Raw genomic sequence first — 71,558 nt, 5'->3', positions numbered from 1 at the left:
CAGCCAAACTTACCTGCCTCACATGTGACATTTTGAATGTGCGTCAGGAATTCATCCAATTTCATGCCTGATGCACTATCAGCACTCATGAACCAACAGCGGGTGTTTGACAAATGATTTGCAACCTCCCTGTAACGGTTAATGACTTTGTGTAACCAAAGCCACTAAAACCTAAGCAACTTTATCATATCTGGCATTTAGAACTATTATGGAACTCATCCTGGTCCTGATTAATCAGCTTTGAGCAAGTCTAAACAAGTCTTTACTAAATCAGTTTTGACTTAGGTGCTCCTCGCTGAACAATAAAGTATAACAAATTCAAATTCATGCTGAATTGTGGATTAATTGAGTTGATGATGAACCATATTTTGTTCCCAGTCACAGCAGCTCAGTGGCGTGGGTTCACTGCATCTCTGATTCACAGCCCCATGCTGGTTTCTCCCATGTAACAGCAGTAGCCGGGGCTCATGGCTTTTGTATTATTTAAGACTCAAAGCTTTCATATGATATACTGTGTCCTCCATTACCTCCAGCCTCAGGGCTGCTAGTTTAAAGAGCTCTTGTGTTGGAGATCCAGCTGTGTTAATTCAGCAGAAAGAAAATCCATTGGGAAAGAGTTTATCTAACACAGCACTCGCTGCTCTGATAAAAAAGTGTGGAAAATGCAACTGAAGGACATCTCCTCTTGGGCCACACTTGGTCTCCGACAAAATGGTGATTGTGTATGAAGCGTATAATGACTCGAAGCAAAGGCATTACAAATTACTGCGGGCTAACAGCAACGAAGTGCAAACAAGTTCCCTTGTGGGCTGAGGGCTGAGTTCCCTTTTGCTCCATTCTGAAGCAGAAGGCTTGTTATTCTAACCATGAAGACTGGCAAACCATGAAGTACAATTTCTGCCAATAAAATCTGATTCAGTGTGAAAACATTCTCAAGTGTGTTTCTCTTGTAAAGCACCAAACAACCAATAGGATGAAAACCATTTTAAAATAAACAGAAAATGACAGCAATGTCTTTGTAATTATCTGCTTTTGCATCAGTCAATCAATATTTGGAGAGCTAATGCTTCCATTGTTGTAGCCAAAAGATTTACTGTTATTTAATCTTGATTTTAAAGGGAATTGTTTGGCCAAAACACAAACTAGACTGTCAAATCAAACACGCTTAAGTATTTAAGCAGCTGTTGAACATCCTTTTCACTTGTCTTACTCCCGACTCTGGGCTTGTTGCAACGGCTTCGCAATTGCCACTAAGCTTCTAAACTACCCTTTAAATAACATTAATTTTCAAGGCTGTTTAGCGAAAGCTTTGTGAGGGAGGATTTTCAGTAGTGCAGCCAGTCTGGGAAACATGGAAACAAAAGGACTATACATTTATTCTTTACAATGCAATGATATCAAACAATACCATTTTAACTTCTAGGTTAATTTACTCAGTCAGATTTTCATTATTATAAATGATTTGATTGTTTAATGTTAAAAAAAAAAAAAAAAAAAAAAAGGAGGTGAAGTGATTTGAGCTCTTTGCTCAGATGAACATAATAGGTTTTCATAATGTTAATGTTATAATTAATAGCTTACAGCTCTCAGTTGTGAAACTGCAGCTCCTGGCTTTTATCACATTCATATTTTCCAACCAAATGGGGCATGTTAAATCTAGTCTGGGATCAATTGTGCCTGTCAAAATAAGGACATCAGGGGTGATTGCATATTGTGCCTGTACATGTCTCAGGCGGGGTGGCATGACTCAGTTGGTAGAGTGATCATCTCTCAATTGAAAGGTTGCAGGTTTGATTCCCATCCCCACCTCTCCACATGCTGAAGTGTCTTTGAACAAGACACTGCACCCCAATGGATTTTCTCCCAATGGATTGACTTTGTGTAATGTGTGTGTAACTATGTACAATTAATTAGGAAAGCTTACACAGTTTAAAAGCACTACATAAGGGAAGTCCATTTAATTATGTTCATAAATGAAGTTCCATAATTGTAGGACATCAATCAGGAAGGTATATTCTGCAAGGTAACAGTCAATAAATCCTATTTATTGACAAATTTTTCAACAGCACCTCCCAGGGGCAAAAAAATGGAGTTCAAAATGCTGGGATTGACACACACACACACACACACACACACACACACACACACACACACACACACACACACACACACACACACACACACACACACACACACACACACACACACACACACACACACACACACACACACACACACACAAGTTGTATATGTACAAACAGAAACTATATCGCAATATACATATATAAACCCCTTTTCTGTTGTGTCCCTATAACCCTTTAAAAGTCAGATTTTATACTATTATCCACACTAGTATCCACTTTATGTGAGTGGTGGCTTTGGGGGAATGCAACCATCATATATAGAGCATTAGAAATCTGATAACATCAAACCACTTATAGTTCTGACTTTTTTTTCTGAAAAGTGCAATAAAAGTTGGTGTGTGGTTGATTTTTAAGATCTTCATGACAACATAGTTTAATCCTCGAGATAGAATCAGCAATACTTTTAGTTTAAAGGAGGTTTTTTTATTTGTATTTTTTTTAATCCAAGTCACTGTCTAATTTGTATGGTGAGTGAGGTACAGACGTATTTTGTGGTTGAGCTTTATAAAACTGCTGGCAGATGAAAAAAAAATCTGCAACATCGTCAAAAGAGTGGGTGAAATTTTTCACTATCTCTCAAAAGTAAGTTCCAGCTAATGGAGCCTTCTTCAGTTTTTTTTCTTTCTCTTTTCGTAAAGGGTTTTCTGAATTGTGAGAGCCCTATCTGGGTCCTCCTGGGTTTCTCCAGCTAAGCTGCATTTATGTTCACATAGTTTGCCTGGTGGAGGCACCTGACCTTTTTGACCCTCTCAGTTCGACCTGCCCAAGCAAAAGAGAGCTATTCTCTTGTTCTGTCATCTTCATTAATAGCCCAGCTCGTGGTGCAGATTGTACTTGGCATAGAAGGTGAAGGTCGGTCGAGAGGTGGATGATGTGCCAGGTCCCAGGGGTAAACTGAGGGGGAGATGCAGGGAGGAAATGAAGCAGGGTTGAAAAAAAAAAAAAAAAAGACTTGCAGAAAGAATTTGGCTCATGGTTAATTTAAGACTCCTTTTTTTTCTTCCGGATGAAAGTGTGGGAGTAAAAGATATAGATCAGATCCACAGGCTGGTTTTCAATGAGATAAGGCTGGCAATCCATATCAAAGACAAGACACAAGCAGTGTGTAAGCCCTGCTAAAGAATTCAGCTCATTCAATCTGCACACACACCAACTTCAGTTTAGGTAAAAAGTGTCTTTCACCCAGCCGTCCGTCTGTCTGTCTGTCTGTCTGTCTGTCTGTCTGTCTGTCTGTCTGTCTGTCTGCAGCACAAAGGAGCTCAAGGAAGGAAAGGACAGAGTGTCTTCAACGGGCCTACGAGCAGCATAAATTGGATGAAACTAGTTTTAGGAGGGGAGCATGTGAACCCAACAAGTTATGCCAGAAATTGATTTGGAAAGGAAATCTGTGATACCGGCTGCATTAATCTTTTTATTAGTGACTAAACCCAGAAGTTAATTAAGTCTTAAATGCCAGAAAGCATTTCAAAGATGGAAGACCACAAAACTAAAAAAGTGAAAATTTCCGCTTCGATGTTATCGTATTTGCATCAGTAGTTTCTAAGAATTTCTAGCACAGCTCTTCTGTGGAACTTTCCCTAACAAGCTACTTACTGGTTATATTGAGTACTATTATAAGTTTGATACACTCATGTTTCCTCTCGGTACTGCAGTTATTCAGCATAATGAGGCTTATTGGTGATACAGAACTGCAGTGGCCCAGAAGGTCGCTGCGATGCAAAAGCTGCAACGTGAAGGAAAACAGTGCAAAATGTACACAACAGGAACGAACGAGCAGCAGGATGTCTTTAATGGATCGATATGCTAATGCACCTACATACTGTATGTAACCATAATAATACAATGGGAAGCACAGCCAGTTAGATAATGTGAACTGAAACATTTAACCATGTTAGACTGTCAAAACAGTTAAAGTACATCAACTGCAGAGATTAGCTTTGATGAACTCTGTTCATGTGGAGCTGAATCATGCAATATTAGAAAAAAAGAAAAAATCAGCGGTCTAAAATGATATCCTGGTGCCTGCATGGTAACTTACATTGCCAGTTACTTCGAAGAGCTTTCCAAAAACTGCTGATCTAACATCTGCTTTAAACTCTTGTTTAAAATTGGTTTAAAATGGTCTTTCATCATCAAAATACTTTTTGACAATTACAAATTACTTGATTTCATTACATTTTACCATGTTCACTTCACACATTGTATAAGCCCAATCGGGTTTTTGGCAGATTTCACAACAAACAATCTTCATGTGCATCAGTGCTTTTTCCAAAATTTGAGATGATGGCTGAGGAAGGTCTGAAAACCAGTTTCATCCACTTAACCAGGACATTTAGCCTTTTTGTGGATTGACTCTTCAGTATGCTTTTTTTTCTCACTGTGACTGAGTCTACTGATAAATCTGACTGTGTTTGATATTTCTTTATATGATTGATTACTTTATTGTTTGATTACTATATCCTGTCCATTATGAGCATGTCACTTTACTTATTTATAAAAGTTAATTCACAATAGCTTCCCTGAAGCTGCCAATTTTAAAAGCAAAATCAAAAGATTATTTACCTGGTTCTTTGAGTTGGTTCTTCTCCATTGCAGTAATGTCTGTTTGTTCCTCACTGTATCTCTCAATATCTTTAGCAATATGGCTTATGTGGTCGAAACAATACATGTTGGGAATTACATAGCTGACTGAATGTAAAACTCTGTCAATCTGATGTTCAATCAATGTTTACGTGTTTCTGTACTTGCTTCTGAATTACATGGGGGAAACTGCATCTTTTCAGCATTCACACACAAAACCTGCACCGTGTTGAAGACCTCATTCCACCACCAATGACGACTGATGGAAACAATGGCGTGCAAACTCCCTTTGAAGAGCTGCAGAGACAAACCCTCTCTAGTGAGAATAAGCTGATGAAAATTGCATCCCCTTGAAGAACATGGCAGATCTCCAATTGATCCTATTTGGCAGCTGAGATTTGTGTAAAACCACACAATTGTCAGTGTCTTTGAAACTCGATGTTACATCACTGGGTTCTGAAGAGCTTGGAGAATCCATCTACTATGCTAATTACCATCCATGCAAATCTGGACCCAGGAAATATTTTTTTACAGCTTAAATTTGTTTTTCCCATACTCAGCAGACCGAATCTAACAGTGAAGGTTTAGTTATCTCATCTAATTTATCCCATTTGGCTGCTGAGACCAAAACTGTCAATGACTTCAAATACAATTTAGTCAGGGGAGCCTGACATCGGGCAAACACATTTATTTAACCAGTGTTCAATGTAGGAAAGGTGATTTTGCCATCAGTGTCAGTGTGACTTGAAGGAAACAAATCTCATGACTTCCACAGCAACTGAATCCGTCCAAATATTTGGCCTCGGCTGGCAACTCTTTTATTTGCTTCAGGTCAATGATGGCAACCACACTTTTCCAGACACATTTCCCTGAAAATGATATTTAGCAACTGCTTTAAACAATGAGCAACAGCCCAGAGAAGTACAGTGTTATGATATTAGTCACACAGTTCCTGGTTTGTGTGCTTGCTCTCGGGATATTTGCATCTGCTGTGCCTGTATGCTTCAAGGTTCTCTTGCATTATCCCACAATCAGAAAACATGCTTTTTAGGTACTGGAAGTCTGTCTGAAGCCTCTGATGGACTGATGACCTTCAGCCAATGTCTGCAGTGATAGACAGGGGGGGGGGGGGGGGTCAACATATTTCCTTACAGTTTACTTTCTATAGAAAATGAATTTGCTTCATAAACAAAACTCAGACTAAATCATCTGTTCATTGAAAGTAAAAGTGGTCATCAATCTCCTTTTGCACTTCAGACTGTGTAATTCTGTTTTATTATTTATCATCATTTTCACCGCTTTGTTTATGTAATAGAGGCTCGTGGTAAATCTTCATTAAGAAAACGATGACATATTTCCACACTCGGCAGACTGAATCTTACATTCAAAGCTCAGTTGCATGATCATGAAGTGTAAGTTTATCTCTGTCGCTGATGTGCCATTGCATCAATCTAACAGGCTCATGTGTCTCTGCAGAGCTTTACATTGTCTGAGCAGCTACGCGACTAAGAAACTCTGATGTCGTCGATCCATTGAAAACACACTGTTGCTCATTGATCTTTGTTGTGACTTTTTCCAACACTCAAATTCACATTTATGGATTCGTCAAGTAGCGTCAGATCGTTAGACTGGCGGGAAGGAAAACGGTGAACCTGGAGAAAGCTCACATGCGCACAAGAAGGAGCATCCAAATGAGTCAATAATACTACAACCACTACACTGTTCGAAATACTGTTAAAATCATAATAAACATTTGAAATGATCAGCTTTAAATTGTAACTTTGGAGAAAATAACTGTTGTGAATGTATGCTCTAATTTAGCTGGCTTGAGTTTTGCCTGATGGCAGAGCCGAAAAGTCCACATCTCACCATACAAGAACTTGGCTGTATCAGCCTTCCTCTACTGTGGCAGTACACATCATCTGTAGCACAAACACCTTCTTTTTTTTTTTTTCTTTCCACCCCAAAGGACAACTGGCTCTGTCTGAATGAGTGACAACCCTGCAGCAAAATTAAATGATGTCTCCTAACAGCTTTGCATTGCAGAGGTTTGTTTTTTCCCCCCTCTAAATTTATTGAAAAACTTTGTTAAAATTTCACAAATGCTGACACTGTGTGATACTAAACAAAACTGCATATAGTTATTCCTGGGCAGACTATTGAAAAGTATAAAAAAATAATAATAAAAAAAATAGTGCAGCCCTCTCACTGTTTTCCTATAACTACATTGAGGATTTCACATGAGTGCTCATTCTTAAAGCATATTTGACCACCAGCACTTTTACTGAGACATGTTTATTGAGCTTTAGGCACTTCTCCAGCTCTCATTTTGAGCACTTTAAGCAGCTGCCGTTGGGTCTCACGGTAATAACTATGCTGGTACTTGAGCAGAAAGCCATACTGCATATAATAGGTTGTGGTGCAGTGTCACAAGGGGCAGGGGACATCTGATGTTATTCAGAGGTTTTCTCAGATGAAGCTGACATTGCCCGCTTGAAGTGTTGTGCACATGTCTTAACTTGCAGTTCAGGGATTTTTCAGAAATAATTGCCGCTGCTGTCACTGAAAGCCACCCCAGCTTTCAATTTGACAGGAAACTGTGCATCTGGGTGTTCTGAAGGTATATCTGCCATCTTGCTCCTATCGAGATACACTACGCTATTTCAATCCGCTGCTAAGTTTATTCATGAAGGCATATTAAAATGAGGATTTGTTTTTTTACAGGGTGCACCTGCTGTTTGCCTCTGGCTCTACATTATTGCAAAGCCCCGATTCATAAAAAGCCTTTTACCCACCAAGTCAATGTTTTCCTACTAAGAGACTTTTTGCCTTCATTACTACCTTTCAACCTTTCTGTGTTTGTAAGAAAACATTGCTTGTATGAGTCATTATTTAATGTGTATGTTATGCAAAATGAGTGTGAAATCGTGGTTCATAAAGAAGGCTATGGATGAAGCACAAGGGTTTTTCTGCTGGTACAGTGCTTTTTCAAGTGTAGAGCCATGCTTCCCCCAGGAGCTCAGGAGTGTATCAAAGCACATCACACATCAATATATCTAATAATCTGATGATTTTGTGGAGCCAATGATTGTCAACTTGAGCTTTTTCTGCCTCCCAGTGGTCTTTATCTCAATTAATGCAGAATATTCATGCTTTATCAAGAAATACTTGACTGCGATTAATGTGCTTTTGATTTCCCAGACATGTATAGACATGCATGCAAATTAATACTTTTCAAGATTTATGAAATGTGCAGTTTAATTGTTAAATTAATAAATACTGATATCACTGTAAAACCTGCTGCAAATCCTTCAAAAAAGGTTGGGCTTGTTGGCTGGTGACATATTTGTGTGGAAATTGCATATTCTCCCCATGCATATGTGGGTGAATCTGCAGTTACTCTGGATTCCTCCGACAGTCCAAACACATGTAATTGATGATGTGATGACAAAATTGCATGTTGTTGTGGTTATGTGAGTCTATCTCGGTTTTTGTCCCAGGATGTACCCTGCCTCTGTGATCCCCCAATGATGGATGGATGGATGGATGGATGGATGGATGTTAAAGGGAAGACGAGTAAAATTCAAATTAAAGCGCCTTTCCCTGCACAGGGAGCCAGTCGAGGTGTTTTCACTGCCTCAGTTGCCCCCTGGATGTTTATCAGGCACAGCCAACTACAAAGAAACTTAAAGGTTGATTCAAGACCTGGAAGAGAGGTTGTATCTATTTGTTGGTGTGGAAGTGGCCAATTGCCCCTCTCTCTTCTTTATTTATTTTTATTTAAAAAATTTTTAGCACACTTTAAAGCACACTCAATATGATTGTGAAGTTCATTCATCAGCTGCAGACTGGCCTGTGGCATTCGTCATAAACATTCGGGCCAAAGGAGAAGAGGGACGGTTTTTCTCTATGAGAGGAGCCATTTCCATCACCAGAGACTGAAAGTTTTATGAAATAAAGTTTGATGATTCTTTTGTATCATTGAAAGACAATTATACACCTTGCAGTCTACATTTCATGACAGAACTTGAAACAAAACCTTCAATGGTAAATTATAATGTATGTGAAGTATGACATCCACCAGCTAATGAAAAGCAATTTTTTTTCTTTTTCTTAGTTGGGCTCCACTGCGTAAATGTGGTAAGTAACTGTTTCTGACATGGAACCATTCTTCATTCAAAATAGATTTTTACTACGATGAATATTTCAGTAGAATTTGAATAATGTAGCACCAGTGAGAACTCATTTTACTGCTCTTTCGTCATAAAAATGTTTGGCCCACTCACGATAAAAGAGAGCTGCAGTTTTGGTTGGTTCTGCTTCAAAAAGGATTGCACAGAGTTGTTTATTCCTCTGTGCATACCCTCATCTCTCTTGAATGGCATCCATCTTCATTGATGTGTGTGGTTGTGTGTGAATAGGTGAATGTGACTAAAGCACTTTGGGGGGCTGGTAAAAGCCACAGAGAAGTAAGTGAATATAAGTGAATTCAAAGATATAAGTGAAATCAAAATCCATTTAAGAACTGGAGAGAAATTTACACAGAGAGCAATCTTGAGTCATACTTGAGGTCAGCAGCAAACACAGTTCAGGATTTGAAATTGCACAGCAGGTGTGAATTACCTGCAACATAGATCAATTCGTTTTTTAAATATAGTTCCGTCGAGTTTCTTTCTCTTTTCATTCGATATTCCCCTACACAGACCGTTCAGGATGTTAGACAGGCTGTCGTCCTGCATCAGGCTTGTTTTCCACCAGAGGGATGAAAGGACTCTCAGGGTTTTTATTCTTTCAGCCTTTGATCTCGAGCTCAAACGTCAAGTAAGGCTGTTCAGTGACAAAAGAATCGTTAAAAAAAAAACAAAAAAAAACTTTTCTTCTAGATTCTCAAGGTGCTCCTGTAATAAGCTCTTGTCATTAAAGAAAATGATACTTTCTAAATCACTGATGGAATCACCCAAAAAAAATAATAATTAAATAAAACATATACTGTGTGTCAAGAAATCCACATTTCTAAAAAAAAAAAACTAACCTAATAATCGCATGCATATCAATAGACTACCATACTATACTAGCTTGGAAATACATCATAGATCAAAATATTTTTATTGTTCAAATTAATTCTTAAAATACCTCAATAATAATTATAATGCTAATTCATTCTCAAGGTGCTAACAGTTATAGTACTAATACATTATTCATCACACATTCCTTACTTGAAACTTTAATGGTACTTTTGTACTAAGATATTGTCAATCATTCTGAGGAAGATTTCTTTGTACTTTTTTTTTACTGCCTTGAAATTACAATGCTACTTTTATGAAGACAATAAATCACTCGCTTCTAGTATGAACAGTTAAAGTGGTCACACTGTGTCAATGTCACTTTTATTGCCTTCAAAGTTTAATCACCAATTTCCCCTTCTTTGTGTGGAAATCTGAATGTAACAGCGCAACAATAGTTGTGCCACTCATTGAAGGGACAGGTGAATGACGGCAATGAAGGGAAATAAATTTAAATAGGCTTTATTATAAATGCATAATTCGACCGATATCAGATGCCTGTTGAGCACATTGAACCAATACATTTAATTAGTGAAATTAATGTATTTTCAACTGCGGTTTCACCTGCTAAGAAATATGCCTGTCTAAACGAACATGTCAAGTTATGCCTGAGGTTTTTGTAAATGTTTCCTCAAGTTTGAGCCTTCACATTATTCTTTCGCTTTGATTGTGCATGTGACATACTGTAAAATCCATAAATTTCATGTCACAAGAACATATCACAAGAAAAGGTTGATTCTGCCCCCTATGTTTTGCATTTCTTCCTTTAAGCCAGAAATCTATAATGTACAATGACAAAGTCTGCCTGTCTAACCTCTAACCTTTACACTTGTTAAAGAGCCACTTAAGGTTTACACAAGCTTCTTGGAGTCAGCAGCAAAGATGGAAACATTGTGTGGAAAACAATCTGGTGACAAAAACTGTTCCGCTCTTTTGGATCTTTTCCGTTATTTTTTGGGGGGTTGGGATGGTACTCACATCATCAGTATAGCAAAAGTAGTTTCAGCACTCTCCTCAAATCAAAATACGTCATGTTAATGAGATTGGATCCTGAATATTATTTTTTAAAGAAAACACAACTAGTATTCCCTTCTCTGTGATGCCCATCTGGAGCCTGCCTCTACTAAACTCTCCCTTAAGTATTACCAATGAATAACATACTGCTTTGAAAGATGGTGAATGAGTGAAAATTTGTGTTTTTCTTAAGCATCATTAACATGAAAGTGGGCTTGTTTCCCTTACATAGCTGTTTGCCAAGTATATATATATATATATATATATATATATATATATATATATATATATATATATATACTGTATATATACTGTATATATATATATATACTGTATATATACTGTATATATATATATATATATATATCCCCAGGATGTGATTTGTGAAGAAACCATGCAGGGGAGAGGATGTTTGCTATATGTATTAAAAGACATATTGGATCTAATATCAATGTGATGAAAATACTGAAATAAGCTGTAGTGAACAACCAGAAGTGTAACAGGTCCTTTACCAAACATACTTGCTGCTTTTCATTGCCGATAGATTCCAACAACTATTAGCATGTTTTTTGGGTTGTTTGAAAAACATGAAAATCTTCACGGGGACTGACATATTTAACAAGATTTATAGTTGAATTATTTTACTGCGTTTTGTTCTGCTGGTGAAGTTGCTTGAATCGCTGTGAAATGTTGTCCCTCCCCGTGTTGAAAAGAATTGAGTATAAGTTGAATCGACCCATCAAATGGCACATGAGGTCATTCTTAGATGTAAAAGCCTCAGAAGGGAAGTAGAAGGGCATCTGGCTGCACAACCTGAAGGTATGACTGTCAGTCATAAAATTGAATGTTTTACAGCAGTTTATTCGAGAGCTGCTGGCTATTTCCTCTGTAAATGACCCAGCACACTGTGAAACCAAGCAGCCTCCCATTCAATCAAAAGCAAAACAAAAGCAGGGTCAACTCCTCGCTGCCAGGATGTCGGTCCAGCCTGCTCCTAATAGGAAGCAAAATGAGAAAGTGCATTTCAATTGACCACTGCCACTGTGTATTCTGTCACGATGCCAGTCGGGTTGTGTTGAAAAGGATTGGAATACATAAAATGCTGCATGGTTTGAAATTGTTCAAGCTGCACTGAGGCAGAATTTCTGTAACTGCATATTGTCCGTCAAAAAATATTTTAAATTCTCTTATAATATGAGAATGGGTGAATTGTTGACAGATATATTGTTGGTTGTTTCATTTTCTACACTGCTACTTACTGAACTAATGTGTACTTCAAACCATGTTAAACTGGTGTTTGAAATTCCTTGTGTACAAGCACTGTTGCCGTCCAGTGTAGAAATATTTAAAAAAAAATATTGTTCATCCCCAACTAGATGGTGAGAAACTTCAAACAGCATCCAATTTTAATCTTCCAAGTTTTCATCAGACTGGAGCAGATTTCAGTTGGTAGACATTTTTGTCAGACGGCAGTGCGATGTGAAAGCTGGTCCTACATTCATATTTTGACCAAGAGACAAAGATAGAGAAATCAACATTTTCCCACATTTTGCTTCCTCCTACCGCAGCTTCAAATAGTCTGGATGTCAAAACAATCATTATGCCATATTTAGGGGCCAATTTTACAGTCATGGAAGAAATACAAATAATCCATCTACACTTCAGAGTTATAATTTTTGTGCACCGATACAATCGAGCTCCGCCAGATTGGAAAAGGGATTTTTCTGGTGAAATCTATAAGCAATCACTGTCATTGCTGTGTGTAAGGCTGCCGTGGTGTCCTTTGAAAACTCACCCCAAGCCATCAAACATGATGCTTCTAATATAACCTGCTGCCTATAAAACATTCTAACAACTGAGGCCAAAATGAAAAGCCTTTATGCATGAAACAAACAATAACATGTGTACAAAATGACAATATGAATGTACATATATTTATTATTTATACCAATTGTCATTATCACCACATATCAAATAAGTACTCATAACCTGATTATTAGAGTTAAACAAAGGAAGATAATAATAAAGTCTGTGCTTTTGTTCTTCCTTCTATTATACATTGCCGGTTTTAAATTATATTTGCGGTTCAGGTGGTAATGTGTTTTGTTCTCCATTTACAATGTTTAATTCTCATCTCCCCCTGCTGAGTAATCCCTGGAAAAGAAATCAAACAGTAAAACACGGGTCAATAAAACACTGAGCATGTGTTTACGCCAAACCCATTTATCATTTAAAGGTTTACATTTTAAACTTCATCAAGAGTTTGGAAAATATATGTTTACCATTTCTAGATTCTTACTCATTATATCATTTAAATTTGGGAAGGATGCTTGTCATGCCATTTTTTATTGTGACAGTTATTGAGTCAATTGTACTCTTTTTAAATGCATTTAAGGTAACCTCATCTTAAATTATACCATTAATAAACAAAGTAATTCACTACAGTCACTGGGTATGTATATAACTTTATCATACTTGAGAGTTAAAGTATAGCTCAAGCTTCGACTGTATGTTACACAAAAGCGTATAGACGGTGGATGGATCAATGGATAGATGGATATGTTGTGCATGGGTACATGGGTTTGTTTTTGGTTTAATTACCATGTAGAATATTTATCTTCAAACCTTGTCTGTCTTTTGTGAATTTTAAATTCATCCACATGATTTACTGTGGAAGCATTATTTTATTCATATGTCCCTCATTTAGAAGAGAGTGAAGGCAGTCTGCTCATGGGCAAAAACGAATTATAAATGGTTTCTAATTTCAAATCCTCTCTTGAATTTCTATCCTGGGGTCGTCCTGTGGTTTTGTGCTACAGTGGGCTGTGTAACCTTGACATTTTTTTTTATTTTGGTTAAAACTCAATCATTAAACCTGGTGGACATTAATGGGAGACACATGTTGTGTTTTCACATAGAATTCTTTACAATGGTGTTGAAATAATAGCGTTTCTACAGTAAACACTGCAACTCACCTGAAAATAACAAGTGGTCTGACTTGTCAACTTGCCAGCTGATCCATGTTGTGAATTTTAATCCATCCTGTGTTAAACAAGCCAGTAATTACTTTTTTTTATTAAGCAGTTTGACCAGTCTTACTAAACTTGGGTTCTTTTTTATATTACCCAAAATAATTACACAACCATGTCTAAGAGTTATATCTTTTTCTTGTCTTGAACAGAGTATCTGGGACTAAATGGATATGAAGCTTTAAGGTGGAAACCTCAATACATTTTTTACCAGTTCAATCAATAAGTCATTAAAGGTTTGCTACAAGTCACATTTAATGCAGATTCTATGCTATTTCATTGATTTCTGAAACGTGAGCAATTTAGCAGTGCATTCCTTAGGAAAAACAAAGATTGATTCAAGTCATCCCTACAAAGGCTGAACTCTAAAATGTCAATACAAAGAGGTATCTCACATTAAACCTTCAATTCCAAATAAAAAAAACAACCACACATCACCAGAAGACCCCTCTCATCTTCTCTGAAGCATCAATACAACAACCTGTGTGCACAGCTGAGAAAGTACATAGCATTTGTGCTCACAGCTGGGCTGTCATTCATCTAACTTTCATCCCCTCAGAGAAGACAAAATACCAACTGTTTCCACTGGCTGAGTACGACGCCATGATGACAGGCACACTGAACTTTTACGTACGAAACAAAAGCAATGCTTCTATCGGCACAAAATACACAAACCTGGAAGAAATACGTCGCATATTAAATGTGGCTTTCATTCTGAGGCGCAAGAGCCAAACTGTCACATCATGGTGACAGTGGTCATTTGGGGTCAGCAGTCAATCTAATTTGTTTTGAAGAAATGCATGAGATTTTCAAGGAGGCCTTTGGAGACCTTTGTGTGTCCTCCACAGTGGCGTTCCTCCAATGGAAATCAAAAAGTGTTGAATCTGACATCCCATGATCTGATGAAGAGTAAATATATTGGGGGGGGGATAAATGGTTTTGTGAATGAAAAAAACACAAACACTATATCAGAAAAAAGTGAGTTAAATACATAACGATGAGAAAATCATTGCTTTTCAAACATGTCACATAAAATACTACACAAATAATATACACACTGTACAGTTATTTTATATTGCATATCCGGATTAGTGTGGGAAACATAGTGAAATTGGAAATTACTGCATCAACAAGCGACCGGAGGTAGAGATTATTTTGATGTAATTGGTTCGACACTCGCCTCATCTTTGCAAGTTATGGTAAACTGATGGAATTGTACGTCGTTGTCCAAGGAGTCAGTTATGTGAGGTGACATTACAGTCACTCTGGAGCAGCCGGTGGGCTGGTTGTGGCAACGTCAAAAAGGAAAATGGTTCACGCATATCCAATCATTCACTGCACCTACAAGGTCCTTTGAAAAGTCACATGCACCAGTCATGTTTGAATTGATGGTAAACTCTGGTGAAGACTATAAACAGGGTTTGGCTGTAATTGTAGTCAATGTGATTTGATTTCTTCACATCTAGGTCTCAAATAGTATGGGACAGCCACATTTAAAATATGAAAAATTAGATTGAATTGGGGACAGCCTATTTATAACAAACTGTCTCAGGCAAGGCAGAGCATTGTACGGTTTCTTTCAGAAAAATGGGGTCAGAAGCTACATATACGCGAGGCACATTTATTTGTATCGTACATTACAGCAACAATGCAACATAATGTGCTCCACACAAACAAAGAAAGTCATTGTGATCAAATATCAAAGAACATTAATGCATGATTTAAAAAGCCATAAAACCATAAAGAAAAAGTAGCATCGTATAGCGTATGGAGCTTTGGGGTGTCTGGTATGGCTCTTATACACTGTTAATAAATGATAGTACTTGGGCTTCAAAAGCCCAACAGGAATTTTATCACTTTTTTAAAAATGCTAATATATTGTTGAATGTATTCTGTGGAAAAAAAAAGATGAAGATTTTTCCTCAACGACAATCAAGACATCTAAAGACCAAATGAAAGGTGCTCATTATGTGTCTCTAGTTGTGTTTCCTGTATATTTTTGTGTGTCACTTGGTATCCTTTTAAAATTTTCTTTCATTGGATCCATCAGTATTTTGCTTCACTTTGTTGTTTTGCTAGTTAATAGTTTCCCCATCTGTGATTATGTGTTTTTCATGTCGTTCGTTTGGTCATTTTGCATGTATTTGAAGCCACTAAATGTCTCTGTGTGATTATGTTGTGTCTCTTGATATAAATCTATATCATTGTTGTTTTTGGGGAAACTATGTTCCTGAACAATACCTGCACCTCCTTGCTTCTCTCTTCATTCAGGAGTTTACTTCACTTATTCATCAAATAATCTACTTCTACGTTGAATAGAAAAAAAGTATCCATGCACAATGCTCAGGAAAGAAGATGGAGTTGTCAGGAATCTTATTGAGAATTACTATGCACAAACACATACTAAGTATATACAGCATAGGCCTCACTTTCATAAACAATCCACTGCTTCACTTGAAATTCACTCACAAATTTTTGTTGTGTGAGATATGAGAGCAATCAGTGGAAGTCGGATATTCTCAGTGGTGTTCCAGTAATGAAAGTATTCAGTTGTGTAAGTAATTGTATGCTTCTACAGTGTAGAGGCTAGGGAGGTGAGCCTGGGATCGGGAGTTCGCAGGTTTGATTGCTACAGTGGACAGGCCACCACTGTGGGTCCCTGAGCAAAATCTATGAACACCACCCGCTCCCTAAAGCGGGGCAATGTGGCTGTCCACTGCAATTTAAATATAGGATGGATAAATGAGGAATAATGAATTTACCAAAGAGGATTAAGAAAACATTTTGGAAAACATGCTGATCAAATGTGGAAAAAAACAAACACACTTCTTCAAACATCCATAAAGTTGCATTACTGCCATCTGCTGGTTCTATCTACATTGTTTCCCACCACTCTCGTGGTCCCTGATGACTGTTTCCCGCTCTCTTCTCAGCAGCTCTTTCATCCCTGATGACTGCCATCCTCTTCTTCTTCTTCTTCTTCTTCTTCTTCTTCTTCCACTTCTTCTTTTTTTCTTTGTTTTCTAAAATTAATGGTTATTTAATGATTTTTTTGCTGTGTATATATTCTCTGCAAATAAAGTAATTAAAAAAAGCTTCTTCTTCTTCTTCTTCTTCTTCTTCTTCTTGCTCAAAGGCAGTTGGCATCTGTGAAGTTGCATTACCGCCATCTGCTGGTTCCACCTAGTCCATACCATTCCTACGCCTCGAAAGAAAGAAAGAAAGAAAGAAAGAAAGAAAGAAAGAAAGAAAGAAAGAAAGAAAGAAAGAAAGAAAGAAAGAAAGAAAGCAAGCCCCACAAACAAACTGCACTACATTGCCTGCCTTTAATATTTTATGAGCAATGCCTTTCTGGAAAGTACTTCCTGCTTTCTAGCCAATAGGAGCTCAAGCAGCATGTACGTCACTCACTTACCCTCTTAGTTCATTCAGCGTGCTGGACCAGGGACTGAGCACACGGTGAGTTATTGACGTGACTTTGTGCAAAGTTGGGCCAAACTTATGCACTCTAACTGTGTTTGTCCGATTTACACAACTGTTGGAGGTGACACGCTGTTTAACGGCATTGAAGATAAGTTGCTACCTTCTCTGCACAGCGACACTCGGTTATAGATAGCTGTTATGCAACGATCATAAAAGAAAAGATCTGTGCAGTTCACGTATTCAAGTGCACAGTTTTGTTCAATAACTACGGTAAACGCTTGCAACCATGACGGACACGCAGATATAGCGACCCTAAATCTAAACCAAAGCCCCTAACCAAGTACTTCCGCAATCTATGTTTATTTCAATACCAAAGTGATCCGTTGACAGCTATATGCTTTTCCAACCATGCATTGATTATCTAACCATGCCTTCTGATGATTCTGCATACTTAATTTTTTTCTTCGGGGTTGTCACGGTGCAGAATTTTTTAGTAAATACAATCCTGCACAGAAAGCAGTACTTCATATGTGCAATAAATTCGGACATTGAAATAATGGCATTTTGTTTTCTATACATGCCTTTGAATGCAGGACCCGCTGTTTCACTTTTCAGGGCAACGCCATTAAAATAGTGATTTCATCACACTATGAACTTCCCATATATTTTAAACTTACTACATGAATACATGATTTTATAGCTAGATGTAAAAGACAATCTAAAGTGATAACATTTTTGAAAATGATATTAGATTTTATAGTTTGATTGAGTGGTATAGCAGAGGAATCAGGCGGATGATACTCCAACTTATTGAAGCACTCGAAGTGAATAATGTTGAAACTGACTCATCAATTCACCCTCACATTTCAGGCATGACTTTATTCGATCCCTAAACCCTATATGACTCCACCAGAAAAGTTTTGTTGTAATAAAAAAGAATGGCCTGTGCAACACAGTATGCCTCACAAAAAGAACGATACCTGTTTTGCTCATTTTGACATGCAGCGCTCGCAAAACATTCAGCAGTCGATGGAGGCCAACCATTACTTGGAAATTGAATTTCCCACATACCTGACATGTTTTATTTAACTTTACACTATCATTGTAAGCTTTTCATGGTGGGAACGGGTATTATAGTGGCATAGGGAAAGAAATTGGTAAAAATATTGAGTGGTTGCAGTCACAGTCTGCTTTCGGATTCAGTTATTCAGTGATTCAGTGATTTGTTCCTGATGAGCGAGGATTGGAGTAAACTGGCAGATAGGCTGCAAAAGGGGAAGGCAACTACTGATCGCATGCGGGCTAACGACAACATGCCTGTAAACGCAGTTACTTTTTAACTGTAAGGTAGGGTTTGAATATTACTTTGAGTTTATTGTCCTTCAAGAGATAAGATAAGAAAATGATTGTTAAAACACACACTGTTTCCTCAACGGGCCATCTTCTATGGATTACAATCAGTGACAGGGAAGTATAACTCTTAACACTGTAAGGCGATACTTCTGATTCCACATCATCCTTAACGGTAACAATATCGTTTTTAATTTTTAATTTCAGGGTGATGTGTGTTAAATCCTACATGGTTTTATAAGATTATTTCACAAAAGAGCGGACATTATTAAATAGCCCAACACTATTTTTTCAGTTATTGAACTATAAACCTGCAAGAACCAAGGAGTGTTTATTCATCATATTTTATCTCTTCTTAACCAAGGCTATTTTGAGGTCTATTCATATTTTTCAATATTTTTTCACCTTGTTGTTATGGAATATTGTGTTTAGAATTTTGAGGGGCTGCCTATCCATGGGTAATGAGGGCACTTCCCCAAGGGGATTAATAAAGTATGATTCTTCTCTTCTATAGCCTTTAGTGTAAGCCCATCTGTAAGTTGCCTACTGGTACAACACTAGATGACTTACTATATAGACTTGCCAGATATTTTAAATTAACAGCATCCAAACGAAACTTCAGTGGAAGGCCTGACTGAGGCCCCGTTTACACAACGTTTCAACTGAAAACGCATCGTGTTTGTGTTTAAGTTTCAGAAAGGATTTCCTTTTATATGGAAGCGTGGTGCACTTTTGTAGTGGCAGCATTTCAGAAAAGTCTTTTTTTTTTCTTCCCCGTGTTTCTATGGAGCATTTTCAAGATGTTATGTTTTCCAAAAAGTTGCATTTTCCCCCCGTTTACACGGAGTTGGAGCATTTTCAAAAAGCTCCGCCTTGGGAATCGTTTTTAAAAAGTTGCATTTTCAGTGGCTCCGATCACCGTTGTGGTGTAAACGGAGCGCCAAAATGCTGCGAAAGTCTTCCGTTTTCCCTTGGAAACGTTGTGTAATCAGGGCCTCAGTGAAAACCAGCTTGAGAAGAGTTGTGCTTTTCATTATCAACATAGTTTAAATTGAGACTCCATCAATCAGCATTCACCCTTCAATCTCTGTAAGGACGGATCCATTCTGCCCAGACTTTGATCGGGTTGTTATTCATGGGAATTGTTAATATATATATAAATAAACAAATGAATTGGTTTGGCCTCACCATATTGCTTTTCCAACACATACTACTTCTACTTTTGAAAACAACGTCTTATTGTATTGAAGTCAGTAAATGGTTTGATATCAATCCTGCATGAACACAATCTCAACAATGCTCAGCTTGAGGTTTTTTCTTCTTTAGTTTTTTAAAGAAAGAGCATTTATCATTGAAATGAACCTGTTACTGATCATCACTCTATTTTTGTTTATTGTTGTGTTCGCAGCAGCAGTGAAAGCACTATGGGTCGCCTGGATGGGAAAGTGATTGTGTTGTCTGCCGCTGCGCAGGGGATTGGACGTGCTGCCGCAATAGTAATGAGCTTTAATAAGTACTTCTCACTGATTTATTATCTTCCAAATCACAGAGGAAACGATTCATTTACCAACTCGGGCTGGAGAAAATGAAATATCTGTATATTTTTAGCAGCGATTAAACTTATTTCTGCAGCAGATTTTGATGTTGTTTTCATCTGTTGATATGTTCTAATATCCTTTTGAAAATATGAATCGGTAACGCCACTTAATTGACATGCATCACAAGTACACAGATGGAATTTATTGTTCTTGCACAGTCTTCTGCAAAGAGATTTAAAAAAAAAAACCCAAAAAACACTTGACATTCTCTCACACTTCCTTCGTGCGATGTATTACAGAGATTTGTGTTTTTATGTGGTATTAAATTGAAGAACTCAAATAGAAATGTCTGTTTAAGTTGTCTCAGCTCATTAGGTTAAAGTCACATGATTTCTAAAGGGGGAGTGGGGGGGCCTGCTACCTAATCCTATTTACACCTAAAGAATGCTTTTCCACCAAACAGAATGGATTTTCTGTGACATGAGGGATTAGGTTTAAGAAGTGACTGGCTTGCAATTCTTCATTGTTATTGTTGAACTGAGGATGGAGTTTGCTTGCATTCAGGTAGATCAGGTTGATCAATAGCTGCTTATATCGTCCTTTTTCTGGTTCCCAACCTTTATCTCATCATAAACTGATTTTGCGAAATTCAACATTTCGTCTTGATTCATATTATAAGAATATTGTTTTGCTATAAGCTCGTGTTGAGGTCTTGGTTGCCGTGTGTCATGCCAGGTGCAGACATTTTGAAACTACTTGGTTTGACACGCGCTGTTTCTACTGCAGGCATTTGCGAAGGAAGGAGCTTTGGTCACAGCCACAGACATAAATGGAGAGAAGCTGAAGGAGCTGGAAGGCATTCAAGGTGGGATTCGTGTGCACAGCTGCCATCTGCTGGACAGCCAGTGTCAAGCAAATAGGAAGCCTGCCTTTCTTTTCTCTCTCTCTCTCTCTCTCTCTCTCTCTCTCTCTCTCTCTCCCCCTCTCAATTTTATCAACTTAAGGTGTGGACTTTTACAACTTGGTAGCAGATTAAAAAATATATGAGTTTCCCTTTGAATGTTCACTTTATGTCCACAGCAATAAAATATCAATGCATCTGTTGTGAATATGAAAGATTCCCGGGGCATTTCAGTTTCCGTCTCACCCGCTGGTCAAGGGGTTGAAATCGAAAAGGTCACGTCGTGTAAACACTTTTGCATCGTGATTAGGTAACCGTTGTAGAAATGTGTCATGTTTTGATTTCAAGCCAGGGAAACGTTTGACCACTAAATGCTTCAACACTTATCAGATTATGGAAATCTGCTTTTTATGACTGTTTCCAACCAACACTTTGTATGTAACACAAATTGTCCCGTCTTTATCTGCCCATAGACTCTCTCTCTCTCTCTCTCTCTCTCTCTCTCTCTCTCTCTCTCTCTCTCTCTCTCTCTCTCTCTCTCTCTCTTCACTGTAAACCTTATTCTTGCGCTCTTTTATTACATATCTGCCGGAAACCTCAGTCATTATGGCCTTTGCTCTCAGGCCGTCATACAGATGCATTTCTCAAGAGTTAAAATTGAACTGAGGAATGTTTTTTTTTCTGGGTACAGAAATGATTGAAAGGATCAGAAGTCATAAACTCCAAAACTCGTCCGAAAGACAGAAATGAGTTCTCTTGGCTCTTGTTTTGGATTTTGCTATTCAACCTTCTGTTTGTATCCTTGTATTTTGTTGTTTGAGACTTTTGCTGCTGCTACATTCTTAATGCCGGTGTCTTGTCCAGGTCACTCATGAAAGCGGTTTTAACGTGATTTGTGGTGTTTTCCGCTTCGATCAAATACATTTATTAATTGATTAACTAACCCCGACTGAAGTCTCTAAAATATGTGAGCCGTCAGTCATGTGATCTTGTCAACCTTTGTCTACTATAAAGTCAGTACTTTTAACATCAGACACTTTCAGTTTAATGTGCACACACATCCAATAATTCACATGACTACATGAATACCATTTTTCTACTTTACATAAAAAAATGAAGCTAATATAAGTATGACGCCTAACATATTATTCTCTCTTTTTTTTTTTTTTCTGACATGTAGTCTAGCGCACATCCTCGATGTTATTCACAACTCGGTAATAACTCTTGGGAAGTAGGCTTGTGCTTCCTTATGTATTGCAATCTGGACCGAGGTCTCCAAAAAAATCCATTTAGTTAAATAGACATTGATGAACGACTCTTCCCTCATTTATCATGCATCGGTTTTATCTTTTCATGAGATCCTTGAGCGGGCATATGCAGTATGTCTGCACAACGTGGCAGCCACATGTGTGTAACTGAGAATGTGAAGCAGTGCGGTGGAGAAGGACTTGGGATTTTGACGTATGCCCCTCAAAAATAGAAATGAGTTTTATAACGGGTTAGATTCTTTAAAATGTATTAAATGGGAATATGAAATGTGAATAAGGCAAAAAAAAAAAAACAACGGAAATATCAATGTAGAGAAAACAAATGTACAGACAAAATCACTGGAAATATTAATTAATTTTTTTTTTCTTTATCAGGGATTAAGACCAAAGTGGTGGATGTGACTAAAAAGGAGCAAGTGGAAGCCCTGGCCAAAGAACATGACCATGTGGATGTGCTGTTCAACGTCGCAGGGTACAATGTTGTTGTTTATTTTATTTTAATGCTCTTAAACAACATTGTATGATATTTATTTATTATATTTTGTGTCTTCATTTGATAAATGATTAAGATATGCTCAAATATTATCATTGAAGTGAGAAAGGCATGGGCAGGGGTGACATCAAGGTTAAGGAAGCAAACTGGTGAATAAAAGTTTGCTGGTTCAAAGCCCGCTGCTAATAGTTCATCGCTGTGGGTCCCCAAGCAAGACAGCGTCAGGAAAAGCATTCAGCCCCAGAAGGGAGCAGATGGAAACACTATAACCTCATTTGGCTTCATATGTGAAACTCAGGCCATATTTTTTGTGTTTTGATAAACTATTTCAAACATCCCGTATGGCTCCGGTAAAATCTATTCTACTCTCCTGTCAGCGACTATTTCTGAAGCTCTTTTCAGCCATAGTTGCATAGTGCCTCTTAACAAGGTGACAAAATATAAGGTATAATTAATAAAGTATTAGTATTGCAACCAAATCATTCTGGAAAAGAAACATCTATTTAAAGAAACACTTATGATCAGAATAACAACATTCAAAGGAACAGGTCAGCTTTCAAACACCTCTAACTGCTCAGTTCAGACTTTTTGTTGCACAAGATGAGGTCTGTTTTTAAGTAAGCAGTGTAAGGAGGAGGGTGTCAAATAACAAACATGCTGCTGTTTCTTTTTTTTTTGTGCAAATCAAAAAAACTTGTTTAAATCTGCTCCAGAGTATAGAAAAGATAGGTGTACAATACATATCCTATTTAGTGTTGTCATATTTGTTTGTCCCTTAGATATGCTGCCTCCTCAATAAGCCCATTTAACCTCCTGTTGAATTACATTTCTAAAATCCCTCAACCACACGGTTTAACCTTTACGTGACCTTTGCTCAATCTACTTAGGCCGGGACTCTAAATTATCACCTTTGGGACTAAAGCCCCTCTACAATACAGCAAAACAAGTTCTCAATATAGTCATTTGATTTACTGCTTTGTGCTTTGATACCAATTAATATATGAGATCTGACATCATTCCTCCAATGTTTATCTATATTGTCATCACATTCATTGTACCGCTTTTGGAGATTACAAGCACCCCCCCCCCCCTTTTTTTTTTTAAATTCAGATTTGTGCACCATGGCAACATCTTGAACTGTGAAGAGGCTGACTGGGAGTTCACCATGAATGTGAACGTGCGGAGCATGTACCTCATGTGCAGAGCTTTCCTGCCTAAGGTGACCTTTGCCCACATAACCAAATGCTTAAACACCTTTTATCCCTAACTTCAGAGAAGGAATGGGGCACTGTTGAACATTGAGGGACATATGCCTTTAATTTTGTTCTCATCCTTTGTCCGCGGAGAGATAAGCTGCATTACTCTGAGCCTGTGACATGATGGGCAGTGACTGCCCAACACCTAATCCTGCTTGAGCTACAAACTCACCAAAATGTCTCTTAATGCAATCTGAGCTCATTTGTCAGTTCTCTGGAAAATTAAGATCATCATTTTCATCGTCATTATTTCAATTATTTCCGCTTAATTTGTCTTGTCATTCTAGATGTTGGCAAAGAAGTCAGGGAACATTATTAACATGTCCTCTGTTGCATCAAGCATCAAAGGTATTTACATTTTTTTTCCATATTAAACCAAGTTTAGCCCTTTATTGCAGTTATCTCACCTTGACATACCTGCGTTAGAAGTTTGCCTTCGTTTAACTGACACGTGTGTTTCCTTTACGTAGGCGTGGTGAACCGGTGTGTCTATAGTACCTCCAAGGCTGCAGTGATCGGCCTCACCAAATCCATAGCTGCCGATTTCATTGAGCAAGGCATTCGTTGTAACTGTGTCTGTCCCGGTGAGTATAGAAATTTTCTTAATTTTAATTTTTTTTATTGCTTCACTCAGGTTTACTGTCATTTCACTTTGAGAGACTGAAGGCTTTTTATGTCAACACTGACAATATAGAAATATTATCAAATCTGCTAATGAAAGAAAGTCTTAAGAAATACTGTGCAGACTCTGTAGTATAATTTGTACAGCAGGAATTGATGCATTCATTTAGTGAAATGTTTGTATTTCTGTGTCAAGTCTCGTCGTGAAGGTTTTCGAGGAGGGTCATGGTTTCTGTTGTGTGTTTCCTCAGGGACCGTTGACACTCCATCACTGAGGGGTAGGATCCAGGCCCAGCCCGACCCCGAACAGGTACTGTAGGCTTGCAATAGTCTTGACAATAACAAATGCCACGGCTGAGATTGTAACTTCTCAACAGGCTTTCAAAGATTTTATGGCGAGACAGAAAACTGGCCGAATGTGCACAGCTGAAGAGGTTGCTCACCTATGTGTGTACCTGGCCTCAGATGAGGTGAGTGCTGACGGCCTTTTCATTCTTGCCCCTGCCCTAGTGGCAAGGCACAAAGATTATTATCCTATTATTAAAGTATATTATGATTACCTTTTTTTTTTTTCCTGCCATTTTTTTCCTGCTGGTTTTTTTTTTCTACGAGTAACTAGTCCCCCACTGTTGGGAACATGGACACAAAAGAACACATCAAAACATGTGGAACGTTCAGGAATAGGTTGTTACAACTTTTGCTAGCGATTTCCGAAATAATTGCAAAAAACTGCGAAAAAAAATGTCCCATACAAAGCGGATGGGAGAGGCACCTCATGGAGAAGATTAAGAAAGGAGATGTTGCCAGGGAGACGCTGCGATCAATGGAGAGGCAGGCACACATTTCATCTGGAATTTTCTAGTTTGTTATGTATTATGTAATCTATTGAGGTTAATCATTGAAGGGATTTTAACATTTGAAGGACACAAAGACAGTGTAAGACACTTGTGTTTTGTAATAAGTGATTTACAAATGCTCTATTTCTTTGCTTCTTTCCAGTCGGCCTATGTGACCGGTACAGAGCAAATCATTGATGGAGGATGGTCTTTGTGAGCAACCTCTACGAAGTTCAGACGCTCACTTTTTACGCTGGTGTTGGGGGTGGGGGCTGGCGGGGTGTAGCTGCAAGACTTGTGCTTGAAAAAATGGTTAATGGTTTGGCTTTGTCACAAAATACAAGTTTCAATATAAAATAGCAGGAGAGAAGTCAGCATTTGGTTTGACTAACCATTTCCTGCAAAGTAGGATTGATTTGTGTTCAGCACGTTTGTCCACAGTTTCTGTTGAAATTTACAAGAAGGTCATTTTAAAACATCCCGGAGAACGAAGTCCAGATCTTCTCTGGATGCTGTCTGGTTCCAATTCTTCTGTCGATCCATGCAAATCAACAAATTGAATTGTGGGAATGTGCCTTGTGACAGACTGGCAGCTGGTCCACAACATATCTTGTTCTCCCCTTGACTCTGAATAGGATAAAGTTGTAGAAGACAGGTGGATGGATGTTTGGGGTTGTTTTTCTCTGCTGCAGAAAACATTTGGAGCCAATCGGATTCCTTACTGCTGGTAATACATGATTCATTGTAACACTGTTATATACCCGCCTTAAACTTAAGTCAAATACCATACATCCAGAGGGAAAGAACAATCCATTTTGTCTTAAATATTTGTACATGGGCAAATGTTGACGGATCTTGTAATAAGTTCACGATGCTGCAATACTTGAGATAAGCACCCAACTTGAAATCTGCTGTTTACAATGACGAAACACCCAATAAAGAAATAATAAAACACCCCAAAACGATGTATTTGAGAAACTTTATTTCCCTCGCACCCATCTGGCCCCCCTCCAGCAGAGCACCGTGTGAGCTCCGCTCCACTCACTCCCTTTGGGACACCACTAATCCGCCTCATTCCCTTCACCCAGCTGGTGGATCTGCCAGGAAAACGTCTACCTCTGACGGCTCTCGGGCGACGGGAACGTCTACTACATGAGGTGAGCTGCCTTTTCCTCCTCCGTGTCTTTTATTTAGGGAGTGAGGGACCGTGGGGGTGCGCGGCTAGCTGCTACTGCTACTAGCTGCGCTTGTGGAGAAATGACAGCTGTTGGTATGGAACAAGTGGGCTACCGGCGATGGATCCATTATCGGACAAGAGTCATCTTTCCGCGTTGCGTGAAGAATAACGCTTTTATACGAAATGTCAAACGGAGGCTTGTTGGAAGTGGCTCGGTTCCGGTATTGACCACCCGGTTTGGTGATGAAAGTGGCCCAGTAACACCTCTTTTCCTTGTTCGCGTAAACGCTCGCTCAAGTGACTTCACTACCGGTGTGTCGACGCGTTTCTGCGTGGCAACGCGGACCCCCCCCCCTCCACCTCCACCCCCCCGCGCGCAGCTTTTTGTTTTCGCGTAAAGGTCGCGACAGGAGTGATTAATGTTTGGCGTAAGCTACTGAAAAGAATACGACCTAGTTCACCTGCAGCTAGTGAAATAACGCGCTTGCTGCTGTCCTACTGTCCGAAAATGGGTCTCGGTGGTTCACCCACACACACACACGCGTGTTTGTTAGCTGTCAGATGGACGCACTGCAAACCCCCAAACATGCCCCCCCATCCCAAACGCTGTTTACGACACCCCCGATTCCATTTGTTCCTGCTTGTTAACTCTAACCTACTTGTAACCCACTTGAGCTAACGCTGGCGCCATATGGTGGAGCCGTAAGCATTGATTAGTGTGCTTCACTCACAATTGGATTAACCAACGTCTGTTGCCATCCGCGACTGTCAAAACATCGTAGTAGCGTTTGCTTCGCCTCCATTGGCTACCCGTGGAAAAGCTTAAATGCCAGAGTTAGAGCCCACTTATTATCTACACCTGTCACAGGTTTTTGTAAGTTAAAGTTATGACAAACAGCAGCACAGACATGTGGGACTCTGATCAATTTGGAAGAGTCGCAAGTCTTGACCTCATGATAGATCGCAGTCCATCAACATTGATCATTTTTAAGGACAACAAATGTTTCACTGGTGTTGTAGTCAAGATCATTTAGACCAAGACTGAGTTGAGACCAAGACCAGAGCATCCCAAGACAAGACCAAGACTTTAAATGGCAGAGACTAAATCAAGACTACCTGCTCATCACCTGTAAAAACGTTCATTCATTCATAGTTCGTCGGACATTTGCATGGGCTGCAATGTGACCCACAGACCATGTCTTTTATAGTTGGAGGTAGAAAGACCACCTTAGTCTTAGTTCTAACTTGTGACTTAGATTGAGTCACACTTCCCGGGAAGTTTCAAAACTACTGTCAAGTCAGACTCCCAGATCATAATTTGCTTGGGTGAGGGGGAAGCAAAAACGCTGTCCCGGTAAATTTGTGTGACACAAACACCTTATGATTACAAAAATATGCTTTATTACCAAAATGCAAACAACATTAACTGCTGTCAACTGCATAAAAATGCACTAATCTTTCAGTCGTAAATCTACCACAATGTGACACAATATTGTTAATCAGACTGGCGATACAAACTGAGCACAGATGTAGAATGAAACTTGGGCCATAAAATCAGTACGAGGAGATGTCAAATGACAAAAATCAGACGTAAACATAAAATATGGCATGAAATATTTGTTAAAAACTCAAGAGGCTTCAAAATCTCTGCAACATATCACTTAGAACTGTACAATAAACCTCATTTGTGGAACATATAAAATGGTTCTGGTGTACCGGAATAATATTGCAGTGGCTCACTTTTTTATGTATATGTTTTATAAGGCTCATAGAATTTAATTCAAACAAGAGTCATGAGGCGTGAACTCCAGTAGATTTTACTAGTTCACACACATTATCACATTATCATTACCGGTTTACAGCTCCTACTTTAACACCCATAACGGACTGAGGCGGACTGTTGTAATGAGTCAAGGAACCACGGTTCAGACTGAGGAATGTAATGTAGCTCTCTGGAAGAGATAGAGCGCTTCAAATAAAACCAAGTAAACGGAGTCGCGCAAAACTCCCTTCAAAACATGATACAAACTCTGTACAATGGAATGGAAGCCCAAATAAAAAACCAACAAGATACACTACATAACTACACAGTGGCAGACGATTGCTAAAATAACTAAAAACAAACAGAAATAATTACATCAACACCCTTATGCCATGAAACAACTGAGTTGTGACTCCAAATATCCCCCCAAAAACTATCAAAGGAAGTAGAAATACCAAAAATTGCACTAAATATTACACATCTGCGGTTCTGCTCACGATTTGTAAAAGCAATTTCACTATTTTTGTCCACTTATAGAAACTCATTAGACCGCATTTGTCATTTCACGTCATCCCAGTACCCGCAGGTGGACCAACAGCTCCATTCCCGTTATAAACTATTATCTTGTTTTCCTGCTGGCCGTAATGTGTTGACTTGAACAGGACCCTGAGGTGAGAACGAGAAGGAACTGCCCATCCATGGCCAACCCCACCCCTGGGCTTGATGCACTGTGATAAAGAAGAGAGCAGAGCATAAAATAAAGGAGCAAGCTGCCATGGAGGACACCCAACAGAAGCCTGCCACCCCGGAGCCGAGCCCTGCACCCAGTCCTGCACCCAGTCCTGTTCCGAGTCCAGCACCCAGCCCACTGCCGGACAGAATCACGCTGCCTTCTGCGAACCATGTGGAGGTAAACTAGCTTTACTAACCAGAGTTTATGCACAAGAGGAACTCTGTGAAGCATGCCAGTAAAAGATGCTTTTCTTTGTAGGAATATCGGATTGAAAATCAGTTGTTTCGATTATGAGTTTAGAGTATTTTTTTTTTTTATAACCTGAAGTAATATAGATTTTTTTTTTCACATGGCTCCTCTGTTTGTAGCAAGAAACTCCGATGTTACTTTATTACTTCCATGCTCCATGCATTTTTCTCTGAACTGTTTAGTTTAAATCCTTTACTTTATTTTCCTAATCCTTCTGTTTATTTTAAATGTGAGATTGTTTTAATGCAAAGCCAGACCTTTGATTCAGCACGGAAATGTAACAAAGACAGTGAAAATGTACTCACCGCTATCGGAATGAGGGAAAGTTCACATCGCTGCTTTATCTTCCTCGAGGGTACAATAAGCACATTATTTTCTTCCGGTATGGCGAGTGTGTGTGCCAACATACTGATAGGGCATTGAGGTTAAAGCAATGAAATATACAGCGGGAAAAACAAACTGATTTCCCACAATGTTCATTATGTTCTATGACTGTTTAAGGATGATATTCGACTCATTGTGTTGGAATAGTTTTTTTGTTTTGCCTTTTGGACTATATATACTGCTTATTTTGTGTAAAATTAATAAATGTTTTGCCCATTTTTGTAATCATGATCGCTGATGTGTTTTTCTTTTATCTTCTTTTTTTTTTTTTAAAGCACTTAAATGTTAACCAGATCCAAGTGGTGGTGCGGCGCTGCTCGACCCCTAACATTACCGAGGAGACCACCTATTTCATTCCTCGCAACCCCGTAGTGGACGCAGGCACCAACACCGACCCCCCGGTGGTCTGTTGCCCTTTGCTCCACCGGTTTTGCCCCTGTCCACCACGAGGCCTCCTTGCCTCTCTTATTACGAAAGGTGAGCACTGGTTTTGCCCGGGGGTTCTCCACAGTTTCCTATCATATGTTGACGGGCCATTCCTTTTTTGTTTTCCCATTGAATGAACTCGGATGTGCACAGATGAACCCATTTACATTTTAAGCTTTTCTCACACAGAACTCACTCCTCCGGGGCTCCGAGTAGTCATGTTTGTTTAATGGTATATTTTTGAGGATTTTAAGTTGGTCAAAAATATGAATACACACATCGTACTCCATAATCAGTTTATAACTCCTGGATTACCTATAAACTCTTTATCACTCACGACGGTGAAGTCTGACCTGTAGGCCCTCCAACATGTCTTCTGCAGTGCTGTTGGCAGCTGTGCTCTTCGGGGTGGTTTGGTCCGTCACAGAGGAAGAATGCCTTCCAGGAGGAAACCTGTTTGGCATCACAGTGCTCTTCATCTCCGCGGTCATCGGTGGCAAAGTGGTGGCTCTCATTCGTCTGCCCAAACTCCCGCCGTTTCCACCGCTGCTGGGTATGTGAGAAGATGAAGGTTTTTTATTTTTTCTTAACTTACCAGGGTTTTTGTTTAATCCAAATGCACACACATTCCTCTTCGATGTTGATTAACCATGATTGTGCGGTGAAGCCAGCTTTTCTTTAGGCTTTGGCTGAGATTTTTTTGGTTAGAATCAAGGTTTGTTTGGGTTTTTTTCTCCATTATTTTGGAGTTTGACAAAAAAATAAAAGTTGAGGTGCCAATTGCAAAACTTGAAAACTGTAGAACTGTGCCAGCACTGTCTGTAATGACTGTATAATTAGTTTGGGGTTATGTGCAGTACATCATTTAAGTTACCTAATGTCTGCAGAGGTGATTTTTATAATGATAGCTTTGACTCATATATGTCAGTGAAAACTGTTAAAAAAAAAAAAAGAAGATTTCCATTAACTAACTATTAAAATTTCCAAATTAGTTCTTGTTACTGTTGATTAAAAGTGTTTGGAGCATGGTGCTGAAGCTTGGAGTCACCGACTTGCTCTAATGTCAAATTGTGTCTTTTTATTATTTCATTGAGTGTAAAAAAAACAAAAATATAGCAAATAGGGCATTTCTGCTCTAAGTAATCCTGAGTTTGCGATAAACAGCATTGATGAGAGTGGAATATAAATGCCATGTAATCTGACTTTGCCGTTGATTTTCATCAGTTTCCTTGAAAGAAATCAGGGAAACTGTAGCCGCTCCCTCTCTGTCAATAGCATCAAAAGGTACATCACAGCTCAACTTGGATTTTATATCTTTTAAATGGGCTTTTCCCGTTTTCTCTGAGATGTCTGTTTAACCTTTTTAGCAGTGAAATAAGGAATAGATTCTGACTTGTTTTCAGTTCATCCGCTTAAAAGATTCCGTTCAGTTTAGGCCAGAAGGGGAGTGCTCAGTCATTACCAGTCTTAAATATATTCTTTTGATAGTCTTGTTGTTTTCATGTTTTTGTAATTCCAAATTCCATCTTTAATTGTGTTGCTTGATTTTTAATTTTTTTTGCATGGGAATGCTCAGATGAAATAACAAGATATGGGCTGTTACAACCTGACCCCATACAGTTACAATTTCCACCGCCTGTACGCACCCCAGGTGAAAACTATCTGAGCAACCTGCTGTCAAAAAAATCAACACATGAGCCTTTTCCGTGCTCTGTATCGCTGTGAGAAACGGAGCAGAAGAATAAACAACACCATAGTAAAACGGATTACTTTCCCTCTCGCCGTCTCCCTCTGTGGTGCTGCAGGTATGCTGCTGATGGGCTTCACGCTGAGAAACATCCCAGTCGTAACAGACAAGGTTTACATCAACTTCAGGTGGTCTGGATCGCTCAGGAATATTGCTCTGGCTATCATCCTGGCCAGAGCAGGCCTGGGGTTGGATCCCATGGTATGTTACATACTCTAAATGTCTGCACACAGGCAATGATAAGGTCCTCACCTCTGAATGTATGACAATCCTGTTCCAAGGACTGAACGTTTTCACTTCCAGTAACTGATGAATGTTTTGGTCCAATTTGTTGTCGTCACACGTTAGACTTATCTGTCCAGCGTCCAGAACATGTTGAAAGTAATCTTGGAAAAGTATTTTTCCTGCGAACGTAAATGTTTTGCTACAGTTTTGCCTGTCATTTTTCCGGACAGTTTTTCAACGTTTCAATATTGCAAGTTTTCTTGTAGTTGAGCATCACAACACAGTGGTGCTTGGTAGTACTCAAGTCATCTTTTGTGAGTGTGAATAAAACATCACGGTGCACGTAAAGACTTTATTTACTGGTTAAAAAACCCCCTCCTAATTGTGTATGTTTCCATTGTCAGGCACTGAGGAAACTAAAATCTGTGTGCATCCGTGTGGCATGCGGGCCCTGCTTGATTGAAGCTTGCACTGTTGCTCTGGTCTCTCACTTCCTCATGGGCCTGCCCTGGGTGTGGGGCTTCATCCTTGGGTAAATATAACACTTCCCTCCATCCCAACCTTTCTTTTTTCCTCTATTAAAACACAGCAGCATGAGAACAAGTACTGACATGCATTCCTCCTTTTAATAGACAGCTTTTTTTTAATTGTACAGTGGAAATGTAATTTATTCCGCAGATTTTCAAATGAAATATTGGTTTCTGAGGAAGGTTCCCCAGCTGCAGACTATGGAGAGTATGAGCTTTAATAAAAGGGATTTTCGAATTTTTCTAAATTTTCTAAAAGCTGAACAGTGACTACACAATGGGGGAAAAAAAAAAACCTGCTGTCCATCACGGGAACATGTTGTAACTGTGCTAAAGGCTCACATGTAGCACTTGACAAGTTCACAAACCACAAATAAATAAAACCTGATGTTTGGTTTACACATGCGTAAATCCTCAGCTGGATGTAAAGACTCTGTCGCAGCCTGAGTTGTGAGAGCGAGACGTTCAGCCAAGCGTTGCAAATATGTCATGGAAGGATATTGACAAAGATAAGTTGGACTGACCCTGAGCAAGCCACTGCACCTACAAAGAACAGTTTCCCATGAAGAAGGGAAAAATCGTAGATCGACTAAAAATGATGATCTGCTCACACGCAGTTCATTGTGGAGTGACGACGGCCTGATAGCGGCGCGCGGTCACATTATATGTGATGTCGGGTCCTTTTTAAAATGACATTTCGCTGCTTAAATGATCAACTTTTCTTTTTTTTTTTGTCTTTGTAAGGTTTGTGTTGGGTGCTGTCTCCCCCGCCGTGGTGGTGCCCTCCATGCTGCTGCTGCAGAAAGATGGATACGGAGTGGAGCAGGGCATTCCCACCCTGCTGATGGCTGCAGGCAGCTTTGATGATATTCTCGCTATCACAGGCTTCACCACATGCTTGGGCATGGCTTTCGCCACAGGTGTGCTTGCATCAGTGGAAGTGTTGAATTCAGTGTTTTGCTTAGTTGTTTTTTTTTTGTCACACAACACCAACCTTATCTGTGAGGAGAGGCTGCAGGCTCAGCAGGTAACATTGAAAAGCATACAGAGTAAACAGCAAATGTTTACAACTCAAGGTAACTGGATTTGGTCATTCATGTCTTGGAAGACATTTTGCTGCCGTGTCACGCGGCGACATGAACCACTGGGGTATGGAGCGAAACGTCTTACAAGACGTACAATCAGGTCCAGAGATAATGTTTACAGTTCGTCGTGAGCTCAGCAGAGGGTGCTTGTGTGCAATTTGCTTGAAGATCCTGTGCAGTAGGTGTTTTTCTCTATATGTAGAGATATCAGAGCAGTTCATAATCAATAGATTTCCTCTTTAATCTTTGTAGGGTCCACCTGGTATAACCTCCTACGAGGTGTCCTGGAGGTGGCTGGAGGGATGGTCGCTGGAATTCTTCTTGGCTTTCTCATCCAATACTTCCCGAGTGTTGACCAGGTAGGGGAAGTGCTGCCTCGGCTTCTGGTGTCACCCTCACTCCTAAAGTTGAAATATCTTAATAAGATTTGAGTACAAATTAGTTGCCAAAAGAAACTTTTGATGATCTTTAAAAAAAAAAAGAAAAAAGAAGAAGATTGGATTCACTAAAGTAGAAAATATACCCCGTTATAATGAGTTTTGTAACAGAACTTCTTTCCACAAACAAAATATACAGTCTAACTCTACAATTGCATGTTTAGTAGTTTTTCACATCCAGGGGTTGTGGTGGTTGTTGGTGTGGCTAACGTGTTTTTTTTTTTTTTTTAATGTTGACATTTTCTAAACTGTTTCCCCTTCCGTCCTAGAAACACCTGGTGATGAAGCGCTCCTTCTTTGTGCTGAGTCTGTCTGTCTTCGCTGTGTTTGGCAGTGATGTTGCAGGCTTTCCCGGCTCCGGAGGCCTCTGCACTCTGGTGTTGGCTTTCCTGGGCGGCCTCGGCTGGGGAACAGAAAAAGTAATTTCGAACGATTTATGCTGTACTCCTGTTGTTTGCTCTCCTCCTCTCTGTTTGCTTTGAGGTTCTGTTGAGAAAAGCTCCGCTCGGCAGAAATGTGTATTTCGTAGTGAATTCTTCAAACACACTTACTGCTGTTCCACAGGAATTTACATTAAGATGTTATCAGTATTTAAAAGTCTCCACAAGAAAACTTACAAGACATTTTTGTTCTTTGTCTGTCTCGAGGCTCGTGTGGAGGAGGTGGTGGGATGGGCGTGGGACGTGTTTCAGCCTCTGCTATTCGGACTGATTGGAGCGGAAATCCGACTCTCTCAGCTGGAAGGACACACAGTCGGTGAGATAGATAGATAAAGGATCGGAGTTACGTGATGCACCTGAACGCATCACCCATGCATTGGCGGCATGAAAGTCATTAACCTGTAAAAATCCATAAATTAGCTCTGTCATAGGCTGCAGGGTTAAAAAAGAATGAAAACAGTATCAGCTTATCGTCCGGAAATGGTGGTAATCTGAGCTTTCTGAACATTGTTGTTGCAATTCTCTGCACACGGCACTGCTGATGTCAGTGTTACAGGAGCCTCTGCTTTCTAACAGTATGTCTTGGTATTCATGTCTCTCCCAAGGGCTGGGAATCGCCTCCTTGCTCATCGCTCTGCTGGTTCGATTGCTGTTCACCTTCGTCTGTGTATTGTGCGCAGGCTTTAACATGAGGGAAAAAATATTCATCGCCCTTGCATGGATGCCCAAAGCAACAGTGCAGGTATGTGAATGATGAAATACAAAGCTTTTCTTCAGTCGGCTGCTCTCTCTGGATAGGTCATGTGAAGTCATGTCTGCTCTTTGAGAACATCTTCCTGAGGTCGGGTGTGATGTCTTCCTCAGGCCGCTATCGGCTCCAAAGCTCTGGACATGGCCAGAACGATGAATGACGAGACGCTGCAGAAGTACGGCATGGACGTGCTGACTGTGGCCGTGCTCGCCATCCTCCTCACGGCTCCAGTAGGTGCTCTTATCATAGGGCTCTGTGGACCCCGCCTCCTCCAGAGGCCCAAGAACTCAGTCTGTGGTGAGAGAGTCAAACCCAATTTATCAGCTTTCTTCTTATTAGGTGGGTAAATTCAAATTCAACAATTGAACTCAACAACCCCATGAAATGTGGCTTGGTAGTTGTGTTCCAGTAGTGAGTATCACTCTCTTGTTGCAGCTTTCCTTGCTTCACCTGTTAGAGCTGCACGCACAGAGGAGGATTTGCATAGCGCTTCGCTGACCTGTTTACCCAGTGATATTGTTGTAGACTCAATGTGATGACATATTCCTGGTGCAAAAAAAAAAGTTTTTAATCCGTCTCCTCTTCATCCCTCCCAGGCACTGGAGCAGGAGCTGAAGATGACGATGACGCTCCTGTCACATATGAAAGTACACTCTGACCTCATCAAAGTGGTCAGGACATTTAAAGAGACTCCCGACACCTCAGATATTTGAGCTTTACTTTAGCCACCGAGTGGCTCTCTTTGTCTCTGCTTTTGATATTCGCCGTCCTGCAGGAATACATGAATCATTCTGTATTTTTTTAGCCCCCGGTGGTTTTTTTGGGCCCCGAGCTCTAAACAAATGAGGCCCATCCCACCGGCCTGCTGTTTGAACGGCACAAACAAAGAGTGAGTGGCAGTTTAGGGTCAATACATATGAGGTGATACATACTGTAACTTATGTTCACAGGACATGACTCATGAATTCAGTCTTTCTATTTTTCTGATTCGATTTCCTAAGTTATTGTACTTTGACTTAAAAAAATTATTTTTTAAGAGTTTTCTTTTGAGTGGCCGTAAAACTGAATGTTTTGATATTACCACTGTTTTATTATTTTTGTTTGGATTAGACTCCATAGAACTATTTTAGTCGGTACATTTTTATAAAGCTGTGTGTTGTGTATATTTGAATTTTTATTTTATCTTATTTTTTAATGTGTGATTAGCTGCTTGTGTTGGCAATAAAGATGTATATAGTTTACAAACACTCAGGAAAAAAAAGCATGATAATCCACAAGGTTGGTTTCTACACAATGCTGCTAAAACTCAAACTGGTCATCTAACCAAAAAGCTCTATAATCACTGTCACGAGACAAAACCATGAATCAACATCCACGTAAACCAAACCTTTTTTAAAATGTTATTTTGAATCAAAGTAGATGTTTCACGTTTATGTTCTAGTTTTTTTTTTTTTTTTTTCATGTGCTTCAATTTATATAATCTCATGAAAGATTATACATAGACATTTATGAATTTACAGATTTGAGCAGTAGTTTTTTTTTTTTTTACCGGATATTTGAACAATAAATTAAAAGATGAACTCCGTATTGTTGTTTTCTTGACTTGGCAAACTTGATGTGTGAAATTATTGCAGTGTAGACGCCGCAAGGTGTGGTGTCAAAGTTCTCACCCCACAGCCACTTTCAGTCTCTGTTGGTGCTTCTGTTGAAGTGAACTGGTGACGATAAATTGCCAGTAAGTGTGACAGTGTGTGTGTGTGTGTGTGTGTGTGTGCACCCTGTGATGAACTTATGACCTGCATTCATCCGGTCAGCTGGGATGAGCTCCATCCCACAGGGCTGAATGTTCTAATAACTGCTTTCCGCTTCATTTCATATTTAGTTTATTTATTAGGAATCTGGTGCTTCACTTTTCAAACACATTAACTGTCATTAACTGAATTGTACAAACATCTCATTTGTCGCCATTAATCTGCTTCACAGTCTATTTGAATTAATTTCACATTATTTTATTAATTTAATATTTTGAAATTCTGGTTTAAGTATATACACTTTCTTTACAAGTTGTACTTAAAAGAAATGACAAAACAGACATCTAAAAGCAATGCACTCAGAGTCTCTGCCATTGAATTTAACGACTCGTGTAAACATAAATAAGCGGACCATTCGTTCCTTTTCTTCTTTTTTAAAGATGAATAATCCAATCGATGGTTCGTAGAATGATTTATGAGTTTTTACTGTTATTCATGGACATCGTTGATAAAAACATGTGAAAACAAAAGCCGTCTCTGTATGAAATGCTGCAGCTGAAAAAAAAAAGAACTCCAGCCAGAATAACATTGCCGCCATTACGAAACAGAAGACGGCAAAAAGATCGTCATCGAGTTAAAAACCGTTAAACTGCGGACATTTAACTGCAGTTTGAAATGCTTGAAGGCAACATAACTGAATACATCATGTGAAAGTCAAACACTTTTAAAAGAGTATTAAGTAGCCTCCCATACTGACAATAACTTATAAGAGAACATTCCACATGGTGACAGTGTTATTTGGCACAGACATGATACAAGGCAGAAGAAAGCAAGCTTTAATAATAATAATAATAAAAAAAAAAGAGGCTGGATGTTTAATAAACAGTCTTACAGTAAAAATGATTAATTCCATTTGTTACTTGTCGTAAGCGTTCGGGTCATTCATCTGGGAAGAAAACCTCTCCCCCTGATGGGTTCAATGTCTTAAGTTACCTCAATTATCTTTCAAGTTTTGCCCTCTCGGTGGTCCCAGTGGCGTGGAATTCACTCCAGAAAGAATAAAGCTGACATTACTGTCGTGTCAAAAAGCTGCTCTCTCAACCCACAGGAGTGAACAAACGGCATGTTAGAAAAGAAACAAGTCAAACCTTCTGATCGGTACAAAAAAAAAAAAAAGAAAGAAAGATGACAGCTTCAACAGGATTAGACTGTCGATTGTCCTTTAAGAAAATGTGACACAAAGATGTGACAAAGCAAACTACAAACAGGTTACAGGAAAACTGCCATCAGTGCTGGATTATAGGATCTTCTTTTTCAGTATGAGCGGTCCCACGTTGTCTCCAGTCAGCTCGTTGTGCTTTAAGTGGGACTTGTCGCAAACAGGAAACTGAAACGGGGAAACGGCACATTATTATCCGATCGCACAGAAGCCAAATCACCCAACAGCCCCTCATTTAATGATCTCCACGGAGAAACAAACAAACTACACCAGTCGGGGACAAAAAAAGGAAAATAAAAAAACAAAAACTTACAGTTTTGGAGCGCCAGCAGCGGCAGTAACACACGTTCGTGCTTTTCAGGTCCTCAATGTCGATTTCATTGACCACTTTTGGATTCTCTTTCTGGATCTTCAGGTTGATCAGGCAGTCTCTCTGCTTCTTCTTCTTAGGCAGAAAAGGGCGAATGGTCAAATAGCCCAGCAGTGCCAGGATACCCAGGAGAGGCAGCAACCGCAGCCATTCAGACACTGCAAAGCAATTATACAGACACGTGTATAAGAAAAATAAATACAATAACGTACTGCAAACCATGTGCATAGGCTGCGTAAACACTCAAAAAATTTGTCGTTAAATGTTTGTATTTCAGTGTCAAATAGGGATTGGGTCTACTTTGTGGAAGTCATCCAAGCTAGTTTGGACAGAACTTGTTTAGCTGACAGGATTTGTAGTTTTTTGACTGTTTCGAATAGAAAAAAAATTAAAAAGAATGTATGTACGTTATTATTGGCAGGAGTCACAATGTGGTTTTCACAAACATCGGATGAAACGTCGCACCTTAAAAGGGAAGCGGAACTGTAAGTGTGAATAAATGTACTGCTCCAGCTGCACAATGGTGTAGTGCTTTACACGCTCGCCTCACAACGAGATAGACCCGCTCTGAGTCCGGGTTTTTATAGTCTTTCTGAGTGGAGATTGCATGTTGCATCTGTGGGTGGGTCCTCTGGTTTGCTGGAGGAAGTTGCAGGGGACAGAGACGCCCGGGATTTTCTTCACCTCTATAGCGCCACCACAACCCCTACGTAGACTAAACAGTAAAGAAGATGGACGGATGGAAGTTGAAGAAACTTTTAATTCCTCAATGAACATTAATCCTTCAGGATTAAGCGGTATAGAAGATGGCTGGATAAAGAGCTCAGCTATTTACTTCTAATCTGCACAGACAGAATCTATTGCCAGTTCATAACTGCTGACACAGCTTTACCAAGGGATTTTTTTTTAACAACATACAGTGTCGTTCTACTTCAACACATGAGAACAAGCCCGACACAAACTTTATCACCGAGTACTACAGTCATAAAAGTCATTCAGTTGTTTGTTTTTGTCCTGAGAAGGCTACTGGAAGTCATCAATAAATGGGCGTGTATGTAATTGATCACAAAAGGCAATTTTTCCTTCTCAGCTATTCAGGACTGATATGACCCCCCCAAATCAAGTTGAATTCCATCTGTCATGGTGATCTGCTTTGAGATTAATTTGTTTTTCTTTAACCACCATCATCCTATACCCCCCCCTTTCATATTCCTGTGCACATGTCCAATTAGAAGCTTTGAGAACCAGTTTGTAGTGTCTTGTCAGTTCAGTGAACAGTTTACTTCACACTGAAAAGTTGCAAACACGCTCATAAAGGAGTTTTTTGTGTGAGGACATAAGCAAATTTCCAATGGATTTGTTTCCTGAAAAAAATCCTGCAAAGCAGCCTGGCATGACTCACAAGCTCTGAGAACAGGACAGGCTCTAAATTCTACTGAATTAAATGCTTGAGAACCTTTACTCTCACCAAATGAGAATATGCATGGGGGAGACATGGAGTCAGACTTCGAGATCGTTTTTCAATAATTCTGTTATTTATTACTTTTTGTAAACAATGACAGAAAACATTCATTCTAGTCATTTTCCACTGGTAGGGCGGACTGAGCTGAACCTGTCTTCGTGGTTCATTCATACAGTTCATGTGTGTCAGTGGTTTTGCTCTGGGGCTTAAATCAGACCCACTAAACTTGTACACAGTGTCGAATTAGTTGTTCCATTTTCAATCTTGTTTTTACACGACAGGTGGAATCAGACTTGACATCCCCTCTCAATCGGATCTGAATCTCAATGTATTATTGTGCCGTGACTCCTCAGAGTTGAAGTGCCAACACGTGGAAACGTGTTGGGGACAGCCCCGCTTTAAAATAAGAACTGCTTTAAGGTCATCGGCGAGTTGCCTCTTAATAAGTTTTACATTTAAAAAGATATAATCTTTGCGTCGAGCATACAGCGTTTAAAAAGTGTTGCGAGGGTTTAATGAGACACTTCCCTTCAGTTTCAAGAAGTTTGATTCGCATGTTGTTGAAGTAAAGCTACATTGAAGTGTCCTCGACGACTGCATGGGACGGTCTGCACAGCCGCAGCGCTTTTATTTACCTGTTAACCTCGCAAAGCCGCCGATCGTCTCCGGAAGCGGAAGCTTCTTCAGGTAGGCTGGAAGCTGGACTTTTATTATCCTGGAAATAGTTTCTAAAACCATCTCGAACCGCACAGTGGAACAGGTTTTGTGTTTGACTTGGATCTAGTTCCTGGGCTTCGTTTATGTCATTGCGTTTGTTTCAGAGCGCAGCCTGTCGCCGGTGCGTAAACTCCCTCCGAGGGAACGTGAACGTAAGCGGAGAAGGGCGCAGACGCATCGTGAATACACGTAACGGCGGCGACATTTGACGGCAACGTCGGACCAATCGGCGTCCGAGGAGCTGGTGCGTTTTGATTGGACAACTTAAACTTCGCGTGAGGAAGCGATGGATAGTGCCAAGTCACGAGTACCCCGTCTAATAATAAGAATAATAACAATAATAAGAATAAGAATAATGTATATGATACGGCTTGTTATTATTATTATTATTATTATTATTATTATTATTATTATTATTATTATTATTATTATTATTATTATTATTATTATTATTCTTGTAGTAGTTATTGTTATTATTATTATTATTATTATTATTATTATTATTATTATTATTATTATTGTCATTGTTGTTGTTGTTGTTGTTATTATTATTTGCTGCCATACTAGTAGTACCATTGCTGCGGAATAAACACGATTTTTGCACCTGAAACTGAAAGAGACACGAACAGAGAGACAAACTGCTAACCGCTAACCACTGCGCCACCATGCTGACATAGTCACTTCTTTTAAATCAGGCCTTCAAACTATTATTTGCACAGGCCTTCCATTAAAGAATAGATAGTATTTACTATGTGCACGTTTCTTAATAAAAGTTTGACTTTGTTTACTCTCCCTTTTATGCTTTTCTAATTGTTTTTATGTATTTTGTTATCTTTTTTAACTGCCTTGTGTCGGAATGGGGCAATAGAAAAAAATTGGACGTGCCTTGATACAAAACAAGTACAATACTTTTTAATACTTTTTATTTTTACTTTTGTGCTTTTTGATATTTGATATACATAAAATTTCTACAAATATTTTCCTACTCTATTATTGTGGTTGCTATAAAAAAACAAAACAATGAAAAGAAATCTTGACAAAAATGTTATTTGATTTAATGGATGCGTTGTGATTAATAATGGATGGCGTTGATGTCCACGTTAATGATCAAAATGTTTCTTTATTTTTAAAGGTCAACAACACATTTAACTTAACGTTCATGTCTGTGTTGAAGGTTATTCAGGGGGCATTTTCTGTTATTATTGGGAGTTTTCTGACCTCTAGTGGCCATAATTTTAACATCCTCGTAAAGAACTTCATTACCCAGAAATCCCTACGATTCAAAGCATCCTTATGCTTCGCCTGAAAAGAAATGTGTTGTTATCTTAAAAATATATATATTTCCCACGGCGTTTCAAAAAACACACATGTTTAAAATTTAATTAAAAATGAGAATGGAAAAAATCATTAGCGAAATATTAACAAGGGTTGGTCCATTTTTAAAATTAAAACTTATCGGGGATGTGTGCAGTCAGCCGACGGCTCCGTATGAGGTCCTCAGCCTCCAGTGTCATTGGTGAATGACCGAAGATGTCTCACAGCAGGTTGTTTGCCAGGCTGCTTTGTAAGTATTTCAACAAACAACAGTTTTAATCACCTGACACACAGGTCACCTTTGTTTCTTCTGTACGGGCACGTTCGGTGACTCCCCGGTGTACGTCAGCGGAGCTTTTATGGACAGTTACTGTGCAAGTTCTCCTGTCACTTAGCTTCAATGCTAGTTAGCCACCTTAGCCTGGGTCGTAGAAACATGCAGTGGATCTCGCTGTCAGTTAGCCAGCATGCGAGCCAACTGTCGTCTCTGAAACTGACAGCTAAAATCTCACTTTAACATCGGCAAATCTGCATGTGCGAGTCGTTCATGCAAGCTTTCCCCTCAACTTAAACGCCCTTGGAAGCTGGTATAGAAGACCGTGTGCCTCATTTAGTTTGCACGCTGCAGAGATTGCAACTTAAAATAGTGGTTCGCCTTGTTTGCTACAATCTAAACAAAGCTTGAGTCAGACCGCATCTCGCAATGCAGTGATACAAAGCTCATGTAGGAAATGGTTGTTTTGCAGAGACGGTACGCTTTTGCGTGACAAGTGAACTTTGCACGATGGTATTGATAGTCTTCGGTCGACAGAAGCAGAGCAAAGTTCAGTCATGTATGCTTCTGGTTTATGTTAAAGTCGTTACAGCCTGTGCTGAATGTGGTGACTTTCCATACCTTGGAACCGATGCGAATATTGTTTTGACAGCGACCACCCAACACAAACACCGGGGCTCCAGCAAATGCTATTTTTTTTCTTGTCTAAATGTTGCTCAGCAAATGAGTGAATGGAATGTCAGAAAACTAAAGGGGGCAATACGATTCTACAAGTTTACAGCACCTGGAATGATATTGTAAAGGCTTGAGCCAGCAGATGTAATGATTACTTGACTTACTTCATTTGGTCCACAAGTTAATTTCACTCTTAAAGTACTCATAATCATATTTTCAATAATATAAGTTGTTGATAGCATAGGTTGTTGTTTACGTCACATTAATGTACACTGTAAAAAAATCTCACTTGGGCACTTAAGTCACTATATTTGCACTGTTTTGTTTTTTATTTTTTCCTCCTGTTGCACTTTTTACCTTGTTTGTTCTACTGTCTTGTACTAACGTCATCAAAACAAATTCCTCGTATTGTGTAAACTATACTCCGCAATAAATCCGATTCTGATTCTCATTCGGATGTTAATTCGAACAAAACAAGCATTTGAAGCACCGAACTGACCAATTACCATGCCTGTAGTGTGAGATGTTGCAGCATGTAGCTCATTTTCTATGCCCGGGAGTTTCGCAACACCTCTTGTCCTTGTCCCACCCATTGTTTCATAGTTGTCATAAAACATTTTCATTGGATTACACACCTTAAACCCATACTTCTTAATGTACTAACAGTTTTCTTCGATCTCTATGTTCTGTCAGTGTAAATTAACATTTGGTTCGTGTGTCTTAATTCTTTTTTTTGTATTTAGGGACATCGATATGATGGTGCATATGCCGTTTTCAAACATGTTTTCTCTGTTAAAATTTAAATATAGATATGCATTGTAAAATTTGGAGTGTTTATAGTCAGCTTCACAGTGAAAGATAAAGGTAACAAGTAAAGGAAATCTAAGATTGATGCTGAAACACTGCAGGGTCAAAGTCCAGATTTTCCTTTTTAGAACAGAGTTCTTCAAATTTGGACCTTTTTCAACTCCTGTGTGTTAATTCCCAACAACAGATCACATTTAATGCGTTTACACCAGTTACTTAATGCTTAACATGCACCTAACAAGAATTGATTGACGTTGACTTGTGCTTTGACATCTGACACCTTAACACTGACCACTTGCCTTCCTTGTCTCTGTTCCAGTGCAGCACAGTGGAGTCAGGCACTGTTATACAGGATCAAGAAAGAACCTGTACATCACCAAGAACACAAAAGTCATCTGCCAAGGTTTCACAGGGAAGCAGGTTCGTACCCACATCGTGTCTTCATCCTTGCTTCATATCAGTGATCGGAGTAATTCTTTCTTCCCACACTTTACACTTACCTGTATCTTTCATATCCCAGTAAAGGCCTTTTTGTATGAGGGTGATCTTTAAGTAGAAGATATGGTAAAAGTGTCTTTTAATCCATTAAAAAATCAATACACACACACACACACACACACAATAGGATTTACACATGTTGTCATGGTCAGAGATTTTTCAGTAGGACATCTTTTGTCCGTTTTATTCTGGTAAATGTTACTGTTAATACCTCAAACTGATAGTTTTTCTCAGAGTACATGAATGGATATGCACATCAGCAATTTTAAAATGTTGGGACAATTCGAAAAGTGGAATTAAAAACAGGATGTGATCATTTGCAAATCTCAACTCCCATCATTTGTTCAAAGTGGAACATAAACATTAAATCAGAACAAATCACAATAATACATTTTATCAGTTCATGAAAATATTAGCTTATTTTGGATTTGATAGTAGTATTACAACTTAAAAGTCGTCGCAGGGGAATTGAAAAGTGGGGAAAATAGATTTTATCAGAACTTCAAATGTGAGTTAATTTCCGTGACGCATTTATGCTTCATGGATTGTATAACAGACATTTTACTCTTACATTTTTAATACTTTTTTATTTTAAGAACTCTTTAACAGATCAGGAACATGACTGGAAATAAAAACACTTTCGAGAGACTCTCACATGTAAACATGGACAGAGGTTCACCAATTGCTAAAAATTAATTGCTGCTTCCTTCATTTTTTACTAAGTAAGCATCAGAATTTTTAATTTATTATGAAAAAATAAGCTGCTTTACTTGGCAGTACAAAATTCTCCCAGACTTTTTGAAATCTGGGTTGTCCGATATTCTTCAACTGTAGATAATTAATGAGTGTTTCAAAAACCTCAATACCAATCTCTTGACTTTGCACAGGACGTCCTCACAACAGACACCTGGAAGACATTTTTAGTCTTTTCTCTTCCAGCAGGAATCGTGACCGTGAACCTCAGAAAATGTGGTTTATGTTCATTGTTCATGTAATTCTTTCCGGTGAAGAACTTTAACCTGCTTTTCCTCGAGAAAAGGTGCTTTGCAAATAAAGTTATTTGGTCTAAATTTTTGCTCCATGCCGACTTAAATTCTACTGAGGTTAACTTTATTATTTATGATTAACAAAAAAAACTACCTACATGAACTGGTTTCAGTGTTTTCCCTCAGTGTGACCAGCTCTTATAAGCTGCTCATAGTTGTTATTATAGTGTTGCTGTAACACATTAACCGAGCTGGTCAGCACTGTGGGCCAGTCCAATTACTGGTTCCTAAAGTTCAGCTCAAGTTAAATAGTTTGTAGGAACTCCAAAAGTGGTTCATGCATGCTATTTTGGTCTATTGGAGTTAAATTATCCGTTATGAAAAGATTTGATGTTGTCAACCGCTTCACTGCACACGCTTCTGTGAAGGCGGTGGACTAGTCAGCAGCCGTGGACCTGGAAGAGAAAGAACTGAGCTTCGGGAGGATTAACAGAGTGCATTAAGAAGCAGTGAACAATATGGAAAAACCTCAACGTGCTCATTTCCTAAATATTCATTCACCACTGAGTGGCTGCGCGATGGGATTTGTCAACAAAGTGAGTCTCTGCGTGTTTTGTGTACGTGGAGGTGGAGGTGCTCCGTGCGCATCAGTCGGAAAATAATTTTAGTTCTGGTGAAAATGGTTTCAGGGCAAAGTGCAAAAGCGGTTTGGAGTCCAGAGTCCGAACTGGAGCAATATTCTGTTTTTCAAAAGAATCGTTTGTCTGGTTTTGTTTTTTTGTTTTTTTTCTTCTGGTCAGCGTAAATGCTGAAATTTGCCCTTGGAGCTCTCGGCGTTACAGTAATTTATTTTGCTGTTGAAGCCATGTAATTGTCAAAGTTGATTCACTGCTTTAAAAGCCATATAAATCATGTTTGTTCCATTTATTTTTCAGGTAGTTTTGAAGAGAAAATAACTTTCATTTTAACTTTTGACTTCATTTTTTTTCTTTTCTTTTCTTCTCCTCTGACTCTCTTTTGTCATTGTGGTAGTCAATAATAAATAATAACAACTCTGAATGACAGATTGTTGATCTTCAAAGTTATTTTTCTGAGCGTGAAAAATCGCAGGTGTCTTCTCTTTTGAACCGTCTCCAGTTGTGTCCAATAAAATCCTTGGCAAGTGTGTCCGACAAGGTAGAAACCCGGACTGCACAGATTTATATACCCCCTGTGTCCTTTCTTTTTTTTTCTTTCATCCCCCCGTTTTCTTTTCAACATAGTAAAAGGTTGTTAAATGTAGTTTCAGCGAACACTCTTGGTAATTAGAAAAGGATGAGAAATGAAGCAGGCGCTATGGAGTGCACATCGTCCTGCACTCAAAGCAGGATTGACGTTTATGTATTTTTTATTGATTTTTTTTTTTTTTTTTAAAGTTTCACCTTCCAGCGTTCTGTTTACTCCCACAGTGGTTGTTGCTGCGTCATCAGGTTTATTTTTCTTTTATAAACTTTCTCTTGATATCGTTTTGAGCTCAACTTTAATGCATCGTTGTCTCATTCCTATCTGTACTTATATGTTCATGACGTGTTACCCAATATGTAAAAACAAGTAGTCAAAGTGAAGAACTTTTTCCTTTTCCTTATTTTCAACAACTAAATAAAATGTTTTTTTTATGGGATTTATATAATAAAGATGTTGAAATTTTTTATGTGGAGAGAGCAGAATGGAGCAAAACTAAAAAAAGGACAGATCAAACAGGTTAAGGATGAGCACTTTAGAGATAAGACGTATCGAGGCCAGGTTGGAATATGAGATGAGGAGAAATACAATAGTGGACATATTGAATGAGGGACGTTTGAGACGAGGCTGCCTGGCAGGAGGAGAAAAGAAAGGCCTCAGAGAAGATTGCAGATGAAATGAAGGACCCGAAGACGGTTTGAGGGGAAAGAAGAAGAAGAAGAAGAAGCCAGACTTTGTTTCATGATGATTCAACAAGATAAATCAGTCCGTTTTCATTGAAGTAAAAGAATTAAAAGTACTCTCTACTTATCGGAGGTATTTGTCGTTAAGTCACAACAGGTAGTAGAGAAAAGCATTCAGCCTTTTTACTAATGTAGAAATACAAAGCGAAATCATTCTCCATTTTTTTGGTTCTACATGATTGTAGGATTTTACAATTAAAGGTTTTACACAACACACGGTCGTGCAGTTTGAACTACAGTAACGCTTCAGTCTTTAAAGACTCGGTATGTCTTCAGCAGCGGTTTATTATCCCTCTCTCTCTCAGTGAAAGGAATGAACAGCCTTTTTTTCACCTTAGTGAATGTAACATTTTCCAGCCTGTTAAAAACCCAGGAGGGTTTCAAGTGGTGCTGACATCGAAAGGAAAACCCGTAGGTCAGTGTTTTAGTGACACAAATCTATATTTAGAACTATATGTTATGAAGAGCCGTTAAAAAAAAAAAAAAAAAAAAAAGTGACAGTAACCAAGTCTTTGATAATGATGGGCTTCTAGATAAAGTCCCACATGGGAGAAATACTGAAATAAAATGCTCGTTGTTCAAAATTGTTTTGATTAAATGCACTTTTGAGTCCATCAACAATTCCAGCACCATTAAATCTTAAAACATGAAACATAATCTATGTGTGTATATATATATATATATATATATATATATATATATATATATATAATTTCTCCTGCAAATGTGTTTGAAGTGAGTGAACTGTGTTGTGAGGCGTTAAGACGCGTAGAAAAGCAGCCATGACACTTTCTCTGTGGACGACATGGAGCAAACTGCCTTTGAAATAGTTTTGTCAACTCTTTTTCTTCAGAGAGATGTTTTACATTTGTTCAGTGCAGAACGTCCCAATCTGCCTTTGATTTGTTTTTCCAAAATGTACCGTGAGGAGATTAAACCGAGCTTACATCATTATTTATTTGTCAGGAACATTTCGATACCCCCCTCCCCCTCTCCCCCCCTCCCTCATTGAATATATTTACCGGTGGCTTCATCCGGCCTCTCTCCTGCACCCTTCCCTTTGCTCAGCAGCGGCACAGGTGATTAATCCTGCATGGCAGCATATTTCCTCCTTCCTCCCTGTCTGCAATGATATCTCAATGTTGACGCTTTTAGAGGTAGCAGCGCCACACTTCATTACACACACACACACACACACACACACACACACACACACACACACACACACACACACACACACACACACACACACACACACACACACACACACACACTGACTCTTCTTTCCCCTCTTTTCTCCCGTAGGGAACGTTTCACAGTCAGCAGGCTATCGACTATGGTTCCCAGTTAGTTGGAGGTGTGTCTCCTGGCAAGGGCGGCAAGACGCACCTTGGCCTGCCGGTCTTCAACTCCGTTAAAGAGGTGTGTGTGGTTATTTTTTTAATCTGTACTTGTTCTTTTGAAATCTTGTAATTTAAGTGGTAAAATGTACATGGAATCAGATCTGTGATGCCTTTCAGCTGCTTTGTTCAGAAAGAAACATTAGGTGGCAGTATTTCATAACTAAAGAATTTGCATTTTTTTCTTTTCTTTTTTCTTTTTTTTTTAAATGCACAACCATGCCTTTTATTCTCCCCTCAGGCAAAGGAGGGCACAGGGGCAGATGCCACTGTGATTTATGTGCCGCCGCCGTTTGCGGCTGCAGCCATCATCGAGGCCATTGACGCAGAGATACCCCTGGTGGTGTGCATCACTGAGGGCATCCCCCAGCAGGACATGGTGAGAGTTAAACATAAGCTCCTGCGCCAGGGCAACACCCGTCTGATCGGCCCCAACTGCCCCGGAGTCATCAACGTAAGCACACACACTCACACATTGACACTCAGCTGTTTGAAAGAAGAAGAAAAAAAAAATCTGCAGTGAAGAACCTTAAAGGCAGAGCATGGGCAGGAAGCAGTGGGGTCATGTCGATAGTTTATATAGAGAATGTTGGTGTAGCAACATGCAGCTTTCTGGTGAGCTCTCTTTCGTTTAAGTTGGGCATTTGAAAACAGTTAAGACATTACAGGGCTGTCCTGCACACTATATCTTATTTTTAGTTATATGGAGGTGGAAGTGAAGCTAAAGAATAATACTTTCAGTTGATTTTGAACCAAAACAAATTTAGTTATCTCATAAAACCTTCAGAAAAAAAGGTTTTTCTTATGCAAAATTGTTCATCCCTTTTGGATTAAAAAAAAGATTTAGGTTGTGTGGAAGTAAGTTTGAACTCATGATACATTTCGTGAATTGCTCTGCTGTTGATAAATGCACATTTGAACAAATAAAAACAATAATTGAAGTTTACTTTGTTCGTCATTACTATAATATATAACAATATAATAATATATTGTTATATATTATAGTAATATATAACAATATAATAATATATTTCTTTATGTAAAGAGATGAGAATACCATCTGAACTCATGAAATATTAAATTATTTTAAGAAACTTTAGATTCCATTACAAGTTATTTTTTTATGTCTTATAAACCTGGGATGTTTTACTTTATGTGTCATAAATGACAAATACAGGCAAGTTTCACAATATTTCACTATGGTGTAAATAAACGTTTCTATTGTATTATAACGTTTAGAGAGACACTTGTATGTGTTGTTAAAATCAGCCTAATTATGATTTATTTTTCCAGCCTGGGGAATGCAAGATTGGCATCATGCCAGGCCACATTCACAAGAAGGGACGCATTGGTGAGATATATTCAGATATGTAAATGTTTACGCAATGTTTATTTTAAAGGTTCGTTAAGAAAGAAGTGACAGCTTTCCTGCTTTTCTCCATGAACAAATTCATTCAGTCGTTCACTGCAAGCCTTGAAAAGTGTGAAGGAAAGAAACTCCTGAACTTTCTTGCTCGTCTTCAATCCAAGATGGAGCCTGTGCTTGTTGACAGCTTGATGAGCAGCATGTGCTGCCGCTGGCCAGTGAACCTTTTACAGAAAGTCTGTTTTAGAGTAAATCGACTACCATCATGACAAAAGCACTGACAGAGCAGCTGTTGCAGAGCTCCGGTGTGATATGATCTGTTTTTGGTTCCTTTTCCTGTCGTGATAAAATGATTCAATCCAATTCGGGCAGAAAATGACAGCTGCATTTTGCATCCCTTCTGAAAGGTTTTAGTGCTGTTTTAGTCTAGGAAACATAATTAAATGTGTTTATAATGTCTCTTTCAGGCATTGTTTCCCGATCGGGTACTCTGACATACGAAGCTGTGCACCAAACTACACAAGTGGGCCTGGGACAGTCTCTCTGTGTTGGTAAGCTGTGGGCTTTTTTTTTCTTTTTTTTTCAGGCGCCACTTCAAGGGTACCACAGTGATAAGGAGCTACAATGAGCTACTTGTGACAAATGTCCTGAATAACAAGAGTTACGTGGTTTTCCTTGTAGCACACAGGGTGTTGAAGTAGTTGGCAGTCTTGCTTCTCAATGAGGAAATACCAAGTAAAAGTCTCGGACTTTAGTGCAGACTTTGCATTTCGCTGTGTGTGTGTGTGTGTGTGTGCGTGAGTTTCCTCTTTGTAGCTCATTTCATCTAAAAAAAACACCAACAAGGTACATTTTTAAGTAAATATTAGTCCACTTTGTAGTTTGTATTCACCCAGTCAGCTGGGATCAGGTCCAACCCCTCATCTCCCCTAAGCTGGATACAGTGGAATAGATTAATGATGGACACTGTTAATGTCATTGCATATTCATACTACTGAATAAATATTGACAATAAATTTATACTTGCAGCAATATTCATTTTGCCATTAAATCAATTGTTTTTTAGCATGCGACTGTCAGTAATAACATTAATTTAGTTAATTTCTTCTTTTGAAAATATATAGAATTTTGTAGAAATTTCCTTTTATTTTTTTCAAATCAAGTCATCACAACACATTTTCAAATCACGTTTAAGGCCAATTCACACTCCATAAGAACAAGAAGAAGGTTCGGCAGTGCGGGGTCCTAAAACTAATAAAAATAAATAGGCGCTTATAAAATAAACTCATGAATGAAATAAAAAGGATTAAGCTAGAACATTGACTACAATTAGAAAAAAGAACAAGTAAGTAAAAGTCAACTAATTAAAAGCTAAATTAAAAAAGTGGGTTTTGGGCCCGCTTTTAACAACACCAACAGCCTCTTTGGCGCTGAGGCCCCCCGGCAGGCCGTTCCACAATATTTCTTTAAAACGCTCTCTTGTATGTAAAAGAAAAAGATATGATTTCGGGGAAAAAGGAGATCGGAGAGGACACGTCTGCACAGCAGCTAAGCTGGAAGACTAGTCTACTAAGACTTATATAGAGGATCTACAAGGCTCATTCTGCACCGATCCCAATACGCCGCAGTGAATGGCACTGCATTTCGAAATTAAATGTCACTTACACGTAATTGGTGCTTTAAATTTTCCTCTCAGATCTGAGCTTTAAAGTAGCTACTTCCTTTTGAAGAACCTCGTTGAGTATGAACAGACCCATTGAGTGGATCAGATGGAAGAAGCTTCGTCTGGCTTTTAAAAAAATACCTTTGTCATGAAAGCCAAAGTGTGCTTCACTTATCAATGACCAAGGAGTTTGCATTATCGGTTTCCGCAACCCCTTCTTTATCAATCCTTGCTCTTCAATTCATGCAAATTGCCATACTTCTTCTGTGCAGGTTATTTAGATAAACCTGCTCTCACTGTGAACACAACAGCACTTTTCCTCATTGCTGAAAGCCCCTCGATCGCGAAGCCGGCAGATATACAGCACATACACAGAAATAAATGTCACGTCATCAACCTGTTGTTTAATCCTCATTTTCCTCCTGCCCTCTTTTCCATCCTTGCTTTTGTAATATGTTAATTTATTTTTTGTTCCCCTCCAATATTTCCAGCATTCTTGTTGTTCTGTACAGTTTGTGAATACAGCTATGAATATTAAGGAGATGAGAGCTGTCTGTTTTGTGTGATATTATTTTTGAAATGTAATCTATGATGTTTGGGGAAAACATACATACAAGAAAAAAAAAATGACTTTCAGACCTATACACCACAGTTGGCCCTAAAGAGCTGGTTGAACACTAGAAATGAATGCGTGGGGGGAACAGTTTGGCTTCATTATTATTTAGACGCCATAATTATGGAGTATCCTCCAGCCAGACTTCATAAAGCCAGTTCTGCTCCAGCATTAAATATTGTAGAGTTCATTAAGGGGGTTTATTGGTGGGTCTGCTAGCGACTCCTTAAGTTTGAGCATGACCCCAAGGCTACAGCAAGTTACTGTTAATACAATATTTAATATCACTGTCATCTCTGTCACCGGTAATGTGGTTTGCTTTGATTATTATTCCCTTTTTTTTTTTCCTCTCTTGGTGTTGCCCGTTTTTAATGTTATGTGGATAAATTTAGGGGACATTTCTCTGTGAAGATTTGTCCTTGGGAGGTTTTGCACATGACTTTATAGATCTAGCAGGCAGTGAGTCTTGAATATTACGATCGGACACTCGTGCTTTTGCACAAAAGCCATCGACTTCCCATTTCTGATGTGAGACAAAAGTTGTCATCAAACCTCCACGGAGATGAAACGCTGTTGCTATAAACCTCAATCCGGTGATACTTTATTTCTAACAAAATGTCTCATGAAGTACTCCACATTTCCCCTGAGCTCTGTGATCTTCCAGCTCGGTGTTTTGGTTCACTTAGAGTTTAAGAGGCTCCTTAAAAAGTCTTGATAATCAAAGTTTTAGACCTGGAAATGTCTGAAACACAAGTCTGGCAACTCCTAAAAATAAATTGGATTTCAAAGTTAATGGTGTTTTAATACAGTCGTATTAACTTTACTCGTGCTGTTAGACTTGCATTTGAGTGGGAATAAAAGCGGCATTATGTTATAAGAAACCACTAATCTAAGCCCGTCAGTTTACCTGCTGCTATTACTGCGTGTACGGCGGCCTTTACAACGCTGATGGACAGTTTAGGTCACTGTGACACTTTCTGATTTAAACAATGCAAAAGTGAGTTTAGCGTCCTCATTGTGAGAGCTAAAATTTCTCACGCGTGTTGATGCATGTGATTATTGCAAAAATAGTTTGCTTTCGGTCATTCCGTGACAGTGTACCTTTTCCATTGTGGGTGGGAAGTAGCTGTTAAAGTTGAAGCCTGTTTGTTGTTAAAAACTCTTGAATTTGTATTGTTTAAGCCTGCAGACTGAGTCCACAGGCGGCAGCTGTTACACAATTAAAAAAGGCTTTGAGGAACTCACTTTGAGCTACCTGGGATGCACCAAACAGCAGACGGACAAATGATGGTGACAAACTGGTTATGTTACTGCACAGCATCAGTCGACCAACCATTGTTTTGTTTGAAGTCGGTACACACCAAGATCAAAAACTTGAATGTCAAAGATTTATTATATTGGTTTGTTTGTGAATTAGGACTATATTGAGTAATTTGTTTCATTAATCAACCAATTACTTATTTTTGGAAAATAATCAAGTGGTTGTGTGGTATTTAGAGTTTTAAATCCTAACCAGAGGTTCACAAAGCCAAAGATGAAATCAAAATCTCTTTTTCTCATTTTATTTTGACCTCCACAACTAAAATATATTCTGCTGATTTGCACAAAGGACTTAAAACAAAAAAAGGTAGATGAGGTCCGTTTCCTGTTGCATGACCGATAAAGCTGGAGCATAAGCATTTCCCTGGTGCCACACCAGGTTAAGTTTTAGCTTTGAGTCTGAAGGACCATAGCTTCAAGATCTTCCGGTACAAATAATGACCCAAGCTCGCAGGGCAAGTTGAACTGATTTGCTTCACAGACCCAGTAAAATATCCTGTATTGACACGATCATACATCTAAAAATACATTTGAATATCATTAAAAAGTTATTGATTTTGTCAGTTCTTTCAATATTTCTAACTTTGGATTTCAAGTGGCGTTTAAGTCTAGTGCCCCCACACTTCAATGGTGAGGACGAGAACTGCATGCAGGCCGGCAACTTTATTAAAGTGAAAGAGTGAAGATTCACCCTCATGCACAATAAAAATAAAGAAAAAGATCCTCATTTTGCGCATGATCATGACACAACTGAAAACAAACAAACAAAAAGGAAATGAAAAGTAAAGAAAAAAACTGCATTTTACCATTATTTTTGCATCAGAATGCATCATTAAAATTTGCTTTATGTTGAGAAAGTACTAATTTCCTGTTGTAATTTTTGGTTTCCTACCCTAATTTTGATTTCCATGACTTATAGGACAAAACTATGAGAAGCAAATCTCATAAAGCTGGATAAATTTCAGTTTATATGAGATGAATCCAAAATATATCTAATTCTCACTGTTGATAATAAATCCTTGGATTTCTTTTTTTACATGCTCCGTTGCCGCCTTTCACCCATTTCTCATTTCACTTGCCGACTGAACCGCCATGTTATCCTCAGATATTCACAGGCATTATCATCGGAGAGTCTTGAGTGTTAAATTATTCTTTGTCTTTGGCTTTGTCTCCTCCTGTCAGGTATTGGCGGGGATCCATTTAATGGCACAAACTTCATAGACTGTCTGGAGGTGTTCCTGCAGGATCCCAAGACTGAGGGCATCATCCTCATTGGTGAAATCGGCGGGAACGCGGAGGAGAATGCAGCAGATTACCTGAAGCAGCACAACTCTGTGAGGAAATAACACTGTCCACACCCATTGTTTCACTTCATTCTCCTTGTAATGTTTTATTCCTGTAGCACTTAGCCGAGCAAGAGTTGTTGTTCATCTAAAAAAAGATATAACCTTCTCTAAATTGGCTCTTAGTTATCCACTCTCTAATCTGCCACCTGTAGTGAACACTGAAAATCATTGAATGTCAAGAACAAGGTTTGAGGTGTGAGACTCCTTTCTCTCCAATGGCAGCTGCAAGCGCTCCGTTTGTCTTCTCTTTTCTTTTTTTTTGTCAATGTGATTTGTGTGATCAAGAAAGAATGACAGATGGGATAAAGCAATGATTCATAGTACGTGTTCGAGAAAACTGCCGTGTCGACGAACCGGGAACCTTTTGTGATGCCCACGTGCGACGGAGAGCAGCGCAGTGATGGCTGGCGTATGCAGCCAAGCAGCTGAGAGCTTTCTACTGACATTTCTTAACAGCGGCAGGACTGAACTCAGCGTTTTGCTCCTGAAAGATGACTTTTAGACTGTTAATTTTATCAGAGTATATGTTTTTGTTTCTCTGTGTGTGTGTGCGCGCGCGTGCCTGTGCTCATGGCACCCTCGAGCTAAGAAACGGATTTGACTTGCCCTCGGCTGCTCTAATGCATGCAAATCTCCTGCTGGCGTCTCAGGAGAATAACTTCTCTCACTCAACAAATAAAGTACAAACACCCCCACCCAGTGAGCCACGATGTTGACAGCAAAGGACAGCCCGAATGAAACACGTGCATGAAAAAGCCCAGCAGAGCATGGGACTAAGCTGCAGATCTCCTGTTGTAAGTCAGTTGTGTAGAAAATCATACATAAGATAGTCCTCAGAGACCTTTTCCTCGCAGAGCGCAAAGATATCTGGAGTTGTTTTACTTTTTTTTTATCAAACTTGTCTCGATTCAAACATTTTAATTCAAGTCATGGACTCGCTGCAAGGCAAAAAGTCTTAGGTGAATATTGTATGAATATGAAGTGCAGTGTGTGAAAACCAGCATGCAAAGTCCCCAAATAAATTATTAATAATTCTTTTTAATATTATCGCCCCAACATTTGTGTATGAACTCAAATATTCATTGGTGAATAGAAACCCTAATCACGACAGTATCTAGGAAGACAGTAAAAAAAACAAACTTTCATAGATGGTAATTTCATACATTAAACACTTGCTAAGGCACTTTATCAGCATTGCATGGATGTAGACTTCATCTGATTGACAGCAACTCACCAACTAATAGGTTTCAAGCAATTAAATTAGATCAGTGACTTGTGTATGGGTGTGGGTTTTATTAAAGGGTACATATACCGACTTCCATGAGTTGTCGCCGCAGCTTTAACCACCCTGATAATTCCTAATGTTTGCTGTAAATATTCAACATGAGTTAAGGTGGGTGGTCAGCTGTATATTCTGCTCTGATATGGTGGAGACATGTCCAATAACCGTGTCGCATCAAAGTACAGCCTCGTCAAATACAAAAGAAAACTGAGAAGCTGAATCTCTCCGTCAGATTTGCAAGAACATTCATAAGCTGAAATATTCACTGACTTATCACGTACATCTGGTATATGATTGAGTTGTTGTGTACTTTGTCAAAATGGGCCCGCTGACTGATTTTTCTGTCAACTAAACAAAAACTTAATTAAGACTAGTCAATTAGTCCAAAAGATGGAAAAGCTCAGAAATAAATAAAATCCAGCACAATTTATATCCAAGTATTCAAAACATTGTCTTGAAAATGTTGTGTTTTACTCAGAGCCCTGAGCTGAATTATGCTCAATTCGTCGTTTTAACTTTATGGCATCGTTTCTTTTTTACTGACAAATCAGGAGGGAAAGATGGAGATGCAGGCAAAACATGTCAGCAAGGTTAAAATAACATCTTTCCCGACTGATTTGTCGGATAAAAAGAAACAGGAAACAATACTATATTCACTGCCCTTTTGAATCGTGAACAAGCATAATGGATTTTTAAAGGCTGCTGCAATACAGGTGCTTTTTCTTTTTGCCATTCAATGGATATTACCCTTTCACATCCCCTAAATTCAACATTATTAGGTCAGAGCAGTGTCTTCTGATACAAGATAGATGCTACTCTGTTTTGATGTACTGATAGAATGCACAGGCCTTTTCAGAGACGTCTCTCGAGCTTTCCACCAGGCTGTTTTAAAAGCTGCGATGTACTCGAGCACTCTCATGGCGAGGCCGACTTCTGTCCGGTGACTTTTCGGCCCAGAGAAGTGGGAGGCGGCGGCGACGACATACCGGTTAAGCATCTTTGTGCTTGAATAAAACACCAGTTGGTTTATTTAATACCTCTAATATAAAGTTAGCAGCTCTAGTTTTTGTATTCCTATTTTACGCCGCTCATTGAGCTCATACTATAGTAACAAATGTAGAACAAAAGCTGCAGAAGTGGGCTGATTTGAGCCGAATCCCCGGTGACACATGAGTTGGCTGATAAATATTTGTTAAATTACCTAGTGTAAAGTGATCGCTGCACAGCGAGACGTATGCGGCGATCTGCAGTCAGTCGGGGTAGCATTTAGAAAAATTGATTTCCTCTTCAGTCTAAAGAAATTTAGTTCAAGTGACCAACCTTTTGCACAAATTATGTATTACTAGAAAAATCCATTTGCACGAGGAAGGCAAATCTAACAAGGTCTGTTAACTTTTAAAATGGCCAAAACGATAAAAAAAAAAAAAAAGCATTTGCAAGCTCCCTTAAATGTTTCCTGTTATGCATCTCCTGCAGCTGACTGATAAACAGAAACTAAATAGTCGTCTTTACCATCAAGAAATTTTAATGAAACGTGTTTGGTGTGCTGGTAAACTGTTTCACCACTTGTCATGTGACTCATCCGACTCGTGTCGTTGTATCACGTTCAGCTTTGTTGCATACCACAGTAAAACTTCCAACAGCAGCACAAATAAAAGCCGACAGCCAAAAATGTCCTTACAGCTGATTCAACACCATCTCTAAAAAGATTTTCACAGGAAAAACCTCTGTAAACTTAATATTTACTGCAGGACAGCTTTAGTATTGGCATGGTGCTGCTCATAAACGGGCAAATCAGTGCGATCACTGATTCCAGCTCAGTCCCAGCCACCTGATGAGCTCGGCCACTGCAGCAAGACTAAAACCTCTGCTCACTTCTGTGCTTTCTTATGTGGTCATATTACTTATAGCAAGACGATGTGAGGGAAAAAAAATCAATCTACATTCCACATGACTTTTACTGAAATTATCTTAATGTGATGATTGATTTGTGTCATGCAACAATGAATGCATTGAAATTGACAGATTGTGCAGAAATGGGTGGACGTACTGATTTCAGTATGCATGACTTCCTGCACATTTTTAATCTACTGATGCTGTAATTCTGTAAAAACTCAAGAAAACAACCCAGTAAGTTTTGCTGTCAAATATTATGATGCAGCACATATTTCAACGCTCAACCCCCATCAATGCTGCAGCTTCTCACTGCCAACACACACTCACCTGTATCAAAGGTCTGTGTACATATTGCCAGAATCTCAAAGTCTCTCTGGAGTTAAAACTGCGTTTCACACGTACAAACATATTAAATTCCGGTTCATGCATATCAAGTAGGTTGGAGAATTTGGCATCTAAGCTACCACAGACGTTTACAGAATTTTTTTATTTTTATTTTTATTTTTCTTTCCCAGCCTCTTGACTTCCTGCCCAGTCTGTCTCCACTGACCTTAACTAAACCCCTTTTAATTGTGTGAAAAAAAACAACTCGGAAAAATTAACACAGGTTGTATTCAGTGGGAAGCTGGGGTGAAGAATGTGCTGCTGCTGTGTGTTATGTAAACACACGTGTGCCGGTTCTGCATGCCTTCCCGTCATGTTTCTAAAGGCGTGTAATTGTCTCCGTTTGAATTTTGAAGCTTATGAATCCCAAGTATTCACTTTAGAGGGGGCGAGTTTGTATTTTTAGAAGAACCCCCCCCCCACACACACACACACACACGCACACACACACACGTTATGTTGGCACAAGGGGAACTACACTATTGGTCTCCTAATTAAGGTAATAAATCTGTACTGCTAACAGTGGAAGACAAAAGACGGGTAATGTGAATCGTAGTACAACTCCCCTCCCCATATGAATTGTTACTTAGCGCACAGAGAGGCTGGGATTAATGGAGTAATTAAACCCCTTTCGTTTGAGGTAGATTTAAGGCTTGATTCACATGAGGGTGGTTTGTTTATTCAGGACGTGATTTGACTTCCGAGTGCTGGATGTTGATGCTCTTTTGTTTTGTGCCTTCTTTTTTTGTTAAATGCGTTTTTGAATGCTTAGAACTGATCCTTTTTAACATATTCAGCGCTCCCCTCCCTCCTTCTCTTCCCTCTAAGTGTTAATGTCTTGTTAGTGGTGATTTTTGAGCCAAGGTCCTCAACGCTCCCTTGGCTGAGCTCAGCCCTGCTCGTCTTGGATCATCAAATGTCATTTGCAGACTATGTTTCAGGCTGCCATCTTGTCCCCGCCAGTGTCAGGGTGGAGTTTGAAGATGAAATGGCAGCAGAAGTGGATGTCTGAAGGCCCTCACTGTATTGCAGGGGCTGTTAAACATGCCACATTCACTCTCTGAAAGTAGAATGCCAGATGAGCCACAGCTTCCACTCAAAAAGCCAGGACTGACACTGTGTCTGTGTGTCTATATATATATATATATATATATATATATATATATATATATATATATATATGCAATTACGTTGTTATTCCTTGCTGTGAAATATTATCTACCGTACGTGTACACACACACCGACTCTGTCCCTCTTTACTGCTTATGCTGTTATTGCTGAAGATGAAATATTGGCTCTCTTCACCTTGGAAATGATCTGAACTGTTGAATGTATCATCCATCAATGAGCAAGCAGCATAGACAGCCGCTGAGCTAATCAGCGCCTGCATGACTAATTACCATTTCAGAAATGAGATGATACGAAATGGCAGGAGACGGAGCCCCTATCTGGTCATACAGCAGCCCATGCAATTAAATGGCTTGATTGACCCTTTGTTTTAATAATGCAGGCTGAGACAGAGATGGCTGGTTAGACAAGCCTGTTATCGTGGGACTCAGTAATGGGAGGACACGGGGTGTTTAATTTCTAATGAATGAATGAAATGCAGGTGCAGGAAACTAATTCTTGCTATTTTTGTGCAACGCCTCCTCACCCCAACTTGTTTCTTTTTCCTCTGTTTCCTTTCATCCCCCCACACATTTCACACACTGCCCTCTCCCTTGAGCTTACTCATATTTTATGCACATATCTTTCTCTGTCTTCTTCCCCATTGTCCAGGGCGCTAATGCAAAGCCCGTGGTGTCCTTCATCGCCGGATTAACCGCTCCGCCGGGCCGCCGGATGGGCCATGCTGGTGCCATCATTGCTGGTGGAAAGGGCGGCGCCAAAGAGAAGATTGCAGCCCTCCAGTCAGCTGGAGTTGTAGTCAGCATGTCCCCTGCTCAGCTGGGCAGCACGATGTTCAAGGTGAGTCTTTGGTTATGGAGGCTTAAAGAGAAGAATTCATAAATAGTGATGGAAGGTTACTCCGAATATTTATTGTATTTGTTGACCTCAGCGTTTAGTTTTGAGTTTCTTACTTTGTGCCTCAACAAACGCTTGTCATTGTGTTTGGCAAGAAAGCCCAAGTTATTGGTGCGCTGTGGAAAATCGAAGAAAAATTATGTGATGATAGTTCATTTTTAACACTTGAAAAAATTTATGAAGTGAATTCAAGTGGGAGAAATTATTTCAAAGCAGCATAATTTCTTCTCAGCACACTTCTTCCACACATTTTTTTCAGGAACTTGCACCGACGTTGTTTCAGGACGCCTCGGAGAACCATGGCACATGTCCTCTGTGAAAGTGCTCTGCATCAGTTCCTTCTGTCTCTTCACGTAAAGCCATACAGACTAGATCGTGTTAAGATCAGGGCTCTTTGACCACACCATCGCTTTCGGAGTCTTCTTACTGGTATTACATGATACAGCCACATTACTGTGTGTGTGTCTGTGAACATTAGACTCAATTCAGATTAAATGTGAAACACAGTTGAATAATAGGGTCATGTGAGCTGAGACCCTTCCCAGCTGACCTGGGTGAAAAGCCAGATTATAATACCCTCCGACAGGTTGTTCTGTCCATCACAACGCTCATTTTCACCCATGCACACGTTCACACAGTCCAATTAGAGTCTGTCGCTAGGATACTTTTTCATGTAATTTCTTTCAATCAATCCATCAATCAAGAATCACTTTGAGTTTTCCCATTTCTTTTGACACTTAAGTGGTTTGTTGCGAGAAAACCGCGAATAGTCAAACTAGTTTTGTAAGAGTTATTCTCTTAGATAATTGGAGTGCACCGGAGAGCCCCGTGCTCCCTTTGGGAAATGCAGGTGGCCCAGAAAGTGAAAGGAATTATCAGCCAGTCTGACCGTGTTCTGTCCAGTGAATTCCCCGTGATGCCCTCGGGCCGGCCTTATAATGCGCCCCTAAGGAGAACAAAACACTACCGCTAAGTCCTTCCCTCCTGCTGCTGTCAAACAGCCGCTGCGGTCATTTCAAATGACTGTTGTGTGCTGTTAAAATGCGGTTGTTTATATGAACCACAGCAAAATGGGTTATTTTATTTTCCACAGCGCTCCTTTTATCGACCCTTCACATGTTGATGTGCTGCGTCTGACATACAAACACATTCCCTGGGAGTTTTATTGGCTTGTGTTTGGATGAACTCTATGAGGATCAAATGAATTATCTTCCCGTGGATCAGTAAAGTTGGTTGAATTTGATGCGGACGAAACAATTGTTCGACAGCTGCGGTATTCGATTACTTGCCATTTCAATTACGAGTCAGTGCTGTGGGTCACAATTTGAAGGCAGCTGTCATGGATTGTGTTTCAATCACCTTCACTAATAAAATAGTTCTTGTAGCATGTTGAATAATGCGAGGCGGCTGTGTCTCAGTCAGCAGGTTTTATATTCCATCGCGAGGTTGCAGGTTCGTTCACGCATCTGTCCACAGTCAGTCCATAGTTCTAATCATGGATGGATTGAGCAATTGTGATGAATTTCTAGTGCTTTGGGGGACCGCTGAAACAGTGCTCCATGAGTGAAATCCCCCGAAAATAATAATTTGAAGATAAAATTAAGAATTTCAGATATAATTTAAATTACCCATTGTGCCCACCCACTTTTAGTTTGTGCACATTTTCCATTTTATTTTTCAGTGACAGTAATCATTGTACATGCTACTGTTATTTGAGCTTTGTGGTTTCTGTGTTGTAGTTGAGATTACTGTCTCTAAGGAGCTCATCCATTACTGGTGATAGTAATTGTGTTTTCAGTGTGGGCAGGATCACCTTTTTCAGAGTTAACCGTAAAAAACTTTTTCTTCCCCTGGGATTTTCCCATTAGAGGTTCATCTTCTTCCTATACCCTCCGTCTTCTGTATCCTCCTTCCTTCACACCACTCAACCCATAAACCTCGTCGCCATCGTTCCTCTTCTCTTTCCATCCTCAGCTTCCTGAGCCTTCATTTTTCTTACGTGCATGATCAAACTCCATCTATTTCAATCTAGACCTTAAAACGTTAATAGTGAGCATGTAATTATGTGACAGGAGGGATGATAAGGTGTCTGACACTACAGAGAGGTATGAGAACTTTCCCTGTTGCTTCGTTAGGAAAATGCGATGCGAATGTCATATTGTGGCCTTTGAATTAGCAGCAGAATCACTTCCGTCAAAGTCAAACCTGGTTACATTACGGTGTTATTTCCTCTTCCTGTAAGAGTTCTGTCGCCTCACAATACATTGATAATTTACCTAACGTTTCACCTCTGAATGATGAAAAGCCATCAATCCGACAGATGGAATCCAGCAAAGTTACATTGCCCTTGGTTTTAAAGTTGCAATGTGCTACGTTGATAAACTATATTCTCACCATTACCTACACGCCGTTTAAAAGGGCTGAACCACACAAAGTAGAATTTCTGAAGTTATGCCTTATCAAGGTGAAAACATGATCCAAAACACACATCTTGTATTCTGAACCTCTCTTGGCTTTAATTTCCTGCTTTATCTTTTAACTTGAAATTGAAATGTGAGCAACTTCAGAGTCAATCTGTTGGCGGCTAATAACAAATAATCAAATATAGATTAGTGTCGTAAAGAAAAATACACACGTATTCACAAAGAAATTAAAGAAAATATCGAGACATGCTATGTAACTTGTGAAGTTTAACCAAAAATTCTATTGCAATATTAATGTAAGAATAATTTCTCCTCGGGACCGAATATTTTAGGATGCTGGTCTTTTGTAGCTGCATTTCTCCTTACGCAGCCAGCTACAAATCTAAAAAGGTTTACAGGGGAGCTGATCGTCCTCCCCCTGGGAGTGCCAAGCTTTCGACTGAACTTTTAATATGCTGTAAAGAGAAAGCAGAAAAGAAGGGCAGAAATTAATAAAAGTGTTGACAGTGGCTGAGCCGGTGTCACCGCCTCTTTATTTCAGCTTATCTCCGGGGAAGCACTGTTAACAAGATGTATAAAAAGTGAAAGCATGTATTACACCCATTCATCATCTTATACTTTCATTACCACTGCTGCTACTACTGCACGCAGATATAGATTTACATGACTTCCCCCCCCACCCAAAGTTTAATTCATAATCATTGTGCGTAATGATGAAAAACGTGCTGTGCACTTGCTCATTTTGCAGCATGCTGTGTTCATACATCTCTGTTAATCTCATTGAGCACAGGAGTCGGAGTAATAACACATAAGAGGGTGCCCACACCCTGAGTCCCTGAGCTCACGGTGTGGGCAAAGAAATATAAAGTCTGGGCTGTTGGAGGGGATTTCTGCAGCAACTGACCCGTATAACGTGCATCTGCAAAAGTGCATACACGCGTCATCAGATTTAAAAGAACATGAATGTTAGATGAATTATTCATACAGATGAAAACATGAGTGACCTCAACTGTACGTTTCATCAACAGTCACGTCAGACAGTGTCAAGCTCTCGGTACATGGTAAAATCAGACAGGAATAATGCTTTTTTTTTCTCCCTCAATCTTACATTCTCACATGCTGTTCAAACTGTTCTTCATAAGAAATGATCACAGGTACACGCCGCCAACTCGAGATGCAGTGCAATCGGAACACAGCATGCCTGTGCCGTCTCCATCATCTCTGGAGGACTTGGCTCTGTCCATTTAGTAGTTTGATGGAAGTGCGAAAAGTGGCAGGCCAGATTTTTACATTTCTTTTGTTCACTTGTATAGACCAAACAAGTGTTGTCTGAAACTAGTTGAACTCACGTCCACAGTCAGTTCAGGTCGGCAGGCCTTTCAGCAGAAGCCCGCCGCCGCCGCGGTATGAAAAGAATTAAAAGTTCAGAAAGGGCAGGCGTTCTCAGTGGGAGTTCGATGGCCCAAACATTTTCGTATAAGATATAAATGTTAACAGATTTTGATATTCATAGACTCTAGCATAGCATAACTCTGCTCCTGCGATTCTTCATATAAAGTCTGCAAACTTGGAGTTTTGTACGACAGCTGCACAATACAGCAGACATTTATGAACGTTCCAATATCAACAAGCGCAAAAATACATTTTGTACATTAATGCCTTGGCCACAAAAGTCAAAGAAACGGGACCCAAAATGACAAAGTCTGCAAACGGCTTCTCTTCTGAAAAGCTGCTGTTGAAAAACAATTCCAAACTCACAGCTGGTGTAAATTAGGGGCAAGAGAAAGAGCACTGTTAGAATAAAAAATGAAAATAAAAAATACAAGTACAAAGACATTAACATCATCGACTTAAAATATTTAAACTTAAGACATTTTGTTAGTCAAAATGCATTTTAATTTATTTTTTCTTTTTTTTTACTGTATATCATCCTGCATCCCAAACCCAGATTTCAGTGGCGCCCCCTAGAGGAGACCCGCCCAGATAACGGCCCGTTCAAGTCTCGTATATTAACGAGCCTTGAAAGGCTTAAAAGTTTAAAGTCATGAATCCGTTTCTCCGTCTAATCTTTTATTCATGTTCCCATTTTTGATTTGCATGCTGCACTATTTGTTTTTTTTCAGTTATCAGAGTTGCTACTGTCTCTGGTGTTTGTGGCTCATCGGAATCTGCAGCATGTTTGTGTCGGATGAAAACGTTATGGTTTCAAATGTCTGGTATACATCCATCATTAAAGATGGTTTCTTTTAGGGGCTCAAACATCTTTTTTGCATGTTCAGCTATATGGTTATTGTACTTTCAATTTCTTCCAGGCCTCTTCCCTTCCAATATATTAAGTATTAATTAAAGCCTGAAATATTCATGGCAGTTAAGCAACAGTTCGACGTTGGAGTAAGAAAATAAATAAAAATATCCTATTTATCAGAAGGCTCCTAAAAATGAAACCAACCTGCTTCCTCAGGACTGTGTTGATTTATCATTTATACAATAACATGTACAATCAACCCCACAAATATCAGCACATTAATAATCCAGTGTTCCAGGAATTGCGATGGATTGAGAAACACTAATTTAAAAATCAGTGCAGTCAAAGGAAAAGAAGAAGAAAAAAAAAAAAAGCAGCTTGCTCTAATTTTGGCAGAAAAATGTGTGTAGAGCCTCATTGCTTGGCTAGATCCTATTAAATATGCAGCTCTTGCAGTGATAACCAAAGAAATGTTCTGTGGCGCTGGTGCAAAGATGAGTTATCAGTGAACTTTGAAAAGGACTTAATTCATATGCAAGGTGGAATAATTCCCGACCTTCTACTTGTTTACAAAATATCTGCCGCTCCTAATCAGACGGCATTATCCCATCAAGCTCCATACCGGCAGAGGATTGCGGGCAAAGATCTGTGCAGACAAACAGAAGCACTTTACTCCCCAAGATTCAGTTTGTGTACCAGATTCCGAAGTCGAGGGAGGTGCAGAGGCCACGCTCATGCTGCCTGCCCTCCTCGTCTATCTGGGCCCAGCTGTGTCGGAAGCTGTTGTCATTGCCAGCTTGTAAATGTTTGTCTTTGGCGTCGTGTCTTCTCCGGCTCTCCTTTAGTTTGAATCCATCCATTTACACCCGTCGCTTTTGAGTGGCAACCTCTACTTTCCTCATTTCACTCCCCCACTTCCTCTTGACTAGTCAAACGTCTGACTCTATCTCCTTTTTAAAAAAAAAAAAAAAAAGAGAGTGGTGTTTTTTGTTGTTTTTCTTTTTTTTTTTTGCTTTCCATCACAAAAGCTCTGCTCTCGTACCTCGTCGCTGTGATTCTTGTCTGGTTCACTTCACTTCTGTCTGCCCAGGTCACAAACACCATCCTCCTTTTCTCCACTCTCACTTTTCCATCCCATTACCCCCCCTTTTTTTTTTCTTTTTTTTTTTTGTCCTCATTTTTCTCTACAGCTCTCTCCCTAATTACCGAACACCGTTCCACTTTCCTTTTTAACGCAACCTCATCTGTTAAGCAAATTGTGGTGAACAGGGCCTCGGCTCCTCTCCACCTCACCTCACCTACCACACTGTGCACTTCAGTGAAGACTCAGGGTGAGACGGGCAGTTAGGCCGCCTCCAAAGCGCCCAAAAGCTTTGTCAAACACAGTTTTCTTCCTCAAGGTGGCAGTAGAGCTTCGCGTATCCACAGTCCTCGGAGGAGCCAGCCAAAATGTGCACGAGCGCCTGTGTGTTCTGTGGACCTGATAAGTGACATTTGCATTAAGTTTCCTTTCCCCCCGTGGAATGGGAAAGATTCTCTGGGAACGACGTCTTCTATCATCCCTCGATTTGTGTGATATTTCCCAAATTGAATATGTAAATGGCAGCATCCTCTTTAATGGCCAACATAATGCTTGCTCATTTATACTCACATGCTTGGACTCTGCTGATAAACACAGCAACTATAACCTCACATAAATCAGATGTTTGCAGACGTGCGGCGCCTATCCATCACGCCAAGTGAGCCGTTTTTAACGTCGACTAGTGGAAGTTACTGACACATACGTACGTGCTACATGATTTGCACTCTCCAGGAAAAAGAAAAAAGACACCGGCACTCTGAAGCTCTGGCGGGCTCCGCTCCCCCCTCCCGCCCCTCAACAGCAGATCTGATACACGGGATCAAAACGGAGCCGTGTGAATTCTGCATGAATTAATCATTCATGTCTGTCTGTCTGACTTCACCCCACGTTTCTTTTCTTCTTCTCCTCCTCTGTTGTCCGTCTCTGCAGGAGTTTGAGAAGAGGAAGATGTTGTAAATTGCGCAAGAAGGCTCCTGACCTTGTGACCCCCTGCCTCGAAAATTGAGATGAGCGGCCTGATTGTGGAGGTGGATATGCCCAACTTTGTCTGAGCCCTGAATATTTCAGCGACCGATGCGCACATCAAGTGTTTATATTGTAATTTCTGCCATGAACTCGTACCTTGCACATAAGAAAAGGAAAGATTAAATACATAGTGTATTACTGCTATCCTACAGAAGTCATTGTACACGATGTAAAAGCTTTATAGATGTTCTTCCTTCTTTCACATAATCAGCAGCTGAATGAACGATGCCACGGCGATCTGTCTCGTTCCGTTTCACTCCTGCTGTACAATGTATTTCATCACCAGTTTTAACGGCTGTCCACCTGAATAAGAAATATTTCTCATCATTTTGAAGCCGTGTCGCCTCTACTTTCACATCATCCACGTGAGAGACAGACGTCTCATAGCAGAGGAGCTCATCCACAACGCTATTGACGCGACAAAGCGCGCAGACCTTCACCGGGCAAACGAAAAGGGACGACGCAAACCTGTGACTGAAAAGGATAAACCGAAAATAGTCGCCGATTATCAGCAGTCGGTCAGTTGCTTGACGGTCTGGTCACGTTTTAAATCAGACTTTACCTCGGGTTATTGCTACTGCGTTGTGGCGCATTTAGTTTCCAAAAAGTGTTCTAAGAGGGAGTGAATACTGAAAATAGGATGTGACCGTGCTGTAAAGTGAAATGAGCGCGTTTGTTAGCGATGTGAGTTTTTATTCTCCCTCCACCGTGCCTGAGTTGAATGGAGTGGAGGTCAAGGCGATATCTCGAGAAACAACTCCTCCAGCTTCCGAAGCGCAGTGGAACTTTGTAACACTTCTTATGAAAACAACTGAAACTCGTCCGCGACAATCTCTTGTGATACTGAAAACTTGATTTTAAATTGTTGACGAAAGTTCGCAATTTAGTTTGTTAATAAAGACAACAAAACACGAAATTTGAGAAACTTGTCCAAGTCACACGCTGACATCCGTTCCAAGTCGCCTCCAGCTACATACATTAATGCAGAAATGTGATTTTTTAAGTAAATGAAGCGACATTTATTCCAGGTGTTGAGTCTCGAGGTTCCTCTCAGGTTCGTCTCTACATTTAGTTGGCGTCAATCACATGAACGATTCCATTATATATTTATTTCCTACTGTTTGAGCTGGGACTTTTTGCGTGGAGTTTGCATGATCTCCACTTGCGTGCATCAGTTTTCTCCCAGTGCCCCAGTTTCTGTCCACATTTGAAATTGTCTGCAATTGAAATGGCGACTTTGGACATCCTTGAAGTAAATGCACACATTTCTGAATGCACTACGTGATCGTTTAGATTGACAGATGACCTATATAAAATGGATATGTGTTTATCAAAGGAATTGATATTATACAACAAAATAAAAATGGGACCGGGATGGACTTGGCATGTGGTCGAGACATCTGTCAGCGCTGGGGTGTTCAACGCTGACGTTTTGAAAAGTGACACACTGCCGTCACATGGAGTCAATCGACTTGATTGATCCGGTCGTGTTCAACGCTCCTCCTCCGGGGCTTATCAGGTTTCACATACTCGGATGTCCGGCGACAGACCTTTCCTGGCCTAGTTGTGCCCTCCAAGGTTTCCATACTACGTGGATGTAATGACCACACGGTAAGTATTGTTTCTCGCTGTCACACACGTGTGTTGGGTTTTTGGTGTAACTCCATTACATGAAACTAGAGACAGTGAGTTTTAACAAAGTATATCTCAAGTGACTGAATATTATATCGACTAAAACCTCAAGGAAATTAGAAAAATGTCAAATTCTCGTCGCCTTTCAATCCCAAGGTCGCTGGTTCAAGACCTCCTTGTCGCAAAGTGTCCGTTTGGGCAAGACACCAGACTCCAACGTGCACAGCAGCCGCTGCAGTTGTTTTGTGAGGATGCGTGTGAACGGGAATAATCACGTGAAACACTTGAGATTTGAAGGAGAAAAAAATACCTGATCGAAGTTTCAGCCGCTCGTCTCCAGGTTCCCACAGTGGACGGATGATTTGTGGATAACAGAGGTGACCCTCAGTGGGATTCAGACCACCTTTAAGTTCACTTCTCTTTGGTTATCACTTTCCTCTAAAATAGAAAATCTCATTGATTTCAATGAGCCTGAACCTTTCAGCACCAATATGACCGCTGTGCCCGTTACTCTGCTGTCAAGTTTCGGACGTCATGGCATTATGTCTTCACTCTTCTCTCATTTAATCATCGTGATTGGAAAGAATATTATTTGTTTCCTGGGATGACAAATTAGTTGATAGCATATGTACAGAAAAGAAGTGAATGTGAAGGAAACCATCATTAGAGACATGGTTCCCAAAACAGCGTGATCATTAATGATTTTTTATTTATTTTTTTATTCTTTCAGTGGATTTCTCTAATTATGTTTTCTAGCTTCATTTATATGCGATCCTCTTCTAAAAGTTTCACATGGAAAAAAACTTTTTAAAAACCTTATTAGAAACATAAAGTACTACTTTTACTGTGTTACATATTAACCTGGGCACCATCAATTACACATAAACTCCCAGTTGATGTGAGATATTCAAAGAATATCTTCAGATAAGCCTCTCTGCTTTTGTATAAAGGAAAAAAAAAAAAAGCTTTCGGTTAAATTAACCCCTCATTACTGTATGCTAGGTGAAATTAGACGTTGTGGGAGAAAAAGAAAGGGGGAGATAAGGTTACAGTTGCTTCTGTTCCCGCTGAATTTTTATTTTTTTTTAAATTAACTCACAAGGAACAAAAGAGTGTAATGAAGCATATAATGCCCTGCACTGGACATCTCTACAGCCTATTCTTATCTGCTCCTCGGCAGTCACCGAAGGCAGATTATTCTGCGTACACATTGTTAACAATTACTTTTTAATCTGCATTAGCGAATTAACATAATGACTGACAGTGGAAGAGAAAGCTTATTTGTTTAGAGGCTCAGAAGTTACTTCTCTCACTGAAGTTGCCAAGCTGAGCTCTGCTTTGCTGCAACTTGTGTGCGAGCTGCAAAGTAAGGCCTACGCTTGTGTGGCGTTTATGCGGAATGGCTTATTTCAACACCAGCCACATAAAAAAAACTAAACAAACAAACAAACAAAAAAAGTTCCTGATGTTTACATCTAAATTGTGAGAGACGCTAAAGCTACACCTCGAGCGGACATTTCCCTTTGCGGGTTTTTCGCTGCCCCACTAACAGGAGCGCTGCTTATTTACTCAGAACAGAAAGCCAGCCGCCAAGGCAGATGCTGCTTTGTATTTTGCAGATATCCAAAATACTTTTAAACGATTGCCATGGTCACAGAGAGTTTTGGAGTCAAAAAAAAAAAAAAAAAAGAAGCTCTGCCTCTTGAAGGCTATTACACCAGCTGCCCCGCTCGTCCTTGCTTGGCAATAAAAGCGGCAACAGCAACTAGATTGGCTGAACACGTCGCCTCATCACAGTTTTTAGCGTAAAAAGTGTGCAAATAGCCCAAAATATCAATGGATTACACAGTGATACAATTGGTCCTGCAGGGAATACACAGTGATGTAATGAAGTTTTACCTCCGAGGACTTTGTTACTACAAAGCTAAACAGTGATTGTATTTCAGAGTTGCCATGTGACTTACATTAAAGCTGATAAATACAGAACAGAGAAAGATATATTCTTTACAAAACCTGCATCTTGTGAAAGTCGGTGTTTAATAGTCTTCTGTATATATAACAGAAATCACAGAAAATGATCCTACAACGTTGGTATACAATCATACTGTTCAAGCCCTGACTGCTTTTGGATCAGTTAAAAATACTGTGCACGGATATTACAGCCAGTTATTCCCTGAATTTCTCTGAATTAAAGGTTTTCATCTTCTCTGCTGTGGGCGTGTCTGGATTATGTGCACTCATATTTAGTCCAGAATAAAAATAAATAAATAAATATATATTTAAAAAAAGAAATCGTGCCTCTCATTTGATGCTTATGTAGGTTCGGAGGCTGTTACAACCTTGTCATATGCGTTAAGCCC

At 39.5% G+C, this 71,558-nt stretch overlaps 4 protein-coding genes across 6 annotated transcripts; 3 read left to right on the top strand and 1 right to left on the bottom strand.

The window, feature by feature from the left end:
• Positions 1–17,105: 17,105 nt before the first annotated feature.
• bdh2 (3-hydroxybutyrate dehydrogenase, type 2) lies at positions 17,106–26,474 on the top strand. 2 transcript variants are annotated; one of them, XM_080464595.1, is made up of 10 exons: positions 17,106–17,289; positions 20,015–20,099; positions 20,928–21,006; positions 22,686–22,782; positions 23,914–24,022; positions 24,347–24,407; positions 24,530–24,643; positions 24,932–24,990; positions 25,058–25,150; positions 25,680–26,474. In XM_080464595.1, the coding sequence occupies exons 2-10, from the start codon at positions 20,028–20,030 to the stop codon at positions 25,731–25,733; spliced, it is 738 nt and encodes a 245-aa protein (XP_080320721.1). In that variant the 5' UTR covers positions 17,106–17,289; positions 20,015–20,027; the 3' UTR covers positions 25,734–26,474. The 2 variants fall into 2 exon arrangements, with proteins under 2 accessions (XP_080320721.1, XP_080320722.1); XM_080464596.1 differs by having other exon boundaries at positions 17,242–17,289; positions 20,012–20,099.
• A 54-nt stretch (positions 26,475–26,528) lies between these two features.
• On the top strand, positions 26,529–37,044 carry LOC308109511 (sodium/hydrogen exchanger 9B2). Of its 2 annotated transcripts, none has more exons than XM_080463110.1 (13): positions 26,529–26,673; positions 29,118–29,365; positions 30,097–30,298; positions 30,630–30,800; positions 32,053–32,195; positions 32,624–32,751; positions 33,491–33,666; positions 34,084–34,190; positions 34,538–34,687; positions 34,916–35,024; positions 35,314–35,450; positions 35,573–35,756; positions 36,056–37,044. In XM_080463110.1, exons 2-13 carry the CDS (start codon positions 29,231–29,233, stop codon positions 36,115–36,117), a joined length of 1,704 nt encoding a protein of 567 aa, XP_080319236.1. In that variant the 5' UTR covers positions 26,529–26,673; positions 29,118–29,230; the 3' UTR covers positions 36,118–37,044. The 2 variants fall into 2 exon arrangements, with proteins under 2 accessions (XP_080319236.1, XP_080319235.1); XM_080463109.1 differs by having other exon boundaries at positions 35,573–35,798.
• A 283-nt stretch (positions 37,045–37,327) lies between these two features.
• cisd2 (CDGSH iron sulfur domain 2) lies at positions 37,328–41,178 on the bottom strand. Its single transcript, XM_080462938.1, has 3 exons — positions 40,897–41,178; positions 38,743–38,957; positions 37,328–38,597 (listed from the first exon to the last, which is right to left on the bottom strand). The coding sequence occupies exons 1-3, from the start codon at positions 40,997–40,999 to the stop codon at positions 38,508–38,510; spliced, it is 408 nt and encodes a 135-aa protein (XP_080319064.1). The 5' UTR covers positions 41,000–41,178; the 3' UTR covers positions 37,328–38,507.
• A 1,269-nt stretch (positions 41,179–42,447) lies between these two features.
• On the top strand, positions 42,448–68,944 carry suclg1 (succinate-CoA ligase GDP/ADP-forming subunit alph). Its single transcript, XM_080462937.1, has 9 exons — positions 42,448–42,542; positions 44,368–44,468; positions 48,802–48,918; positions 49,138–49,350; positions 50,190–50,247; positions 50,730–50,813; positions 55,041–55,192; positions 60,546–60,734; positions 67,471–68,944. The coding sequence occupies exons 1-9, from the start codon at positions 42,509–42,511 to the stop codon at positions 67,495–67,497; spliced, it is 975 nt and encodes a 324-aa protein (XP_080319063.1). The 5' UTR covers positions 42,448–42,508; the 3' UTR covers positions 67,498–68,944.
• The last annotated feature ends 2,614 nt before the right edge of the window (positions 68,945–71,558 follow it).

This window comes from Lipophrys pholis (genome assembly GCF_963383615.2).
Source record: "Lipophrys pholis genome assembly, chromosome: 5".
NCBI lineage: Eukaryota > Metazoa > Chordata > Actinopteri > Blenniiformes > Blenniidae > Lipophrys > Lipophrys pholis.
Note: the sequence above shows the minus strand (reverse complement) of the source record. Positions and strands in the feature narration are given on the sequence as shown.

Coding starts and splice junctions, on each gene's coding strand:
- bdh2 (XM_080464595.1), top strand. CDS start 20,028: ATGGGTCGCCTGGATGGGAAAGTGATTGTGTTGTCTGCCGCTGCGCAG. Junction 22,783..23,913: donor GTGCTGTTCAACGTCGCAGG/GTACAATGTTGT, acceptor TTTTAAATTCAG/ATTTGTGCACCATGGCAACA. Junction 24,644..24,931: donor TTGTAACTGTGTCTGTCCCG/GTGAGTATAGAA, acceptor GTGTTTCCTCAG/GGACCGTTGACACTCCATCA.
- LOC308109511 (XM_080463109.1), top strand. CDS start 29,231: ATGGAGGACACCCAACAGAAGCCTGCCACCCCGGAGCCGAGCCCTGCA. Junction 34,191..34,537: donor ACTTCCCGAGTGTTGACCAG/GTAGGGGAAGTG, acceptor CTTCCGTCCTAG/AAACACCTGGTGATGAAGCG. Junction 35,799..36,055: donor ATCAGCTTTCTTCTTATTAG/GTGGGTAAATTC, acceptor CATCCCTCCCAG/GCACTGGAGCAGGAGCTGAA.
- suclg1 (XM_080462937.1), top strand. CDS start 42,509: ATGTCTCACAGCAGGTTGTTTGCCAGGCTGCTTT. Junction 48,919..49,137: donor TCTTCAACTCCGTTAAAGAG/GTGTGTGTGGTT, acceptor TTCTCCCCTCAG/GCAAAGGAGGGCACAGGGGC. Junction 50,814..55,040: donor GGGACAGTCTCTCTGTGTTG/GTAAGCTGTGGG, acceptor TCCTCCTGTCAG/GTATTGGCGGGGATCCATTT.
- cisd2 (XM_080462938.1), bottom strand. CDS start 40,999: ATGGTTTTAGAAACTATTTCCAGGATAATAAAAGTCCAGCTTCCAGCC. Junction 38,958..40,896: donor CGGCTTTGCGAGGTTAACAG/GTAAATAAAAGC, acceptor ATTGCTTTGCAG/TGTCTGAATGGCTGCGGTTG. Junction 38,598..38,742: donor GCTGCTGGCGCTCCAAAACT/GTAAGTTTTTGT, acceptor TCCCCGTTTCAG/TTTCCTGTTTGCGACAAGTC.